Here is a 72089-nt window from a genome sequence, read left to right as displayed (position 1 = left end):
AGCCGCACCACTGTGCCAATGGCATGTCATGCCAGCCACGTCTCCGCGCCAAGGCATGCCAACCATGCCAACCGCACCACTGTGCCAATGGCATGCCATGCCAGACACGTCTCTGCGACAAGGCATGCCAACCATGACAGCCGCACCACTGTGCCAATGGCATGCCATGCCAGCCACGTCTCCGCTCCTAGGCATGCCAACCATGCCAGCCGCACCACTGTGCATATGGCACGCCATGCCAGCCACGTCTCCGCGCCAAGGCATGCCAACCATGCTAGCCGCACCGCTATGCCAATGGCATGCCGGCCATGCCACATGTACCAATGGCATGCCAGCCACCTTGTCGCGCCATACCATGTCGGCCTTCCCTATGCAGCTACCAAAACGAAGGCGTGCGACGATCAACGACCACCATTCCATCTTAGATGCAAATCTTAGCCGTCCAAGGTCGCCAACCAACGCATGGTAACCTTGGCCCAACACCAAAAACCTAGTTTTGGCCACGCCCAAAACGCCCAAAGGCATGTCGACCATGCCACATGTGCCAATGGCATGACAGCCACCTTGCCACGCCATACCATGCCGGCCTTCCCTATGCGGCTACCAAAACGAAGGCGTGCGACGATCAACGACCACCCTTCCATCTTAGATGCAAATCTTAGCCGTCCAAGGTATCCAAACAGCGCATGGTAACCTTGGCCAATGCCAAAACCCTAGTTTTGGCCACTCCGAAACCGCGCCAAGGCATGCCGGCCATGCCACATGTTCCAATGGCATGACAGTCACCTTGACGCGCCATACCATGTCGTCCTTCCCTATGTGGCTACCAAAACAAAGGCTTGCGACGATCAACGACCATCCTTCCATCTAAGATGCAAATCTTAGCCGTCCAAGGTCGCCATCCAACGCATGGTAACCTTTGGCCCAACGCCAAAACCCTAGTTTTTGGCCACGCCTAAGCCGCGCCAAGGCATGCCGGCCATGCCACATGTGCCAATGGCATGCCAACCACCTTATCGCACCATACCATGCCGACCTTCCCTTTACGGCTGCCAAAACGAAGACCTGCAATAATCAACGATCACTTTTTCATCTAAGATGCAGATCTTATCCGTCCAAGGTTACCAGCTAACTATGGAAACCTTTGGCCCTAGTTTGGTCGCGCCTAAACAAAGCCAAAACCTTAACTTTTGGCCGCGCCTAAACTAGGCCATCTTAAAACCATACCGATCATGCTTTCATGCTATTAGCTACCAAACGAAGGGTTGGAATAATCAACGACTATCTTTCCTCTTAAGATGTAAAATCTCGACCGTCGAAGGTCACCACCGAGCCGGAAAGTCTCCCAAGCTCAATTTTCCAGACAACAACAACATGCTACATGTTTTCCACGAAAACACTCGAGACATCAACACATGTCACAAACTGGGGGATGCTCATGGGGTATTGGTTTGGCGGTTTACAGCGTGCGGCGTACACTACGCCCGTTATAAGATAATGTCATAAGGATGAGGCGGTTAGTAAATACAGGGAGTAATGGTGAAACGTTTTCTTTTATGGAACATCAATTCCAGACGTTACTGGTTACCACCTCCTCCCATTTACTCATCCGTTTTCCATTTCTTAAGAGACCAGAATACGTTTCACTTCGACTTGTATAAATAGGTATTACCTATTTCCACCGAACAACAAGTTCTGGTCATAAGTATACAACACTCAGCAAATATTTGCTAGCTTTCCATCTGTTAGCTTCCCACTTTCTGATACAAGTCGTGAAACAACTACTCTTCCAGAATCAACTATTTTGTTCTCAACACTCTCTTCGCTTCCCTCCCCAAAACCAACCCTTCTCATTCACTTTGTGACCGAAGCAAGTCTGGAACGGCTATTTCTTGGTTTAGGCCGGATTTGTACAGATTGATCTCTCGAATCTAAAGTACTTCCTCGCAGCACATTGTTTAGGGTTTAAATGCGTTTCTCACCCATACACCTGAAATTACCAAAATCAGCAGAAATCTTTTTCACCCTCAAACAACTGATGATTTGTTTTTTCTTCTATGTAAACTCAAATTCGGCCGACAAATGGATCCATGCAACAACTGTGTAATCGTTTACGTTTTGCATAGGAGGTGTTATTGATTCTATACAAAAAATTCCAGTTTGGCAGTTTGGTCATATTGTTGGAGTTTGATAGTATATACATGAACAGATCATGAATGTACACATCACATATTTTATGATGCAATTGAGATGTATCGCACTGAAAAGATATAGTTCAAATTTATGGAGCGTGGGTGATCAATTTTTCCGAGTATATTTGATTTCCTTTCTTCATAAAGAATTTTTTTTACTGAAAGATGGTTTACAGTTTTTATTTTTCTTTAACATCCCTATAAAGGTGTGGAAGTCCATGGGAAATGAAGGGATAACTTGGTTGACCAAGTTTTTCAATAGAATCTTCCAGTCAAACAAGATGTCGACTGAATGGCGAAGAAGCGTTATCGTTCTGATCTTCAAAAACAAAGGGGATATCCAGAACTGCACGAACTACAACGGCATCAAGATGTGAGCCATACCATGAAGCTATGGGAAAGGGTCATCGATCTTCGTTTACGAAAAGAAACATGTATAATGAAAAATCAGTTTGGATTCATTCCCGAAAGATCGACCATGAAAGCAATTTTTCTAGTATGACAACTAATGGAAAGATACTGAGAACAAAAGTGAGACATGCACATGGTGTTTATCGACCTCGAGACATATGACAAAGTCTCGCGCGAGGTGTTTTGGTGGGTACTGGATATATACATAAACTTCAAGGATATGTATGACGGAGTTGTAACCGGTGGCCGGACGTTCGACGGAGTTTCGGGGATTTTCCGATCAAGACATGACTACATCAGGGATCAACATTGAGTCCCTATATATTTTAGATCAAGTTACGAGGGACATATAAGGTAATATCCCATGGTGTATGCTCTTCGTAGATGATGCGGCGCTAATTGGCGAGTCCAAGGTAGAGGTAGTGGAAAAACTAGAGTTGTGGAGGAAAAATCTAGAATAGAAGGAATTCAGACTCGGTAGGACCAAGGTAGTCAATATCGGTTGTACAGGACGATATTAAAGGTTTTTATAGGATATCGGAAAAAACCTTTACAATACTGAAAATTTCGGCGATACGAAGGAGAAACGATAAAAACGCATGTATCGTCCTGTACAGTCCGATATATCAGTTTCACTTGCACACTGATAATATAGGTTTCACTTGTACAGTGATATATCACTAATGTATTTTGTCTTTTGCTTATGATTTCTTGAACTTTTAGTTCAAGAAAGTAACTCCACTAATTTTGCTAGCTTCATATATGATTATGGTGGATGTAATTACCGTAAATGTGATGTCGATGGGCTAACATACATTCAATGCTTGGTTTCGCTGTTGATAGTATAAGACTCTAATCAACCACCTCTTATTTTGTAAGATTGAAGTATGTTTACTACAATTATTATTTTCTATTATGGTTATATCAATATATTTTTTTGTTTGATAAATAATAAATATTAAAAAAAATTCTTAATGATGTATCGCCTATAAAAACAGATATTATCATTTGTATAGGTGTATATGACCCGACCGATACGATACCGATACACGATATTAACTACCTTGGGTAGGACCAAGACTGAGTATTTGAGGTATGACTTCAAAGATACCGGGCCCGATGATGGGGACGTTTTGCTAAACGAACACCTAGTACCAAGGAAAAATTCCTTTCGATATCTGGGATCGATGATCCAAAGCGATGGTGGAATCGAAGAGGACATTCGACATCGGACCCAAGCAGGATGGAAGAAATGGAGACTGGCATCGAGCGTCTTATGTGATCGTAAATTCTCATTAAAGTTATTAAAGGCAAGCTCCACGAATCAGCTATTCGACCTGTAATGATGTATGAAGCGGAATGTTGGGTGACTAAAAAATAGGACATCAGAGAGATGCATGCAACAGATATGCGTACGCTGAGGTGGTCACACGGGCATACGGGGCACGAACTAATCAGGAACTTATATGTACGCAAGAACTTGAGGTAGCACCAATCGAGGAGATGATCACCTCACATAGGTTACGTTGGTTTGGGCACCTCCGGCGAAGATTTCCTGATGTACCGGTTTGCGAAGGACGCACCATGCATACTGAAGGAAGGATGAAGCACATAGGGAGACTAAAATTACATGGGACGAGGTGGTGAAGTGGGACCTGAATCGCAGAATTTATCAGAGGAGCTGGCATTGGATAGACGGAAGTGGAGAGCGGAAATCCACTTGAAGAGGTAGGATTCCTGAACTTTGACTGAGTTTTCCCCCTTTAACCACAACGTGTTCGTGCGGAACTATTTTCCTAAGATACTCTTTCTTCTCTTTCCTTCGATGGCATGAGTTGCTAGTTCCACTCGAGATGGTTGTTTCCTGATGGGCAATTTGTGTTGGCGTATGAGTGGTGTTTGGTTCTTGTGTGATGATTCGTTCTCCGCTCTTCCCGGCGAACGGCAAGACAAATTACCTCTTCAGTCACGCCCCATTTTTTCCTTCCGGAAGACCCGTTTGGTTCTTGTGTATATCCTACCCATCGAGAAAGTATCGAGTTTGTCCGGAAGAGATGTGGGTAGATCCGATTTAATGGTCATGAATACATAATCCCATTGAAGTGGTGACTACTTTATCCTCTGTCCAAAAACGAACCAGCGAACATGTGAAATCATCCTTGCAGATTATGAAGTGGGGAATCGCCATGTATCTCTGCAGCTAGCAGGATTGTGAAGGAGGGGAATCTCCCCGTAGCCCTGCAACCTGGGAAGGGATGTGGGTATATCCACCTTAATGGTCGTTAATACATAATTCCATCGAAGTGGTGACTACTTCATCCTTTGTACCAAAACGAACGCGTCGTGGAAAGTGCCTAGTTCAGGTTTTTGCGAGGCTGGCAGGCCGACGTAAAACTTGTTATACTTTTTTGATCAGATTAGATCTCTAGCCTACCCGAGACTTGTTCCTGGACAAAAGGCTTCGGTTATGGGTTTACAATTCCTATCCTTCTAATACAATTATAATCACAAAAAAGTTGTATTTGCTTTTCTAGTTTTTTCATAGAGAAATAAAAAACAAATCCATCAAGATATGGTGTGAAAATGAGAAATTGGAATAAACTTAAAGCGAAATTTTTAGTTGTGACTATATGTTTTTAGTGAGGGAGAGAAAAGAAAGAGGGATGGGTATAAACTATAAAGGAAGCTTCGTATAAGGATGGATGAATAGATGGATGGTTGGGATTCTTGGTCGGGCCTACAGTGGACGATGAGTTGGTAACAATTTTGAGATTGCTCAAAACCCTAGGATCATGGCATTCGAAATTATAACTTTAGATTCGGCTATATAGTGGTGCACATCATGTGAATAAGTCGTGTGTAATTTTTCTTTTTTTTGGAGATTAAGTAGATTGCTAAAAAGAAACTAATACATAGTATTTTCCAAAGTATTGGTTTCCCTTATCTCATTTGGGTGACTTGAGATATTGGCTTCTACCAACACATTGTTCTCCCTGATTACAACATTAGATAAAGCAAAACAGTTTGAGAAATTTAAATCAGAAGAAAAAAAAGAATTAAGAAAAACTGGCATTTGCAACCACTGTTGCTTGTGGATGTGTCTTTTCCTTGCTTCTTTTTCCAGGATATGCGCTACTGCATTGCATCTTCTATTCATGTAAGTAAGACCCAAAAAATGATAACATGAATGCAAGATTTTCATTGCTTCTTCTATTAGTGCCTTTTTCCTCCAAAAAATATTGTTTGTTTTCCACTGAGCATAGAGTATCAGTCTCTCACAATCACCTTCCACCCAGAAGTCCTTTAAGTTCATACTCTTAGCCCACTTTGCTGCTTCCAGCGGACTCAGAGCTTCTGCTTCTTCTGCAGATGAAGCTTGGAAAGTTCCAGCTCTGGCTTGACTAGCAAAACCAGTATCAGCACGAATAATTAGACCATAACCAGCAGAGTTTAAAATATCAGTCCAAGAAGCATCAAAGGGGATATGATTTGGAGGTGGTTTTCTCCATCCCTGGCCTATGTGAATTGCATGTATAGATGAGTTAGAGGAACTGTTAACTTCTTGGCCCATGTTTTCATCTGAAGGTGCTTCCAAAGGGGACCAAAAAGCTAGATGTCTTTGAACTGCTAGGGCTAGTTGAACACTTGTGGTAGATTTAGATTGGAAAACCCTAAGGCATCTTTCCTTCCAAATCAACCAACATTTGGTTGCCATTATTTCTATATCATAATTTGAACTTACCCCTGCGATCCAATCAGCATACATGTTTGCAAAAGAGAAATTAGCGGCATTATTCTGGTTTTAACCTACTAGAGGAGGTAACATGGATACTGTCTTTGCATATGGGCACTCGAAAAAAATATGCTTAAGGGATTCACACTCATGATCACAGAAAACACAGTTCAACTCTATATCTTTCATGAATTTCCCTAATTTTTTCCGAACAGGTAAAACATTGTGGATACATTTCCATAAGAAAATCTTTATTCTCTGCGAGATGTTTAGTTTCCAGAAATCATTCCAGAAATAAACATTATCTAACCTATTAGCATCTACATATGGATTTTTGAGTTTTTTGTACATGGATTTAACATAGAAAACTCTGTCATTTGTTAATAACCATCTAAGCTTGTCCAGTTTCAAGTTATTTTGGCTATCTGTGAATATTCTAATGTTTAAAATCATTTCAGGAAGATCTCTTGGGAAATTATTCCTAACCTCATGTTCATTCCACTTTCTCTTGGGAAGTTATTCCTAACCTCATGTTCATTCCACTTTTTCTTGGGAAGTTATTCCTAACCTCATGTTCATTCCACTTTCTCTTGGGAAGTTATTCCTAACCTCATGTTCATTCCACTTCTGTGTTTCTAAGTTAATCAGCTCAGAAACAAGTGTTAAAGAATTTAATTTGCTACCACAGTAAGTTAAGAGATTATCTTCCATACTTGGTTTCCATTTATTTGTCCAAACCATTATTGACTTACCGTCACCTACCTCCCAGTAGCTTAATTTATGAATTAGAGAGACTCCCTGTAAAATACACCTCCAAATCCAAGAGGTATTATAAAAAAAAATTGCATGGAAGATAGTTGAATTGTTAAAGTATTTTCTTTTAAGGAAAGTGCCCAGAAGTGTATTCTATTGAGTTGCTAATCTCCAAGCGAGTTTAGCAATCATGGCTTGATTCATCATATCAGCATTTTTGAAACCTTTGTGATGATTTTGTTTTCCCCACCAAAAATCCCGTTGGATGGCATTGATTTTGTTTGTTATTTTATTTGGTAAAGAAAAACAACCCATCTAATAGATGGGCATACTAGATAAAAAAAGATTTTACTATAATCATTTTACTAGCCCGAACCATAGAGGTTCTGTTCCAACTTTGAGCTCTGTTTTCCATGTTATCGACTATTTTGTCAAAAGTTTTGATTTTGGACCTATCAATGAATAAAGGGTCCCCTAGATATGAATCAAAGATACTTATTTTCTTAATTTTCATAAGCTTAATCATAATTCTTTGATGCTTAGAATGGATTCTTTTACTGAAAAAAATGCCTGACTTAGAGAAATTTATAAGCTGTCCTGAAGCATTACTAAATTGGCTTATGATGTTTAACAGATTTTTGCAGTTTACTAGCTTTGCTTTTGAGAAAAGCAAACAGTCGTCTGCAAAAAAAAGATGAGAAACTGGGAGATTGTGTCTAGAGATTTTTATACCGGTTATGTGCTTATTCTTTTCTTTGGCCGATAAGAACCTCGAGAAAACATACATACATATAAGGAAGAGAGAGGGAGATAGCGAATCTCCTTGTATCAAACCTCTAGTGGGGGTAAAGAATTCCCCTGGACAACCATTTCAAAGAACTACAATAGAAGCAGTTGAAACATATTGGTGTATTAAGTTACACCAGTCAATACTGAAACCAAAAGCAGAAAGAGTTTGGATTAGAAAGTCCCAATTGACTCTGTCAAATGCTTTTGACATGTCGATTTTAATCCCTAATCCACCATTTTTAATTTTTCATTTTTTTGAAAGAGTGTATTACCTCATGGGCAACAACAATATTGTCTGCTATTTGTCTTGATGACAAGAAAGCAGACTGAAAAGGTGAGATCATTTTGTCAAGGAATTTTTTTAGTATGTTTGCAAGAAGTTTTGAAAGGATTTTGTAAGGAGTGTTGCTTAGTCCTATTTGTCGAAAATCACTAGATGATTTTGGGTGCTTTGTTTTGGGGATCAGGAAAAGGAAAGTCTCATTGAGTTTGGAATTTATTTATTTTTTGTTTTAAAAACCTCTTGAATAATTGAAACAATTTGTTTTCCCACCAGGTTCCAATTATGTTTGAAAAAATTGCTAACATCTCCCAAAAGGTGGGCACTTGGTACACTCCCCATCCGCACCTGTTTGGGATAAATAAAATATCCGTCGTAAAGAGTTAAAATCCCATGGAAATTAGGCCTCAATTTTTGGAGATCTGAATACTTTTGAAAAAAATTCTAGAGGATGAGTTCAAGATTGTCATGATAAGCGGTAACTTTGTTGCCCAAGATCTTGCCGTTTAAGCTAAACAAAACAAGATTAAGCGGTAGTGGTTACTTTCCTCTCTTTCGTGTATTGTTTCTCTCTTTTCTTGAAGGTAGTTGTTTATAGTTTTTGCTTTTTTGTCTTTCTTGGCAAAAAAGAAAAGCAAAAAGGAAAGAAGAAGGTAGAATTACACTTTCAACCTCTAGCGAGGTTTATAGCATGGAAATCTCCATCCCTACCTAGTCGGGTTAAAATGTGACAGTAGCCACCAAACAGAGTTAATATAGTGAGCGGCCGCCAGGAAAAATCGAACCCTCACTGTTATATCGAGAGTGGCCATCACGAAATATCTTTTAGTTTACGAAAATACTATCCAGACTGGTCAAATGGACAAAACGAATACCGCACAGACATATACAAAAACAAAAATAAAACCCCCCGTTTTTTGAGAGGAGTGGAGCCCATTTATTATGTGTGTGTGCCACTTTTTCTGTTCATTTTGACGGGATGTCCAAAATCAGTCTCTTTTTGTTGGTAAAATAGTAGACCACGTCCAAACTCCTTCGAATGAAGTTTACGTGACAATTACGGGATTCAAATTCCTACTTCCGAAGTCGGAGGGAGCATGAGAACCATCAACTGATCTGATGGTTCTCAGCCACCATGAGATATCAAAACCTTGACGTTGTGAGCCTGGGGCGGAGCTAATATCATGATTCTAGCTAGGGGTGAGCATGGGCCGGTATGGAACGGTTTTCACCTCATCCGCATCCAATTCAATACACTACGGATTTCAACTTTGGCATCCGCATCCAATCCAACATCCAATGGATGCACGGATGAACGGATTGGGTGTGAATAATCTAATGAATTTGTGTTAGTTAAAATTTATAATGAAAAATTAAAGTCAATATAGATGATTTCTTAAAGAACCTACACATTTTATATATGTATATAAATATACAAGTGTCATAGACACCACTCCAAGCAAACACCTCAAACATTCCAAAACTATCCCTATGTGTTCTAGAAACTACGTAAATACACTTAATCTAACGGGTATGGATGTCCAACGGATTTTCAAGGTTGCATTCGAGTCGAACGGTCTGGACATCCATCCGCACAAATGCGGTTGGTCTCGGTTAAATCCGCAGATTACGCGTAAAATGCTCACCCCTAATTCTAGCACAGGAAGCAAACTCTTGCCAGGGTCTGAGGGAGAACCAAGTACAAATGGGCTTAAAGGCCCAAATTCCTTTAGATTCAGGTTTGGGAGACAGCTGGGCATGTTCTTAACTGGCTCCCGCCCTGATTGTCAGAGTGTGGCCCTCAAGAAAAACCGAACACCCAACCTCCAATAGTCTGCAGAGGTGAGTATCAAATCTATTGGCCATGTTCTTGATGATTTTACACTTTTGAAGAACAAAAGTTTCGGCATACAAAATTGAATCAGGTGCATAATCTTTGCATGTTTGATATTACATCCATGTGTTTGAAGTCTCAAAACTAACTTGTCCTTTTGGACTTCAAATAAGAACATGCATAGAATGTCTAAACAAAAGATTCAGAACAGCAGCAGCTGCTGCTGCGGTGAAAAAAAAGACTAATCCGGGCAGCAAAATAAAAGGAACAAATTTTCCCTGCATCAATCACCCAACCAAAACACAACTTTCTCAAAATATATCGACAACCGAAAACAAAGACAAATAGATAACAGCTGCACAGCAAAACGTACAAATGATACATATAATTTTCTCCAATACACATCGCCAGTTAACTTAGATACCGCGACATCAATGTATTTAGCTCAAGAGAAACAGCTTTATACATGTTTCTTCTTTGTTCAATTCTCTTTCTTATTCTTATCTTGCAAAATAGCGTGTTGGCTAAGTCCTGGAAACATGCGAGGCTTATAAGTAGACCAAACCATTTCAACAAACAATGGAAACATCAACCATATAAACAAGATCACCGGAATATAACTAAGAATCGTTATAGGAATTGGAGCCCATGGGAACCTGTTCCCAACCACAATAGACAGTGCTGCACCAAAGGCTATCAATATGGTGGCCATAGACAAGAACAGAGTTGCAAGACCAATTATCAGTTTCTGGGGCAATGATTTTAGAAAATCCTCTTCTGCATAGCGAGAAGCTAGTATGGCTAAGAACATGAGAACTGATGTGATTGAGTAGAATAGAGCTAACGCGTCTGCTACGATAAAGAGTGCAAATGAGTTCTTTTCCAGAAAAATAGGGATGCCATTGTTATTACTATCACTATCGCTAATACTACCACCAGGAACAGTGAACGCAGCTGCAAATGCAACAGTAGCAATGAGGGCAGCGACTACCATACACGAACCTGATGTTTCTTTTAGCCATTTTTCTCCTTTTTCCACTAGCTTCTTATGTTCTTCTGTGAATATCATTTGAGCCGTATCCCCACTATTATTTCTCATGAACTTATATTCCTCTGGTAACATATTTTCAATTCCCTGAAAGCATGTGATGGATAGTATTACTAAAAGCATAAACAGTAAATAAGCATACAGCACTGTGTCTATTTTATAAAAAGTATGTGGGAGGCTGGGATAAGTTTTCACTACGAGCCATATATGATTGTGTTATTGAAAGGTAGGAAACTAAGGAATCTGTAAATTGATAAATATAGGAAACAGTTATGTGTCGCAAATTATGACTCGTACCTTGAACCACTGCAATTCTCGTTGCATCTGAAGAACTGCACCAGATATCCGATTTAGTTGAGAAGAAGGTGCTAATTTGGCCACGTGATGCAAGATACTGCTATTGTTTTCATCTGTCCTAGTAAGTAGATTATTCTTCTCACTAGTCTTTTTACACATGAGATTTACAATCTTTTCATTTCGCTCTCCAATAACCATGTTTATCATTCTCTCTTCTTTTATCTCAATCCACATTACCTCAGGAAATTTTTTAAGACACTCCGCTACAAACTCTGTAGTACGTACTTTATAGCTGTTTTCATGACACTTGAAGTGCAAAAGAAAAAAGCGAGAATTTGATCCTTGTTCTTAATTGTATTAAGTTGTGCTAGCATAAGGTTATTCAATGCAAATGCGCGTCTATGCGTCAACTTTTTGTTGCATAGTCGTTTGATACAAGGCACTGAAATAACATTCAAATCCAAGTCAGCTATCAATTTCAACTCTTGATCCCATGATCTTAAGTAAATAGTCTAAATAGACTGGCTAAGTAGCTTTAGAAGTACTTTAATCTTGCCACCTAAAACAATAGTGAAAATGAGCTAGCTAATAATTAAGATCCAACAAATTAACCTCAGATTGTTAATTATTATGCGGAGAAGAAACAAACCTCTTGTTAAGTAGGGCATCAGGTGCATTAAAATAAACGTGCCATTTGTGTGTTTGGCACTAGTTAGAGAGGCAGCTGACTCTCCTTAGGGTTCTCTTCATCTCCTATGCTGACTTTCCAAGAGATTTTTCCTGCTTGGTTGAGATCCTCAAATGACATTTCATCAAAAAGAGATGCCATGTCCACTTCAATTACTGTACAACCGACAATTCCATTGAAATGATTAGTTCATTGTGATATACACAAGTGAGCAGAAATGCTGGCCAAATGAATTAATTTAAAAACACAACGAAATAAAAACAGGGCAAGCTAGCTATTCGCTTACATGAATAGATGCACCTTTCCCACCATGTTAGGTGAGCTCCACTTAGAAATGTGAAAGGTCTCTCAATCATCATTTCTAATCCGTATATTCCACTTCTAAGCCGCTTAGGTTTCAAGTACGGCATAGTAACCAAATTTGGAAACCGTTTTACTAGAGATAAGGCCATCTCTACAAAAGAAACAATGAATTAGCTATAACCAGATTGGTAGAGTTATTAAAGTACGAAAATTGCTATTTCCACCTCAGTTAAAATTCCTTTTGCGAAATTTACCAAGGTATTGACAAGATGTACAAAATTATAGATGTCATAATGTGCTGAGCCCTTTGACTTGGACGACTTACGTCAGCCATCTCAGCCAAAAAAGTGTTGCTAGAAAAATCAGATCTTTGGATGGCTAAATTGATTAAAAAAAAAAACTTATGAGATCAATGAAATGCAAAAAATAGTGGAGTCTGTACAATGGTTAATTAAATGGGTCATCCCTCGTAAGAATGTCAGGCAATATTTCAAGTTGATAATCAAGTACTTAAAGTGTGGCCACCCACACAACCACTTCTTCAAGACAAAATAACCTGAAGAACCGTACTTGATGTTGAAATAGTTTTACTGCGGATCCCAGGAATGGTTGTGCATATTGTTAATTAGTGTTAAGTGTACAAAAATTTTGTACTATTGTCTGTTGAGTAATCAACTATCAAGAGATGATCCATATAGGTGTTTCAGTGATGATAACCTGTATAATTAAGCAGTCATCCTTCAATTCCTCAACACATTCGTTATACAAATGCATGGTTTTTATGTAAATAACGTTGTAAATGTTGACTAATTTCTCATAGGTTTATTACGCACCGTACATATTGGCTTGAATTGAAGTGCACAATAGACCAGCACCCTCCGGGCCTGAGAATGGACTTGGGTGCTCGTTTGGAGTTACAGAGTAGAGATATGCAACTGTCTCCAATTGCCCAACTGTGAGTGCGTAAACAGCCAATTCGAGTGGTACCCTTCCTTCGGAAAATTTCGTGTCTGTGCCAACTTTGGGCATTTCTTTGCCATCAACTTAACAGCTTTAACCTTCCCATACGCAGCAGCATAATGAAGTCCGGTATTACCAAAGCTTTTATCTTGTAACTCTAGTGCTTCTGGTGACATGAGTTCCACAATCTCCTCCACAAGCATCCATCGCTCATTACGTGCAGCTAAAAGTAATGCTGTTTCTGAATTAATGTTGATCACTCTATCAACCAAATCCGGATAAATCTTATAAAGCTCTTTGATCTTATCCCTATCACCATCCTCTGCTGCTTGGGCAAATGGATAATCCAGAGAGATTTCTATATAGCTAGTATTTGGATTAGCTTCCAAAACTTGATCAGTAATCTGAACGATTTCATCCCAACAGTCTTGATCACCATCACCAGATTCACTACCTGTAAAATGAGAACTATTAACAGATCTTAAAACCCCATCTGTTACACATACATAGTTTCTGTTTTTCCTTGGTCGATTTTTGAAAAAAATTAAATAATGTAGATATTTTTTTAACAAGCCGGGAACTGATGCGGGTTCTCGGTGACTTTATTACCAGATTCAACCTCTGCTGCCTGGGCAATTTTTTTACGACCCAGATTGTTTTCTGCAAATGTTGGAATTGGTAAATTTATCATATCCGGATTTTCTCCTGCCATGTAGCTTTCCCACCACTTTTCACCATATTCATCACCTGTATGGTATAGTGAGTTATCAACAGATCTTAAAACCTCATCAATTGACATACATATATATAGTTCCAATTTTTCCTTGTTAGATTTTATTTTTAATAGAAAATACGCCGGGACCTGATATGGGTTCTCAGTGAGTTTCTTACCAGATTCAACCTCCTTATTGTTCATGGGGATAGTTCTACCAGTTGCACCGAAGCCCAAGCCACGAGAATCCGTCAGCGTCGAATAAAACTTGTTACTCAGTTCATCCTTTTTTTAATTCGTTATGCAGGAGTGACAAAAAAATATGAAAAATTTATTAAAATGACTTGCATCCAGATATAAATTTATCAAACAGGATTAGTAAAGAGTACAGTACGTAATTGGGGTACTCAGCTTACCAGATTCAACCTTTTGCAGTTCCATGGGAGTAATTGTATCTACGGTTGTATCCAAACCCTGAATTTTCCGCTGTCCACGTAGAACGAATTCCATCTTTTCCATGTAAGTTGATAGTACCTTCTGCTGGTTCATGGAGGTAATCGTATCTGCAGTTGTATCCAAACCCTGAATTTTCCGCTCTCCACATTGAACTAATTCCAACATTTCCTGGTAGGTTGAGGGGTATTTACTAAGATCAAATTCCTCTTTATCTAATCCTACTTGTCCGTCATCGCAATTTCCATGATCACCAAAAAGCAAAATACTAGGACTTCGGTTACCAGAGTTGACTACACCTGGAACATTTTGAGCTTCAATATCAGCATCAATTGTTGCGACTTTATGATGTTGATCATATGCTTGAGACTCCACATGTTTACAGGTCATCGCCTCAATACTTGCTTCAATCCTACATAACATCGCTTCAATACCAGCATTAGTCTCTTTATTACTCGCACTGCTTATTGCTTCAATCCTACAAAGCATCGCTTCAATACCAGCATTAGTCGCTTCAATACTTGCACTGTTTATCACTTCCATCCTATTGATCATCGCCTCTTGAGATTCAACAATAAGCTTACCAAAAAGCATCACTGTTTCATCCAATCGGTGGCGTTCACGGTCGTCACCTTCAGATGTGCTAGCATGACTATCCATGATGATGAGTAATCTAGCGATTGATGGATCTACACTCGGTTTTGGTTAATTTTTAGGTTTTCAAGACAATAATTGATAATGAACAAGAGAAACTGCAATTAGCAAAGCTGCTAGTATGTTAAATTTGTTAATTTCATGTCAACAACTAATGTGAATGTGAATATAAACTTTAATGGTTAACATGTTTAGTGCATGTTTACAGCTGGGATTAGCATATTAAATCATATAAACGTCAACTAATGTTTCATCAAGAAAATAAATTATGTTTCTCAACAATTAAATATGAACCAAATAATGACATTTCTAACTCCAATATTCTACTTACATAGATCAATCTCAGGGATGGAGCCAGAAATTTCTTCCAGAGCAGGAGCGGCCGTATATGTCCAGAACCAGAACCCAAATGCCCCAAACGCTCAAAACCCTTGTTTCCTTCATCACCATCATCATCCATTTCGGAAACCCTGGTTTCGTTACTATTAGAATCAAACCCACCACAAGTTTATTTCTTCCTCTTTACAGAAACCCAAATCCCAAATTTCTTGATTATATCGAAAATTCGTCTAATTTTGGAACTTTAGAAGACCATGAGACTTCATTTTCATGGGATTAACATGTACAAGATTGCTAAAGGTTGTTTATTTGGTTGGTTTGTCAAGAAATTTTTGACTGTTGAACTACGGATTCCACAGATTCAATGGTATATATTGGTATGAAAGGGGAAAATGAAATGAACTCAAAACTGGAGCGTGCAGATTTAGAATGGGCCCAAAGTGGTGGATTGTAATTCCATGTGTTTTTGGGCCCAAAGCTGTGTCATAGACAAAGAACACCAATTTTGGGCATGCCTAAAACTTTCGAGGCATACAAAGGACTAGTCATAACTTGGGTGACCTTATAAGGGGTACCCTATGGGGTGGTTCAATTACCTATATGCCCTTAAATTCATTAAATTACTACTAATCTATCCCTAACCCTAATACAAAACCTATAATCAACTACACCTAAAATCAGTTTCATTCACCTTCTTCTTCTTCCTCTCCAAAGCCGAACTCCACCCTTCCCTTTCTTTTTTTTTCATCGCAGAAATTTAATTGTCGATTTGTGAAACTATATAATGGATCGTCGTAAGTCAGTATCTCGTTCAAATCGATCGATTGAACAACCTATTCATGAAGAAGAAGATTTAGAGAGTGAAGAACAAACTCAAAATCAACCACAAAATCAATCGGAAGAAGAAATTGAAAAAGAACCAACGCCGGAAATGAAAATAAGAAGGTTAGTTCTACAAACCTATCTCATATTTGATGTTTTTGATTGTTTTGGTCGATTTAATTCGTCAAAATCATGTGTTCTGCGGCGGTTACAGAATAGGGTCACCAAATAAAAAATAACATCACCCCTTATCCATCCTTTTTGATAATGGCATACTACCCTTACATAATTGGTGTTAATGATTATGATTAGATTTGATTAGTTATGAATTTTAAGGATTGATTAAAAATTATATTATTAGTGGTGAATTAGGAGATAAATCAAATTTATGTGAGAGAGTTGAGATTCTTGAAAGGAAGAAGAAGAAGTGAAAAAAAACTTGGGTTTTGAATTTTGAGATTTTAATGATTAGAAGTGACCAAAATGTGTGATTCAAATCATAGGTAGACTTCTATACGAGGTTTAATTTCTTTTTATAAGTTGAATCTGTCAAAAAATTTAATTTTTAAAACCCAGATCTACTGACCAGATGAACAGTTCGGCTGATAACTTTTCAGCCGAACCTCAGTTTTTTGAAAATATACCTAGGTTCGGCAGACAAGTTATCAGCCGAACCTAGATATATTTTAAAAAAACAGGGGTTCGGCTGGAAAGTTATCAGCCGAACCTGGGTATATTTTAAAAAAATTGAGTTTCGGCTGGAAAGTTATCAGCCGAACCTAGGTATATTTTCAAAAAACTGAGGTTCGGCTGAAAAGTTATCAGCCGAACTTCACTCTGTAACTGACGAATTTTGGTTCGGCTGATTCGAACAAAATCTAGCAAAGTCGCATTAGCCGAAGATAGTGTTTCTCTAAATCATACACTAGGTTCGGCTCAAAATTGATACTCCAAGATCAGCCGAACCGATCTTCTGAAAACCCTAATTTCATCTTTGAAATCACATCCAATCGATCAAACAAAATAAAATCAATCAAAAACAAGATGGGTTTGTTACACATACATTCTAAAATACATATAAGAGCAATTGAGATTTGGATTTCGCACTCCAACATCGCTCACTTCGATTCGTGTTTGCTTTGCTTGATCAATTTCTTGATTGAATTTGAGTCCAAGATGTTTGAGTTTAAAGTATATTTTGATTTTTGTTTTTATGTTTTTGATGATAAGGGCACTCTAATAATTTAAATTGTTTAAGGATATATAGGTAATTGCAGTACCTTTAGACACCCCTTATAAACCCACCCTACATAGTATAATGAATGAGTATGCCTCAAAATGTTTCAAAGTAATTGGACTACTATGTGTTAACTATGGGGCTAAAAATGCAATTGCATGCAACGCTTTTTTTTTTTTTTTTTTTAATTTTTCATCGCAAAAATTGAACGCCGATTGGTATTCTTTCCACAAAATTGGATCTGGAATCGGAGAGTCATCAACCCCGGCTATGGTTAGGCGCAATCAAAACGATCCGAAGTCGAGCCGATTGAAGGTAATTACGGCGTGAAAATGACAAAAAGCCTGTCACCTTTACTCTTAATTTTGATCCTAACTGTTAATTACCAGAAAAAATTCAGCCACACGATCTAAAGCTAAAGCTGCCGTTGTTATTATAAAATTGTTACAGCAAAATGTTACAAACCTGTTATAAAACAAGTATCACATAAATGTTACACTTATAAAAGTTATTAAGGTGTTGTTACCAAAATTGTTGCAAATACCGTTACAAAGATGTCACAAAAACCCATCCCCTTTAGATTTCCTCAGTCGAACTCCCTAACTTCGGTCGTCCCCCCACCGCATTGCGGTAATCTAGTTAGTATGTAATGTCGGGAACAAAATCTAACAATCTTAGCTTAAGAATGAAGGAACTCCAGTTTCCTCGTGGAAACTATCAAACCACTTTCAATTAGTTGATTATTTATAATATTAAATCTGTTTAATGTTTTAGTGTTTGGATTAAATGGAAAAATTTTGAGCTTGAATTTTTCTTTCTTTTTATCGGTATTAAATTTTGGTTTTCCTTTCAAATTCATGAAATTTATTGAAATAATCAAGAAGATTATGTCAAATATGATGAAGCCGGATTGAAATTCAATCACTCATAAACCATTACATGACATAAACAAGATGACATCTTCTGCTTAGATAGAAAGTAAGAATTGCCACGTCCTTGTTTGAGTAATGGAAATGTATTTTCTTCTTCATTAGCCCTTAGTTCAGTTATATATTACTTTGAACCAAGGTTTGAAAAACGTGTCACTGGTCAGGTCATGACTACTGGGCGTGATCGATAAAACGTGTTTTGACGGGTCTGAGCACGTTTCGGACAAAAAACATGTTATTTAGGAATAATATGTGTTTTTTATACGTTATTCTAAAATAATGGGCGTCATAATGGTCAAATTGAAAATAAAAAGGAATTATGGTCTGAAATTCCTATCTAGCGGTTATAACATGCGTGAAAACAATTATAACGGGTCTAATAACGTTGTTACAACGTTTTTTTTATAAAATTTTAATTATAATTTTTTAATCTTTTAAAAAATAAGGAATCGTAAGAAAATATTTTTATATTCTTTTTGCTAAAAAAAACAGTTACCACTGGCGTGAAAACGGGAAAAGGGTCTTAAAAATTACGTTAAAATATTATTTAAAAGGAAAAAATATAAAACTCAATTTTAGAAAAAAAGTTATAACATGCGTGAAAATGATTATAACGGGTCTAAATAACGTCGTTATTTCCTATTTATCGGTGATATACAGACATGTGTATCGGTGAATCTCATGCACACGCGACATAGGCGCGCCGTTTTAACAGCCGTTTTTTTCGGAATAATGGTCGTTGTTCAAACCTTGCTTTGAACTCGTTTGAAATGTTATTTCGCCTTTTTGAGAAGTTCCAATGTTATGTGTTAACATGCAACCATTGCAGGAATATTCGGTTCTGGCATGATCACTGTGTTAACAGGGGTTGTATAAAAGATTTGTTTCCGGCTATTTTCAAGATATGTAAGAACTGTAACAACCACACCCAATATTTCGTTTCGGAAATCTGTATGGACAAACTCCAATATAATTCCAAGAGAATCAACTAGACAGATAGACTCAATCAATGAAATACATCCAAGAGTTATATCTTTGTTTCTCAGTGTAATCAGCAAATCAAACAGATAGAAATCTTCGAGACTGATTAATATAAGAAACAACTTGAACGGTACCAAAGACCAATGTTCAAGTGTCACTCAATTTATATCAACAATCAAAGGTTGGACAATCTAATTGATTGAACTACGCACAACCTGTGATATTTCAATTATATAAAAAATATAATGCGGAAAAGAAATAACACAGACACCAGAAATTTTGTTAACGAGGAAACCGTAACTGCAGAAAAACCCCGGGACCTAGTCCAGATTTGAACACCACACTGTATTAAGTCGCTACAGACTCTAGCCTACTACAAGTTAACTTAGGACAAGAATGTAGTTGAGCCCTAACCAATCTCACACTGATTAAGGTATAGTCGCGTTCCTTACGCCTCTGAATCCCAGCAGGACTCTACGCACTTGACTCCCTTAGCTGAGATCACCCACAACTAAGAGTTTCTACGACCTAATGTCGAAGATTTGATAAAAAATCGGTATCACACAGAAAAGTATATTGAATAGATAAATCTGTCTCCCATAGAAATACCTATAATTTTTTGTTCCGTCTTTTGATAAATCAAGGTGAGCAGGAACCAATTGATACATCGGTCTTATATTCCCGAAGAACATCCTAGTAGTATCAATCACCTCACAATGATCTTAACCGTATGGAAGCAGAACAAGATATTGTGGAATCACAAACGATGAGACGAAGATGTTTGTAAATACTTTTTATCTTACCTATCGGAGATTGAATCTCGAGCAAATCTTAGAGAAGATATATAGTACTCAATACGATGGACCAAAGTAAGATCAGAATGCGCAACTACAGAGAAAATAGTTGGGTCTGGCTTCAAAATCCCAATGAAGTCGTTAATTCGTTAACCTATAATAGTTTTAGAAAAACCTAGGTTAAAGGAGAATCGACTCTAGTCGCAACTAGTATCACACATGAGGTATGGGGATTAGTTTTCCTAGTTGCTAGAGTTCTCCCTTATATAGTCTTCAAATCAGGGTTTGCAATCAATGTTATCTTGGTAACAAAGCATTCAATATTCACCGTTATATGAAAACCTGATTAGATTCAAGCTAATATCTTTCAGATCGAACTTAGCTTGTTACACAAAAATGAAATGTGACTTCATTTAGATATGGGTAACTGTGCCTAAACGTATACACCTTGCTGGCTCAACAATAGTTAACCGAAGTTAGCCATATGAACACTTTCATATCAACCTTATTCATCTTAATCACAACTAGTTCAAATGACTCAAATGAAACTAGTTATGGAGTTGTTCAATTGTTTATATTCTTATAGAAGTATAAAAGACACAATTGAAGCAAAATCGATTTTGATTCACTCGAATCGATTCATGAACATTATAGCCACATTTGCAAAAATTGCATTCCTTATTAAACAAATGTATTTGTTCATGAACAACCGATTTTAGAACATAACCCACTCAAGTATGCAAACGGGTATGCATACTTAGAGTTCCGGACTTGGTCTGTTCGCCAATATACGAACGGGTACGCATAATGTCATTCACGACCAAACTCAGTTGAATTCCCGGACTTGAACTGTTTAAACCAGTATGCATGCTAAGTTCCCAGACTTGCAATATGTCTACAACAGTTAGCATACAAGTACACATACTGTGTTATATCCAATCAATGGTTAATTGTTCTAAACTCAAATTTAATCTTTGAAACATTCTTAGAAGACGGGAATAGCTGTCTCACACAAACTATTAGCTTCAAAGAAATTTTCAAGTGATCAAATGATCAATACGAAACATTCCGAGTCTACAACAAATGATTGTCTCACACAAATCATGTAAGATGTTACTAGGAGATTTTCACATGATTATCTTTTGACTTTCGTCAAGAATAAAAGATGAACTTGGTTATAGCGAAAGCTTACCAACACATATTTCGAGAAATATGTAAGTGAGTCAAACTCAGCTCGAAATATGAAATGTGTATAATGTAAAGTTTATATAGCTATACGACTTTTGTCTCAATAAGAGATAGAATAGAAATAGACTTCTGAGTGATAGATGAGTTCAAGTCTCCACATATATACCTTTTGTTGATGAAGTTCCACAAGCTCCCCTTAGTAGTTCTTCGTCTTCAATCGATAAACGCCGTGAAGTCTAAATCTCAACTACATATTCTATCATAATCCGAGACACAACTATAAGTAGAGTAGAAATCAAGACTTATAGTTTTGACAACTAAACTTGACAAATAAGCTTGAGATAGCAACGCTTGCGAGTTCGACCGAGAAGTTCTCTAACAATCTCCCCCTTTGTCAATTTTAATGACAAAACTATCAATACATATGGATTACAAAATAAATAAACTTTGTAGCTTCTCATTCAAATGCTTGATTTCCTCGGTTCTTCAACATTACTCGAAATTTTCGTCACTTCCAAGTACTCTAGTGATTCTGAAAGTGTTCAACTCAGCATCATAGTTGTTGAAGATCCGTATCCATAACAATGAGAAAACAGTTGTTCTCAATCATTGTGATACAGTATCATAGTATTATTACACACCATCAAAGTCCAATTGCATCACAACTTTGACAATAATACTATGGTGATATGTATCACTCCCGCTTAGTCAATGCTTCATCTCACAATGAAAACCACTCCCCTTACATAATGATACGTAAACCATATGTATTTTTAGTGTGAACTACACAATAATTCTCCCCCTTTTTATCAATATAAATTGGCAAAGGTACGAAAACTAGCGGGATCATAATGAAATTCTCATAGAGATACTTCATGACTAAAAGAGAACATATCAACTTTGTTTCGATGATTTCACATAGTCGAAACTTAATATATTCATCAAGGAGTTTATAAAGATACACGAAAACTCCTATAATATTCCACAGCCGCATTCCCCATAAAGATTTGGCCATTAAGCACAAGTTTAATTAAGAACTCTCCCCCATAAAATGTCATTACGAAAGAACTACAAGAGCGACCTTACTTTCACAAGAAAAGAAGGATTTCTTTGGACATTAACAAATCACATGAAACATAAATTTGTATCCATAAAACTCAATTATATTAACCACAAAGGAACCTCAATGGTTAATTTGCATTTAAATGCTCAACATAAGAGAACTTACAGAGCCGCACAGTACTTTCACATAAAAGTGGATCGGGGAAAGATCAATACTGCGAAATATTCAAAGATTCATTCTATTTTTCATCAATATTTGCATAATGACACAATAGACTTAATCTTTGACATCAAAAGTTCATTCTATTCTCCATCAATATTTGCATACCGACATAACTTAACTTTTGACATAATAGACTTAATCATAGTTCACGGACGCAAACACACATATCCTATAACATTATTTTCAATATATAAAACCAATAAAGATTAATACTGCAAAATCATCTTCCAAATAAACTTTAGAATTTAAATAAATAAATCTAAAAACATTGCAAGATGAAAATCATTGGCAATAGCAATGTGTAATCACAATATAGGCTATTCCAAACCCTAGTTATCCTTCTCAAAAACAAGAATAAATTCTCATAAGAAGTTTCCTAGACATAATAAAAATCAACAAGCTAAAGACAAATGACTCATAAACCATCAAAATCGATCATGAACTGAAATCAAAGAGCTCTTCCGGAACCATCACGAGTCTTGAGACCTTTGAGCTTGTGACTGACATCATTTACTGCTTCTTCAGAGAACATATCCTCATTGAGACGATCTTTAACATGTGTCTTCATGAGAACAAGGTCAGAGTAAACTTTTTCAACTCAGTTTTCAACACATCGAGACCCTTTATAGTATCAACAAGCTGTAGTTTTGCTTCCTCAAAGTATTTAAGAAAATCATGAACCACTTCAGCCGAAACCATCTCATCACTCTCAACATCTTGATGAGTATAGGCATAGTAGCATGATGCATTAAGATTTTGACCATCAACATCTATTAGGGTTCTTTTCTTCCTCCCTTTCGACTCGAAACCATTACATTTATCAAGAAAACCTGTTGCAAAATCACAACTGCGAGAAGGTGAAGACATTCTTGACAAAAAGAAAAAATAACCTAGAGTACACGAACGTCACTCAATAGGTTTGGTATTTAAATGGTTTCTTAGGGACGAAATTTTTTAGGGTTTGAAGAAATGGTTCGTGGCAAGAAGTATTTGAGTACCCGTACGAACACAATCCGAGCCCAAAAACTGGAATCGTAACGTAGCTTTTACAAGGTAATACGAAGACATCAAAAATTTTCTACGTGAAGATTTTCTTTCACAATTTTTGGCTCAATAAATTTTATAATTCCACAGAGAGAAAAATTTAGAGCACAAGAGCAGCATAAAACATAGTTGCAATAAAAATCTTTTTAAGGAAAACAAAGAGATTCTCGAAACACAAACAATACTTAGGAAAGCTGTCTGTATACAATAGTTTAGCTATGGACGATGAGAAAATAACTCAACTAAGCAGAAAGCATTTTACCAATAAGTATACCTGGTTATTAGTAAATCTTACTCAACAGGATTTTTATGAGTAAGAATTCAACCCTTGTGATTAATTAACACAAGTATGAGCTTTATGCTCATTAAATGAATATTGTTCATGGTTAATCCTCTTTATCCTTCTAATTTTCTGAGGTAACCTTTTTTGATATGAAAAAGTATCATAAAACTTAGTGTCATCAAAATATGAGACCAAGTTTGAATCCTTACCAGAAGAAGTTCGTATGGAGGATTTTGACAGCCTGTTGATAAGCTCTTTGTATCCTTCAATTATCAGATTAAGATTGCCCTTGATATCTCCATTGTTGTTTCCACCTACTAGTACCTTTCTCACATCATGATCATCATCATTCACTTTAGGTTGAGAAGGATTTTTCTGAAATCTCCTTGACCTATTTGTATTAATACTACAATTGGTTCGAACGTTCAATGAGTATATTGAACTGAACTTCCTGGAAGAATTCACAGGGCGAGTGCTAAAACCGGTAGGTTTAGACATCCGATTGTCAGTTACACCTTTGAGTATTAAATCTAAGGTGTGCTGAAGTCGACCAAAGTAATTGTCATTCAGCTTCAGTTTTCTCTTCCGTTGAACATGTCCTTTTGAATCACAAAAAAGACATACTTTCTGATCACCAGAGTGATTAGAGAGTGTAGAATTAGAAAATCGTTAGAAGACTTCTTCCTTCCATGATATGTGGTAAATCCATGATCAATAGAAGAACCAATCACATCTTTAGCAATAGGAAGGGTTTGTGGTTTAGTTTCTGAAGCTGGTTTCATTAGAGAAACATGATTAAAACTTGTTTTCTAAAATCACAGCATAATCAGAAGTAGTTGGTATGTCAGACTCCTCAGAACGACTTTTATCTTGGATAGAGAGTTTACTCAAGAGTCGTTCAATTTCATGGGCATCTTCCTTTAGTTTAGCCTCGATTAAGGTTCGAGAAGAACAAACTGCAACATTTTCCTCACGAAGAACCCTTAGTTAGGAATCACGATCTTTTACCATGCTAAGCATAGTATTGACCTTGTGGTTCAACCTATTGATCTCAACTACCTGGATTCTAAGAAGTTTTAGAATCGCTGCACTCTCTCGGGTTGCTTCCCTTTTCACTTCAAAATCATATTCATCGGTAAGAAAATCAGGGTAACATATATCAACACTTGTCTGTTTCGTAGGAACAGAATGTTCATCTATATCTGAGATAGACAAGTCTTTCTCTTTAATAGATTTCATAGAAACAAAAATTTTGTCTCTGGTGATGCATTTGTCAGAGATAGCACTACTGTCCACAGAGTCAGATTGCTACAAACACAGACTTGTGAGGTCTTAAACGTGTTTTCCTGCTCTGATACCAATTGAAATAGCGGGGATCTAACAACCACACCTAATATTTCGTTTCGGCAATCTGTATGGACAAACTCCAATATAATTCCAAGAGAATCAACTAGACAGTCGAACTCAATCAATGGAAATACATCCAAGAGTTGTATCTCTGTTTCTCAATGTAATTAGCAAATCAAACAGATAAAAATCCGTGATCCTGATTAATATGAGAAACAACTTGAACGGTACCAAAGACCAATGTTCAAGTGTCAATCAATTTATATCAACAACAAAAGGTTAGAGAATCTAATTGATTGAACTATGCACAACCTGTGATATTTCAATTATATAGAAAATATAATGCGGAAAAGAAATAACACAGACACCAGAAATTTTGTTAACGAGGAAACCGTAACTGCAGAAAAACCCCGGGACCTAGTCCAGATTTGAACACCACACTGTATTAAGTCACTACTGACTCTAGCCTACTACAAGTTAACTTCGAACTGGAATCTAGTTGATCCCTAACCAATCTCACACTGATTAAGGTACAGTCGCGTTCCTTACGCCTCTGAATCCCAGCAAGACTCTTCGCACTTGATTCCCTTAGATGATCTCACCCACAACTAAGAGTTGCTACGACCCAAAGTCGAAGACTTGATAAACAAATCTCTCTCACACAAAAAAGTTTATTGAATAGATAAATTTGTCTCCACAGAAATACCTACGAGTTTTTGTTTCATCTTTTGATAAATCAAGGTGAACATGAACCAATTGATACACCGGTTTTATATTCCCGGAGAACAACCTCGTAATATCAATCACCACATAATGATCTTAACCGTATATAAGTGGAACAAGATATTGTGGAATCATAAACGATGAGACGAAGATGTTTGTGACTACTTTTTATCTTACCTATCGGAGGTTGAATCTCAAGCAAATCTTAGAGAAGATAGTACTCAATACGATAGAACAAAGTAAGATCAGAACACGCAACTACAGAGAAAATAGTTGGGTCTGGCTTCAGAATCCCAATGAAGTCTTTAAGTTGCTAACCTATAATGGTTTTAGAAAAACCTAGGTTAAAGAAGAATTGACTCTGGTCGCAACTAGTATCACACATATGAGGTGTTGGGATTAGGTTTCCCAGTTGCTAGAGTTCTCCCTTATATAGTCTTCAAATCAGGGTTTGCAATCAATGTTACCTTGGTAACAAAGAATTCAATATTCACCGTTAGATGAAAACCTGATTAGATTCAAGCTAATATCTTTCAACTGTTAGATCGAACTTAGCTTGTTACACACAAATGAAATTTGACTTCATTTAGATGTGGATAACCGTACCTAAATGTGTACACCTTGTTGGCTTAACAATTGTTAACCAAAGTTAGCCATATGAATACTTTCATATCAACCTTATTCATCTTAATCACAACTAGTTCAAATGATTCAAATGAAACTAGTTATGGAGTTGTTCAATTGTTTATAATTCTCATAGAAGTATACAAGACACAATTAAAGCAAAATCGATTTTGATTCACTCGAATCGATTCATGAACATTATAGCCACGGTTTGCAAAGATTACACTCCTTATTAAATAAATGTATTTGTTCATGAACAACCGATTTTAGAACATAACCCACTCTAGTATGCAAACGGGTACGCATACTTAGAGTTCCAGACTTGCTCTGTCCGCCAGTATTTGAACGAGTACGCATACTGTCGTTCACGACCAAACTCAGTTAAATTCCCGGACTTGAACTGTTACGCCGGTACGGAGGTACGCATACGGGTATGCAATTAAGTTCCCAAACTTGGAATATATCTACAACAGTTAGCATACAAGTACGCATACTGTGCTATATCCAATCAATGGTTAATTGTTCTAAACTCCATTTTAATCTTCGAAACATTCTTAGAAGACGGGAATAGATGTCTCATACAAACTATTAGCTTCAAAGCAATTTTCAAGTGATCAAACGATCAAGACGAAACATTCCGAGTCTACATCAAATGACCATCTCACACAAATCATGTAAGATCTTACCAGGCGATTTCACATGATCATCTTTTGACTTTCGTCAAGAATAAAAGATGAACTTGGTTAAAGTGAAAGCTTACCAACACATATTTCGAGAAATATGTAAGTGAGTTAAACTCAACCCGAAATATCAAATGTGTATAATGTAAAGTCTATATAGCTATACGACTTTTGTCTCAATAGGAGATATAATAGAAATAGACTTCTGAGTGATAGATGAGTTCCAGTCTCCACATACATTTTGTTGATGAAGTTGCACAAGCTCCCCTTAGTAGTTTATCGTCTTCAATCGATGAACGCCGTGAAGTCTAAAGCTCAACTACACATTCTATCCTAATCTGAGACATAGCTATAAGTAGACTAGAAATCAAGACTTATAGTTTTGACAACTAAACTTGACAAAAGCTTGAGATAGCAACACTTGCGGGTTCGACCAAGCAGTGCTCTAACAGGAACAAACATGCAACCATTGCAGTGATGATTATCGATGGAAGAAGGGAAGGTAATTTCAAAATAAGTTTGAATAAGAATGAGCGAATGGAGTGGGATTTACTTAGAAGGGATTTAGGTAACCCACCCATACTATTAGAAGCCGAGGACGAAGTCAAGTTTGAAGAAAACTTCAACCCTAAAACATGTTATTCAGCTCTTGAAACTTCTGTGGAGGAGCGTAATTACAAGAATCTTCTATGGCTAAAGGGGGTTCCAAATAAAGTAAGTTTCTTACTATGGGCTGCCTTAAATAACTCTATACCTACAAGGACTATGCTATTACAGCGTGGGATGCAGTTGGATTCTGACCGATGTGTTCTCTGTAATGGAGAGCGCAAAACAGCATACCATCTATTGATTCATTGTTCTTTTTCGTTCCAAGTTTGGGATTACTTCATAAAATCCTTTCATATTTCATGGTCTTTACCATCGAACATATTACAGCTCTTCGTTGCCTGGAATTGGAATGTTCTTAAGGACAGATGTAAAACACTTTGGACTGTAACGCATTACGCCATTGTTTGGAATCTTTGGAATGAAAAGAACAATTGGGTTTTTGGCAGAGATCGGTGGAGGAGATAATTATCTTGGTTAAACAATCTCTTGTTTTATGGAATTGTGATTCAGAAATCTTTAAGTTCGTTGATGCAAATTCAGTGTTACATCACTGGGAAATGATATTGCATATGTAACTTAGCCTTTGTGGCCTCTTTCTGTAACCGTTGAACATTCAAGCTTGGCCTGTTTTCTCTTAATACAAAAACTTCTTATTTTCAAAAAAAAAAATGTTATGCGTTAACGTTATGATTTTTCTTTTTTCTTTTTTTCTTTAACGTTGTGATTTTTTTTTTGTTTTTGAACAATGGAAGAGGTTGTCCAATTGATGATTAATAATTGAAAGTTTATTAGTATAGCACAAAGTGGAATTCCGCACGCAAGCTAATCAACAATTCCCCAAGTTTTCCCACAACAAAATTTACATAAATTTTTCACACACAGCTCACAAAAGTACATGCATGTATCTCTTTGCATATACTATATTATTGTATGTATCATCAAACACGTTAGATGGATCATCAACCAAATCAATGGGCCACTTTATACAATTATTGTCTTGTTTTTTATGCATTTTATATTGGATTTGATGATTCTGCAAGATATTCTCAGTACCATCTGCTTATCGTGTATTCGTTGTCTGCACTAAGAGATTGGGTGTGTAAGGTGATCTATTTTATTGTCGGATCAAAGTTAAGAAAAATTATGATCTACGTACTATTTTATAAAGTCCCCAAAAGCATGAATTTCTGATCATTCATCAAAGCTTATTAGGAGTTGCACAAAAATTATGAGTGATGTGATCATGAAGATTGACATAGTATCAAGAGAGTCAATACGACCATCATCTCCAACTCCCAGTCACTTAAATACCTACAGCTTATCCCTTCTTGATCAGCTCTGTCCTCCACTTTATGTTCCTCTTCTCCTTTATTATACTAAGCAGCTGGATAGCGGTACCGACTGCAACCTTGGCGACAAGGAATCATCTTCTCGTTGTGATGTTCTCAAGAAATCCTTAGCGGAGACTTTGTCAAAATATTATCCATTGGCTGGAAGGATAAAAGATGATGTATCTGTTGAATGTAACGACGAGGGTGTGGATTTTATCGAAGCGCGAGTAGTTGGTAGAGAAGTTTCTCAAGTAATCCAACTCACGGATTCCGTCAATATTGATATTATGGAACCATTCTTACCGTTTGAGCCTTACGGTGAGTCGGGCTCTACATTTGGGTTAGGACTAGATTTGGTCTCCAAAGCTCTCTTAAAAATCCAAGTCAATGTCTTTGATTGTGGTGGGATTATTATCTGTGCTTACATCTTCCACAGGATTGCTGATGGGACTACGTTCGTTAATTTTATCAAGGATTGGGCAGCCACAGCTCGCGGTGATGGTGATTCAGGGTTCAGAGTTCAGGGTAAACCTCATTATGAATTGTTCTCTCTGTTCCCACCAAGAGCTTTATTGGGTTTCAACGTCAATGAAATGATCGAAACAGAAAAAGGAATTCTGACAAAAAGATTTGTTTTCAAAGCCTTGAACATCGCTAAGCTAAAGAAGAAGTGCATCCATGATGCAAAAGAAGCTTATGAGGGTGGCGAGCAGGAACAGCAGCCGCCAACACGTTTTGAAGCGTTAACATCATTAATATGGAAGTGTTTCATGGATGTGGATCGTCAAACTAAAGCAAGACGACATCATGAAGATGTTGTTAGTGCTTCTGTAGATGCGCCTACTGATGATGCTGTTCTAAGACAGGTGCAGCACTATGGTGCGTCTTTTTCTATAAATTTGAGAACAAGGATGAATCCACCGCTACCTAGCAACACTTTCGGGAACGCAGTTGGCCTTGCCATTGCACAAGTATCCCATAATCTTGATAACAATGTCGACTATGCAGAGCTGGTGTCCAAGGTTAAGAACGCGGTAGACCAGATCGACTCTGATCATGTAAGAGCACTGCAAAGTACAGATGCACTGTCAAACATCGAGAAGATGAAACCGAAATTGGAAAAAGGTACGGTGCTGTTACACTTCACCAGTAGGTGTAGGTTCCCAATTTATGAAGCAGCAGATTTTGGTTGGGGGAAACCAACTTGGGCTAGTCTTTCTAAATTACCTACCAAGAATCTCGTTATGTTTATGGATACAAGTTCAGGAGATGGAGTAGAAGCATATGTGAGCTTGAAAAACGAAGACATGATGGAATTTGAACGACACCAGGAACTCCTTGCATTCGTTGCTTAAGAATTCGGGCTACCGCCCCTTTCCAACCTCGATCCTTTAAGTTGTGTTTATGTTTATCTGGGTTCGATCCTTGGTTGGGTACTGTTGGTATTGTCCATTGCAGAGTGCTTTAAGTTTCCTTCTCGCTTTTGTACTGTGTTGGTCTTAATTTTTTTTCAATAAATTCGTCCATAAACGAGCCACCTTCAGATTGTTTACCAGCAGAACAATTTGTATCCATCCGGAGGAATCCCTGACTCACTGAATAGTCCGATGACTCTGCTAAGTTAGTTGAGTCAGTGTAAACAACCACGGAAAAGAAATCGGATCGGTTTGCGGATAGCCGCTATTACGAAGTTTTGAAACCTCGACCTTTCCTATGTGCAGGAAGATAGGAATTGAAAGTCGGTTGCTGAAAGTAGTTGCATCAGTGAAATATAAGTTTTTTTTGCTTTAAAGATGAAGGACACATATTTGGTGCAGACGAGTTCGAATAGGTTACAGGTATCATCACCCAATATCTTTATTTATCACTGTAATGCAATAACATCCGTCAAAACATAAATTTCTTGAAAGATGTTTACACCACAAAACCCAAAAAGAAAAAGATCATTTCATCATTCCAGAACAAAAAAGATGTAATATGTTTCTTTATTTATTTTCACCTACTCAACTCCGAAACTGATACACTCACCCCGTGTTGGATTCGCAGTATGTACCGCAGGAGAGAATGGGGTTGGTCCTCCTGACCCAGTGGTTTAGCAGAGGGCGGTTTTGGTGTGGGTCCCACCCCCTCTCTCACTGATAACAACCCGTAAGACATAAATCATTTTCGACTAAATTCCCCTGGTTGCTTTTGGGGACTTCAATTTGTATCTTTTTTCTTTATTATAGAAAGACGAGCATAACTAACTCTAGAGAAGAGCAGTTACTCGACGGTTACAACAGTAGCATTTTCATCAATTTCATCCAACTCTGGCATAATAGTGTTAGAAATTTCTAGCAAGCCAGGATGGAGAATAACAGAGTGAATCTGATCAAATAGATACAAAAGATTTGGTCCTTTCCAATTGAAGTTTTCAAAAACTCTAGAATTAAAAAACAAATATATGGAGTTTCACTGCCATGATGTTGAGTTTTCTGTCAATCTGGGTTAGCTTGTCCAGAACGAAAGTGACTTCTTCAAAATTTCCATCTCTTATTCGATACTGGTTTGGGTTGAATCTTTGTTGTACTTCATTTTGGTAAATGTCCTGAACAACTTCCAGAGTAATGGTGTCTTCTGCCTTGAAATCGACATTAGTTCCTTTCATTTTTTTTTGGGCCCATTGAATGGCTAGCTCAGCTCCTCTTCTGTTTCTTCCTGCTCCAGTGATTGTGTCTTTGACATTCCTTGCTCCCACATAAGTGCCTTCATAATTCATATCAATAAGGGAAAAGTTAGTATAAGAGGTAATTTCAGCATTAGGCTCCATATAATGATAGCTCATGTAGCTAATCCTGATAGCAACACCCAAAATTTGGTTGTGGCCACTAATTCTTCTATCACCCCTTTGCTGATCATTTTTCTGGTAATAAAGATCATTTAGAATATGTGTTGGATTATGCATGACTCTGTGGAAGGAGCAGAGGTGTTGAGTAATCTTGTTTTCAGTGATGCTAGCCTTAAGAATGATCTTATTGAAGACGAAATCACATCTAGCGTTTCAAATAAACCAACAGATAGTAGCATAAGTTGGAACCCAGTCCTTCTGCTGATTCTGAGGATGAAACCAGCAGTTTAGCCAATGTGTGAAGTCAGTAAAGTTACTGAATAAATTGTGATGATGACCAAACAAATTTCTCCAGACTTCAATAGCATAAGGGCAAGTTATGAGAATATGAGTGATATCTTCACTGGCATTATCACATAAGGTACATGTGGAGTCAATGTAGTTGAGGATACTAGCAGATTTGGCATTTGTTGGTAAAATCCCTTGAACACATTTGCGCACAAATATGTGGATTGAGAGAGAGGTATCAAGCTTCCATATCTGGCTCCAAGCAGGATTATAGCTGTCATTCTTGTATTTGTGATGAATTTTCCTATCATAAAGGGGTTTCACAGTGAACTTCCCATTATCAGTTAGTCCCCGAATGATAGAGTCTTCAAGTTGTATATTGTTTCTGGTGGATTGAATGGCTTCCTGATCATCTGTGGATAACCAGAGGCTAATGAAGTTCACATCCTAGTCTCCTATACTATCCATGAGTTGATTGACAACGTTTAGAGTGATAGGGCATTGAGGAGGTTTTGATAGGATTTCCTTTTTTTTATCAATCCATTTGTCCTCCCAAATCTTGATCTTTGAAGCATCCCCAATCTTCCATCTGTAGTACTTTTGTATGTTACTTACTCCCTCTAGGATTCCTTTCCATATCCAAGAATCAGATCTTTTAGGTTTAATATCAACTCTGATGAGAAGTTGATTTTTGAAATGGTTGGCTTTCATAGTGGTAGACCACCGAGAGTCTGGTTCTGTTATCAATATCCAAGCAATTCTAGTTATCGTAGCACTGTTGAAGTATTCCATATTTCTGAAACCAAGTCATCATAACTCTTTTGGTTTACAAACACTACACCAAATTCTGGGACTAGCAACTCAGATTAGCAACATCTTTGCAGCTGTTGCGAATTTTTAGTTGCTAATTTTAGTTGCAAAATATTCGCAACAGTTTGAAACAGTTATGAAACTCGCAACTGTTTGTTTCAGTTGTGATTCATAACTAAACCCGCTTGTACACGTGCGAAAAACTAGTGTGGCTGCCTATACTTTAAAACCGACTCACTATTCAGCTCATTCAGATACTCGGGATTCTGACTCGGTTCTCTTATCTCTATTATTATCGATCATTAATTCATTATCTTATCTACCTCATTCTGTCTTTCTGGTTCCCCCCTGTGAAACTTTTCCTGGTTCCCCCTCTGAAACCCTACCATTGAAGTTCATTCTTCCTCTTTCTACTACCACCAGCATCATCAACATCATAACCACCCAAATCTTTTTTCCTTTTTTCTTTCGAAGCCCTAGATATATCTTTATGTCCGCAGATTCCCCAAACCCAAAACCTAATGGTCGTCGTTGGAAAGATTGGGTTTAATTCAAGTTTGAAATCGGCAGCAAGGTGGATGAATCAGATGGGGTTTTGGATAAAAAATGAAATCCAACAACTAGGGTTCTGTTCTGGTTCGATTTTGAAGAAGAGAGAAATGAGAAGGAGATTTTGTGATGGAATCGTAAATCGGTTTGTTGTGATGCCAAGAAATCAAGATGAGAAGATGACATCGGTGATGGGTGGGGGGGGGGGGGGGGGGGAAGAAATTGAAGATAGGGTTTGAGTTAAATCAACAGGTAATTGAGAAATTATGTTGATGATATGAATTTGGTAGCATGATGGTGCTAAGAGTTATGCGGAAAAGTTCTGATGCAAACTGAGAAGAATACATCCTTGCTAGTGTTGAATTTATAGAACACTGGAGGTGATTGAAGCATGAATGGTAGTTCTAATGGGTTTAGGAGATTGTCTTTACCCAATTTAGAGTCCACAGTTAGGGCTACGGGGCTATGCAGATGATGAAGTTGATCTGGAGTTAATAGGAGCAGAAAATTGGTGGTATCCGATAATGATGGTGATGTATGAAGTTGTTTATGGCGCTGCTTGATGCTGATGGAGAAAGGCATAGAAGATTGAAAGTTTTCTGTGAGCAGCCTACAAACATAATTGGACTTATTCTGGTAATTTATCCCACCTTTGTAGTGTTCTCTCGCAACTTTATCAGCAAGTATTACATTTTAATTCAGTCTTTTGATTCTTTTTTATCTTATTTGTCTTTAGCCATGAAAATTATCTAGCTTTATTCGGATGTATGGGTAGTTGAAATTACTTTATTTAAAATGATCGTGGTAGTTGAAGTTACTTTATTTATAATAAGAATTAGCTAGTTTTATTCGGATTTACGTACAAGTAGTACCTCTCAAGATTGTGCTAGGTTCGCTTGTGCACGAAGTTCATCAACAATTTATCTCCTGGGTATATTAGGTGTGTCGCGATATCATCCAGTTACGGTTTTACTATCTTAAACTTGGCAGAATTATCTGATGGTTTCACTACATTTCTCAGGTTACAATACTTTACAAAGATAAGGATCACGTAGGAGTTGAGTTCACTATGAGTCTCTTTGTACCTCTTATCATTTTATCACTCAAAAAACCAAGTTACATCATTGATCTATTCGAGTTAATGAATCCAGTTCTGATTAATACCTTGAATCAGATTGGTCTGACACCAACATACGATGACAGGAAGTCATTACTCGAATGACAACCAGCATGGCTATAAAAAAGAGGTTTTATACAGATTCTAATAGAAGAGATTTCCTACAACGGGTATATCTCTAGTTCTCTATCGTACATTGTATTGTTCTTTACTTATCATACACTATTAAAGTCAATAATTGTACTCATGGTTATGTGCATTGTGTGAAGAACTGGGAGGCAGTGACTAAACTATCACTACTTGAAGGTGAAGGACGACCCACGGACATATATAGCTTAGTCATAGTTATTTTTCTCAAGATTGATTTAAACTGATTTAACTAGATACGTTGGCATGATTCAGTTTGAGCAACAGATCCTGGCGTGATACATCTTCGTAATGAAAAGAGAGTGGAAACATGATAAATTGAGTACCATTGGTGTTGAAGGTGCTTAAGATAGGTCTTGGCAATAGTCTGACTCCATGGCGCCAGACGACCCAGTTGAATGGTCATCGGCATAAGCAACAATCACGAAATGCCGAAAAAGCCTGTGAATGAAAGGCAGAGTGGCTCTCTTCTCAGGTTCCCCTATGCCGAGATTGGATACCCAAGAGTTTTTGGATATCAAATGGACCTCCCCAGACGGTAATTTTAATGTGGCCGATTTACCCTCTTTTGCAATCAGATTCGCTACAGCACCTGCTGCTCTAGCTAATTGTACACCCTTTCCAAGTGTGATTTCTATGTTATGTATGGCCGTGCCCCCATACATGGTCTTACGACTTTGCGGAGACCTGTGTTTTTGGTAAACAGTCGCCCGGGCCTGGTCACTGCGACCCCCTTTGTGAGGAGGCACCCCTTCTCCCGAAGTTACGGGGCTATTTTGCCGAGTTCCTTAGAATTGGGTTGTCGAATATATTATCTTTGGACATTCTGGCCCCTTGCAGATATGCTTGATGGTGACATACAATCATACATTTATCATTTAAACAAGGTCACTTGTGTGGGAACTTCTTACATTCCTGAATTTTGACCTCTATTGTTATCTGATTTTTTTTTATGCATTTCATTTTCTTCTATTGATGCTTATTTTTGTTGTTCGTGTGGCAGATAGCGCCAAAATAACAAGAAGTAGAAACACGATCTTTTTGATGATGAAGACAAACCTCGAGTTTTGATATTATTATATGCAAATAAAAAACCTTTTCCATATTTTTTGTTTTTACTGATGGCTTTGTTTATGGTTGGCGTTTGAAGCTCTCCGAGTTGCTGTTAATGACCTGCATCCAACACAAGGGTTTGAAAAAAATCTATCAAAAGGGAAAGGGCTCTCTTATATGAGGTGTCCAAGATCTACGGGTAAAGCTCTCAGGTATTGCACATCAATAACAGGATAATAATGATCTACCAAAGTCAAAGCCTAAAGAGCTTGCTAAACCTGCTCGAAAAAGTGTTGCAGTTGATTTCCCCATGACAGAGGCTGCATGCTTGATATACTTACATTTTTTTAACTTACAGACCTTGTGTAGCTGGGATATTTATATGAACTTCTTCGTACCACTCTGTGGAATTACCTCTTTCATTTATTGCTTCCGCTAGAATTCTAAAATCTAATATGCATGCTTTCTGGAAGATGCCTTATTTTATGTATGCGTAATAAGTGAAAGAGATTGATACCTGAGTTTTATTAACTCACATTTCTATTGTTCTTCCTGCAATAGGTTCGTGATGCGAGATTTTTAGAAAGCATAAAACATGGAACTGAAGAAGAACGATGCCAATGGAACGAGTTAATTGCAAGTCTCAAGGTAAACTTCTTTTTTTTTTGTTCTTTAGGAGAAATTCATCTGGTTGGATATTGTGTGTTGGTGAACCTTCCAACAATATAAAGAACTATTCAACATTACTCTATTGAAGTAATTCAGTTGATGGTCATTGTTATGACATATTGATTTTTATTGGATCAGGGTTTGAGAGTGAAATTAGCAGGCCTCAAGTCCTCAATGAAAATTGTGTTAAAAAATTCGAATTTGTTTACTTGTATTGCCAGTAGTTTCAACGGGGTCTCTAACTTTTATTTTTATTTTTACAGTCGGATTATCCAAATTACACTCCACTTCTTTCTAAAATCATGGAGTGTTTTTTTTCAGGAAGTGGTAAGGAAGAAAAGATCATCTACTTCTTAAGGAGAATAACATCGTCTAAATTGATTTCAGGGAATGAAAAAGAAGATGGAAGAAACACGAGACTGGTTGGTAGAAGCATTATACCAAAAAGGATTATCACTTTCGGAGATTGACTCTCTCAACGTGGAAATATCTTTCTTTTCTTAATGTCTTTTTCACCTCCTTATACTCTCATAATTTTATTCATAAACTGATTTGTCTTTATCCATAAACTGTTCAAAATGGTTTAAACTACGAATGATATGCTTATATTACCATTTGTTGCATGTGTTACATATTTATGGTCCTTTCTTTGTATCTTGAATTCGTATTTTTGAAACTGTTATAATGTGTCTTGAATAGTAAAGTTCATAGTCCTATCGTAGTCTCAAGGGTGTAATTGTTATTTATGTGAGTATGTAAAAGCATTATGCTAGAGTGTCTCCGTAAGGTCAGTTGTTATTGACAGACTTAGGAAGGAAATGAGTTAGGTTGTTATAGAATTGAGAGAGGTCCAGTGAAGAGTTTTTGTAATCTTATTCATACATAGTGAATCATATGTCATTACTGTGGATGTAGGTCACATGACTCACATTAATAAGCCTTAGGCTTGCAGCTTATGATGTTCTGGATTATCAGCTCACTCATGAAGCAATCAGTCGAGCTGAATACGATAGAAAAAGTGACTAGGTAAGAGACGTTGTTTCATCCTTGAATTCACTTATCAATATGATTTTCATTTCTTACTCTTATATGCATCCGATTTAGAATTATGCTTGTAAGTATGAAAAACGAATAGGACGGTCAATTGTGTGCTACACATCTTTATGGATCCTTGTTTTATCATGTTTTTAAGAGATTCAGGGTGTTATTCGATGTTTTGGTCTATGAAAGTATGGCATATTCGAGTTTTAAGTATTAAGTGAACTGGTGTGGATTTTTTTGTCCGTATGCTTATGCTAACTTAGACTCAAAGGTGTAATTGTTATTTATGTGGGTATACTCCGTGAACTGATCATCCCATACTTATTTTCCCTCTTGTGCATCCATAAATTGTAGGTACACAAAATTTTAAGCCGCGCCTTTACCATTTGAAAAAAAATTCATGAACTGAAATACCTTGTTTTTGTTATATGATATACTATTTAGATTGACTAACTCTTTGCATGCCATGGCTATTTACAGGTTAACTAGAAAGTTGTGTAATCTTTAGCTGACCCCGAGGAGTACCCTACCTTGTTCGAGAAACATGAAGAGCAGGGAACACATGAAGAAGAGGTTGTTGACGTCGAAGATGATTCCACAAATATGAGAAATAAGTGCCACTACTTACAAGGTCGTTTATGAAGCACCATGAAATTATACTTGTTTGCGCATGTAGGTAATGAATGATGTTGAGAAAGTCTCCAGACCCTGTGCCTTTAAGATTTTATCTACTACTGCTATTACGCTTAACATTAGAACTGCAGAATTTGTATGTTCAAAAAACTTATAAAATGTTTATATATTTATCATTCTTTTGATACTAGGCACAGAATGCAGGAAACTTGATTTTGATTTCCAAATGAACTGGAGAAACTTAATTTTTTTTTACAGGGGAACTGGTGGTTTGTACCTGGTCAAAACCACTATTTTTTTATGTTGCAAACAATTCACAACTGCAATAAGCTGTCGCAAAGATCCAATTTCGCAACTGTTTTTGAACTGTTGCGAGACTTTTTGACGTTGCAACAGTTTGAAACTGTTCGACCAAAAATTTGCAACGACAATGTAGCCGTTGCGAAAATTGCAACATCGACTTTCACAACAGAGCAGAACTGTTGCGACCCCACTTTGCAACTGCCAGTTACAGTTGCTAACCACTAAATTTGGTGTAGTGAAACACTGCTCCAAGCTATGTACAATAATCCCTTTGGTTTTTCAGTACCATTTTTCCAGAGGAAGTTTCATAGAATTTTGTCAATCTCTTGACAAGTCTTCTTAGGAATCTTGAAGCAGTTCATCTGATATATGCTAGAGGTCGAGGTGACACTAGAAATCATAGTAACTCTGCCATTGGGTATAGTTTATCACTCTTCATTCAGCTAATCTGAATTTAAGCTTCTCAATGCAGGGTTTAAAAGCTTCAATCTTGCTTTTGTTAATGAAAAGAGGCGAATCCAGGTACTTGCCTTTAGGATCAATTTGTTGAACTTGCATGAAGGAGATGATGCTGGTAGCAATATCAGGGTCAGTGTTTTTGCTGAACAAGATTCCAGATTTGGAGAAGTTGATAATTTTCCCAGATGCTGCACTGAACTTTATGAAGATATTAACCAGATTTGTGCTTTCTTGAATATTTGCTTTGCATAAGACCAAACAGTCATCAGCAAATAAAAGATGATTTGTGGAAATTAGGACAAATTCTTATCCCATGAATGAGGCCATCTATCTTAGCATGCGTTAAGTTTCTGGATATAACTTTCATGCAGAATAGAAATAAATATGGGGATAAAGGATCCCCCAATCTGAGATCTCTAGTGGGCTTGAAAAATTCACCAGGAGCTCCATTGACAAGGACAACCACAGTAGTAGTAGTAGTAGAGATGCACAGATGAATGAGATTGCACCATTGATCACTGAACCCAATTTTTTTTTTCAATTTGTACTCTGAAACATGTAATTCCTCTCTCTCTATCGTTCCCGTTCCTTGCCTTCTCTTTCTTTCTTTCTCTGTATCAAAAGTAATAAATAAATTATCTTGGTGCTTTATTAATTAAATGTTTTGCTTTGCTTTAAATTAAAAACATGTTTCAGAAAATAAATATGAAAGCATATATTCTTCTGAAAGAAGAGTAAAGGAAAAACGTCCACTCAAGTCCTGTGCACTAAATAGCTAGTGCTTATATTAAAAATATGAGAGGAAAGATCTCAATGACATTCCATTATTGACCTAACTAAGGTTGTGTTCCCACTAAATTATTGGTCCTTCTTAATTCCCATATATTTAGGTTTGGAACTGAACTACCCATCATATTCAAGTATTCATCTGTGTAATCAAAATTTCACGAACAAATTGTTAGATCGGAATATCGAATGGCTTCATTTTTATATGTTCTTCGACGGGTGTTCTTCCTTTTATTCATACTGTTAATGGTGTTCTGTTCTACTATAACACTATCAGAAACTGGAGTAGCAGCAACAAGAGAAGTACGAGCAATATCTACAGCTACAAGATGGGTAAGTGTTAACGGTACCGGTATTAGTAGTAATAAGATAGTTTTACCAGGTTGCAAAGATAGATGTGGGAATATAAGTATACCGTACCCATTCGGAATGGATACTCCTAATTGTTATCGCAATCCCCAGATTTGAAATTACATGCAATTACTCTAACGGTCATCCAGTTGCTAGTATCAGTTCGTATGGTGCTTTTTATGAAGTTTCAGTAGTCACGTTAGACTATGTTCGTATTAATAGACCGGTCATCGCCTTGTGTGACTATGACCGTGTTAACTATACGACGCGCTTAGAAGAGCTGGTTTATCTTTGGACTGAGTTGTTAGACTTCAGTGAAAGTGGAACATCTTTCACCATCTCCAACACTCTCAATAAGTTAATAATTTTAGGTTGCAACATTTACGGCTCCATTTCACCGGCGGATGATTCATCAAGAAATGGTAATCAAAAAATAGATGTCACAAGCAGTGGGTGTGCATCTCACTGCACCAACGGATACATAGGTATCCCATCTCCCTGTGTTGGCAATGGTTGTTGCAAGGCAACAATCCCAAATCCCAATGGACTAGCAGGATTCAAAATACAAGTTGAGAGAATAGTTGGTCGTCAAACGGACTCTGTTGTTCCATACACAGAACCTTGTCTCCGTGTCTTTGTGGCCGACCAAGATTTTACTGGGGATGATGATTTGATTCTGTCTAGGAATTACTCACCATTTGCATCTGTGATTATGGAATGGGTAATAAATGACTTCGACACATGCAACAAGACTGATAGTAGATATGCTTGCGGCATAAATACTGATTGCCTTGAATCTCATATTGGTCGTGGTTATCGCTGCAAATGTTCAAAAGGCTACCGAGGAAATCCTTATCTTCAACATGGCTGTCAAGGTATGTATATATATATATATATATTAAGATTCGAGGAATGTTTGCAAGGGTGCTGTCTTGCTGAATCCAACATGTAATAAGTGTTATTTTCTACACAGATGTTGATGAATGCAAAGAAGAATCACACAAATGCGGAAGTGGATTTCTTTGCACCAATACACCTGGGAGTTATAACTGTGATTGCGCACCTGGTGAGAAATTGGGGATCAGCAGTTTGGGGTATCATTGTATGCCTGACAAACGAAAACTTCAAGTTGCTGCACTTGTGGCATCAGGTATGTAATATGCACATACAATATATTAAAATTGTCATAATAATTTCTTTCATTTATTTATCAATCTGTAAAAAGGAGTGCGATTGTTTACAGAAACTGAACATGACAAGCTGTAGAACTGTAGCTAATCCTCTGACATACTTTTACAGGTGTTGTAGTATCTGTTTGTTAAGGCATACAATACGTGTGTGTTGCCTAACACATGTATATCTTGTTAAGGAAGTCTTTTGTATTTTTAGGAAACTATTCTAGGTTTGAAAGTCTTTTGTATTTTAGGAAATTGTTCTAGTTTTGGAATTCATCCTATCTTGAAGTTCAAGGAAGAGTTAGTATATATATATATGTATCTTGTAAAGATCAATTGAACACACAAGTTATATCAATAGAACGTCTTCTATTCAAGTTCGTGTTCTCCTCTTATAGTTGTGCTCTCTCCCAAACAATATGTGTTCTAGCTTGGTATCAGCTTATTGATCCTATGTCTTCCGCTGCATCTACTTCTTCCTCTGTCCTTTCAACCATACTCAACTCCTCTCAATCAATGATGGCTTCCTCTATCTTTTCTCAACCTCATCACATCATCATTGTCAAACTTGATGACACCAATTACTCCCTCTGGCGTGCTCAGTTTCTCCCATATCTTCAAGGTTATGAACTCGATAGTTTGTCACCGGTGACAATCCTCGTCCGTCTCCAACTCTTCCCAACAGTGATACACCCAATCCGGCATATGCTCCTTGGCTAAAGCAAGACCGTATTCTTCTTGGCTGGATTTTTTTCCTCGCTAACTCCTGCTGTTCTTCGACAAGTTCATCGTCTCCAAAGTTCTCATGTTGTTTGGTCCTCTCTTGAATCTCTCTTTTCTTCAAAATCAGATGCTCATATCCATCACTTGCAATGTGAACCTCGGGATTTACGCAAAGGATCTCTTTCTATGCGAGATTATATTGATCGAGCTCGCAATATCATTTACAACCTTGCAGCTGCCGATACTGTTGTCACTGAGTCTGAATTACGTCACTGCATTCTTGCCGGCCTAGATACTGCATATGATGCCATTGTTACCTCTCTTACAACTTCTATGGGAGCCATGAAACTAGAGGATTTTATCACCTATATTCTCACGTATGAACTTCGTATTGAGAACCAAGCAAAGTCACTGCATTCTCAGCCTGTAGCTAACGTTGCAGCATCCGGCCCAACTCGTTCAGCTGCTTCCAGCTTCTCTCGTCCAGCTGCTTCCAATTTTTCACGTCCTCCTACTCGGTCCAGTCTATCTTCGGCCCAACAATTCTCCTCCCTATCAATCCCAGCTCGTCCAGATGCTTCCAACACTTCGAATCATTCCTCTCTTCTCGGCCCAGCACAACCTTACAACTCACGCACAGATGTGCGTCTTCCCTGTCAACTATGTGGTCGCAAGAATCATGCAGCTAATGACTGTTGGAATCGTTTGGATCGCTCGTTTCGTCCTCCTCAACGTCATCCACCTACCTCTGCTTCTCGTGCTTATGCTTCTCAAACTGGTTTGTTATCTACACCTCCGTGGACTCCTGATAGTGGTGCTACAGATCATATAACCAATTATCTTTCTCGTCTCCAATTTTCTAATGAATATACTGGTCCGGATCAAATTCAAATGGGTAATGGCTCTTCTATTCCAATCTCTAATGTTGGATCCTCTGTTTTGGGAAATCCCAACCGTAAGTTGTGGCTTCGTAATGTTCTTCATGCACCAAAAATTTCTCATAATCTTCTGTCTATTTCTCGGTTTACTACTGATAATAATGTCTTATTTGAATTTCATACAACTTTTTGTCTTGTGAAGGATCGATATACCGGGAAGGTTATTCTTCGTGGCAGTAGGAGGGGTGGTCTCTATCAACTTGATGATTCGTCTCAATCTTTTAAAGCCTACATAGGAGAGCGTGCTACCTTACAATATTGGCACTCTAGATTAGGACATCCAATGATACGCACAGTGCGTAAGGTTGTTTCCCAGTTTTCTCTTCCGGTTTCTAGTCAGACTTTTAAGTTTTGTTCCTCTTGCCATGAACATCGGAGTCATAAACTCCCTTTTCCTTCTAGTAAAACTACTTATTTGCATCCATTATATTTAATTGTCTCTGATGTTTGGGGACCTTCTCATATTTTATCTAATGAAGGATATAAAACTATGTCATCTTTATTGATGCCTTTAGTCGCTTTACTTGGATGTTTCCTATGTCTCAGAAATCTGATGTCTTTTCAATATTCTTTTTGTTTCAAAAGCATGTTGAAAATCTCTTCAATCGAAAAATCAAAATCTTCCAATCTGACAACGCACTGGAGTATCGAAAACTTACTCCGCATCTTCAACAACTGGGTATTTTTCATCGATTTTCATGTCCACATACTTCTGAACAAAATGGTTTAGTCGAACGACGTCATCGTCATATTCGTGAAACTGGTCTTACAATCCTAAACATGGCTTCTGTACCATCCTCATATTGGTACGATTCTTTTACACCGCTTGTTTTATAATGAATCGTGTTCCGTCTACTTCCATTCATAACTCCTCTCCGTATGAACTTATTTTTAGTCTTTCACCAGATTACACTTTACTTCGGGTGTTTGGTTGCTTGTGTTATCCATACTTACGTCCATATAGATCTCATAAAATGGAGCCTCTTTCTTCTCCTTGTGTTTTTATTGGTTATAGTCCTTCTCAAAAAGGCTATAAGTGTATTCATATTCCTACAGGTCGGATTTATGTTAGTCGTCATGTTGTTTTTGATGAGACCAATTTTCCTTTTGCCGCCACAGCACAGCCTTCTCCGGCGTCGACGACTTCACAGATACCTTTTTCTACTCCCTTTTCTTCTCCCGTAAATCTTTCTCTGCCTTCTCTTCTGTCTACTGCTTCCGTGTCGTCTTCTTCCCAAGACCAATCATTAGCCGCCAGTCAATCATCAACTGTCAGTAATCATCAACCGTCAGCAATCATTAATCGCCAGCAGTTCTCCGCCGTTAGCAATCATCAGCCACCTCCAGCAATCATTATCCAACATCGTCAATCATTAGCCGACAGTAATGATGATCCTCAACCGCCACAGCCGCCAGCACCAATGATTAGCCAACAAAACCAATCATCAGCTGTCAGCCATAATGTTTCTGAGCCGTCACAGCCGCCGACAGTTCCCATTATTATGTCCGATTCAGCCGCCACAGCCGCCACTGATTTTTCTTCCCCAGTTCTTCGTCTGCAGTCTCCGTCTTCTGTCTCTGACACTCATCCAATGGTGACAAGGTCTAAAGCTGGTGTTTTTAAACCAAATTCCAAATATGCATTGGTATGTGATTCTCTTCTCGAACCTACTTGTATTTCACAGGCTCATAAAGATCCCCAGTGGCGTATGTCTTCCAATGATGAGATTAATGCGCTACTTCGGAATGGTACGTGGTCGTTAGTACCATATAATTCTTCTATGAACGTTATTGGATGTAAATGGGTGTTTCGTATTAAACGCAATCCATATGGTACGATTGCACGTCGAAAATCACGATTAGTTGCAAAAGGCTATAATCAGCAAGAGGATATTGACTATTCTGAAACATTTAGTCCGGTTGTTAAACCATGTACTATTCGTCTTATTCTTACATTGGCTTTGTCTTCCAATTGGCCAATTCATCAACTTGATGTGCAAAATGACTTTTTACATGGAGAACTTCAAGAAGAGGTGTATATGAAACAGCCACCGGGCTACGTAGATTCTCGTTTTCCTACGCATGTCTGCAAGTTGCATCGTTCTCTTTATGGTCTCAAACAAGCTCCTCGTGCGTGGTATCACAGGCTTAGTACCTTTTTGTTGCAAATTGGTATTGATACTTATGCTCGGGATAGGTTATTGGTTATACAAAAGCCTTGAGAAGAGAAAGCAAATGAAACTGAAGCACAAGCACTTTGAGAGGAATGGTGGGTTGTTGTTAAAGCAAAAGATCACTTCAAATGATGGTAAAGTTGAAAAGGCTGCCAAAATCTTTGTTACCGAAGAATTAGTGAAGACGACGGACAACTTCAACCCAGATAGAATCATTGGCAAAGGAGGGTTTGGTACCGTCTTCAAAGGCATGTTACCGGATGGTGAAATAGTATCCATTAAGAAATCTACATTGGTGGATGAGAAACAAGTCGACCAGTTCATCAACGAAGTTGCTCTCCTTTCGCAAATTAATCATAGGCACATTGTTAAATTACTAGGTTGTTGTTTGGAAACTCAAGTTCCATTGTTGGTCTATGAGTTTGTCTCTAACGGAACGCTCTCATACCATCTCCAGGTAGAGCAAGAAGATGGTGAATCATTACTCTCATGGAAAGATCGCGTAAGGATTGCATCTGAGATAGCAGGAGCGCTTGCGTATTTACACGCGGACGCTTCCGTGCCAATTTTTCACAGAGACATAAAGTCCAACAATATACTTTTGAATGAGAATTACAAGGCTAAGGTCTCTGACTTTGGAATCTCTAGATCGATACCTATAGACACAACTCACGTAACCACACTCGTGCAAGGAACCATCGGTTACTTAGACCCGAAATACTATTACTCAAGCCAATTCACAGATAAAAGCGACGTCTACAGCTTCGGAATAGTGCTTGCGGAGCTCTTAACGGGAGAAAAGGCAATTTCTGAAATCAGACACGGCGAAGAGAAGAGTTTAAGATTACATTTCAAGAACTCAATGAAACAAGATCGGTTGTTCGAGATATTAGATGCTAGGGTTAGTAATGAAGCCGAGAGAGACGATGTTTTGGCTGTGGCTAAACTCGCTAAAAGATGCTTGAAATACGTTGAAAGAAAAGGCCGACCATGAAGGAAGTATCTCTTAGTTTGGGCGGATTACATGAAAAGCTTTCAAGAAATTCCCTGCACTGACTGTCGTGTTAGTGACATTGTCTGTTATTTCTGCTGCTCACAATCTTTATTTTTTCTAATGTTTCACTAGTTTTGTATTTGTAAAACTTATAAATGGATAGGCCGGTGTCAATGTAGTAGTAGGATGGTAAAGTCAATGGGTGATGAGCTTGAAACTCTCAGGCACCAACTTCTTTACCAATCAAAAGGACAAAAAAAGCATAAAGATATATGATGAATCATATTTTTTATTCATCTTGTTTTTTTTATTGGCAAAGAATGTAGTTGCATGAAATCCCACAACTAACACCCCTTAGTATATTTTTTAGATCTAACTATAAAAATGATGATAAAAGTGCTAAAATTATAAAAATGGACACAAGAGTTTTTACATGGTTCGGTCATTGTGATCTACATCCATGGTTCTTCATTATGATTGTTGGAATTACATTGAGACTCCATTAATAAGTATTTGGAGCTCTAGGTTGATGAAAAAAGAAGTTGAAGATAATAATAATAATACAAATTATGTTCTCTCTCTACACATGTGTTCCCTAAAAAGTGTATGTCTCCCTTTTTCTCTCTCCTACCTTTCTCTTTATATAAGTGTTTATATAATGGATCACAGCTAAGATGTAGTGGGGTATATCTAATATTTCCCCTACTTTCGTGCTAACTTCTGTCTTATACCCGTGCTAAGTTCTCTCGCACTTGTGCTACGTTCTCGCACGGACATGATGTTGATACTGACGCACACTTGATATGTTGTGCGATATTTTGATCCTACAAAGAATTTGATACAGACAAGTTTTGCATTTGGTATCATCACTTACCACTGTACTAGAGTAACATCGGCTGAATGAATCCATCTTGATTATGACTGATATCTTTGAATATGTTGATGGTAGCCATTAAGTTTGTTGCATTTTAGAAATTTAAAGAATATATTTTCCTTGGACCAAAACAGAACTTCCCCAAAACAAGAATCATCTCATCATTCCAAAACAAAAATGATATATGCCTTTTTTTTTCTTTTCTTTTTTTTTTTTTTTTTTTGCACATATGAGAAGCCAAACAAACCAATGAATGAATAAACAATCCAACACACTTTGATAATACCTTTGGTACTATCAAACCTCAAACATCCGCATTAACAAAAAAAAAAGTATGATCGATTTCTTCCACTGTTTAAGATTTCCTATTCACTTTTCTCTATCAACCGGAACTCCTACACGGCAAAAATCAACCAAACATATGATGAGATGGAAAATCGTAAAACAAGCACACGCCAAAAAAAAATGGTTATCACGTTCCTCTTTTACAGTGAAAAACCGCAGTAGGATAGGGCCGGGCTTATGATGGAGGCAGGCAGTACAGGCGGGTGCCTAGAGCCCCAAATTATTGGGGGCCCAGTTTCCCGATTTTTTTCTTATTATGGTCAATTTGTAACACTTATAAGTGTAGTAAAGAGTCTTGCCACAGTTAATCACTTTACAGGTAATTGTAACAGTTATAATTGTTAGTAAATACCATGTGACACCTATACACGCTCTAATATTTTAATCTTGCGAAATCTTTGCAGTTGTTTTTTTTTTTTTTGACAAAATACAAGCTTACAATCCAAGATCTAACCAAAATTCTGGAAAAAATTAGGCTGCCTTCAGGCGCACAGTCGTGTTTCAAGTTATGGCTTAGATATAGTAATATCTCTCCCTAAAAGAAATTCTAGCTTTATCCCTATATTGTGATTTAAAAAAAAAAACCCATATTTTTTTAGTTCACCTAGGATACCCAATTCTATAAGACGGCACTGAGGATAAGCACCCTCCCGAACTTACCCATGTGAACAAAATAAAATGCTTAAAGCATGTGTTGAAATGAGCCTCTTCTTTGAGAGTCGCAATCTTTTGAAAATGTGTGCATATTACTCGGAACAATCGTTTGAATATTGTCTTTACGACGTCTTTAAAGTTTTGAGGAAATGGAGCCCCTGTATATGAAAGAAAATAAGTTAAAACCTCAAAATCGTTCTCACAGGAAATATGAATGTAGATGGAGCCGGCAAACAAGCTCAAAAATCACGGGTTGGTCCGTACCGGCTCGTAGAAACCCGCATCCGGCTTGGATGGTTTCTAAACAAGCCGGGTTAGAGTTGGGGAAATGCTGGCTTGTAGGGAAACAGGTTAGCTCAGACCGGCCCGTAAAACACGCCGCGTGTCCCCTCAGTTTCTTTCTTTTTATTCGTCCACAGAGAGATTTACAGAAAGTGAGAAATTGATAATATTTTTGATTGATGTTGTAGTAATGAGGTTCAAACTCTCGGACTTGTGAAGATTAAATTTAAATATTTAATAAAATTATATACAAAAATATTAACAAAGTGGGCGAGAGGTGTGAGAAAATAACCAAGACACTAATTCCATTATTACACATGAATTAATGATGGTAAATAATCCAAAACTCTAATTATCTTTTAAGTCCTTTATATCTTAACTCACTAATAATCAAGCAAATTCTCAAACATCAATTGTATCCCTTAAGCATAGATTATCTAAACAAAGCATAACCTATCTAATTGAATCACAACTGATTAGGAAAATTACGCAAACAATTTAAAATTCTGCAAAAGCAGTGATTGAGTGAATTATAATTAAATATTAGAGAAAATAAAACAGTTACCAATTATTCATGTGTAAATAGCTTCCTCATTGCCTTGGTTGTGGGAGAATTAGCCGCTCATCATGTTGGAAACACGCTCAAAAATCATTATTATTGCTCAAAGGGTGGTTACAAATGATGAAAATGGAGAAATAATTCAAAACCGGGTTTTGTAACAATTATATTTGTTACAAACCAAAAAAAGACGATACAGAGGATTGTCACTGTTACTGTTGCTCTAAGACCCACGGCTCTGTGTCGCAAACGCTGGCAAATAAGTCTGCCTCTAATGTACGACCCATGACTGTGAGTCGTTGTTACTGTTGTAAAACGACGGTCTTGGATGGTCCGTTCTTCGTGTTCTTCATGTTCATCAGCAGCAGCAGCAGCAGCAGAAATCGAGTTTGGGAAACTCGAATTTCTTCTTCTCTGGCTCTCCTCAGCCCCCCAGACTCTCGACCCCGCTTCTCTATGGTGCTAGCAGCCTATATATACCCATTCTGACCGAGAATATGTTCTCATAACTCCAAATAATTCCCGGCAGTTAATAACAAATATTCTCATGCAAGATACGGAGATTTCTTCCATGTTTTGAATCTTCACGCGTCTTTGCACATCTGACACACTCCAATTAGTCTGAAACACATCCCCGAAGTAGTTAAACATACATCCATCTTACGCCATGCACAGAAAACACGTACAATCCCGTGAAAAACTCTTCTCAAGTACGCACTCCCCTGTTTTCTTCTCACCGAGAATCTAGCCAAATATAGCTGACGAAATCGACCATACCACGCCTGTTACCACCATTCAAGTCATCCCAACAATTCCCAGTCGTTGAGTCTCCTTCATTCTCGTCCAAACTTCCAACCCTAATTCTGGTTCTTTGAAACCAGATTTTCCCGCCAAAAACAGATTTGAAAGGTAGAAGATGGTGTCCCCCTAACCAAACTGGGGGTGCGAATAGCAGGTGCTAGACTGAGGTGCCCCTTATCCAAATTGAGGGTGCCTTTAGTACTTTTCTCCAGGAGTCCAAATAGCACTTTTTGAGCAAGTTTTTCCACACAAGTGTATTTCTCCAAAAACGCCTACAAACACAGAAACCATCAAAATTAGTACAAAAATCGAGCACTAACAATAGAGACATTGAGTACAATTTAGACAGAAAAATGTTCTATCAGAAACGTCGCCATTAAATGGTCGAGATTTACAGAAATGAGAGAAATTGAAACTAAAAATTATCTGTAATTGAAGCGGAAGAATAAGATAGGTTCGATAGATTGTTTCATATGGATCGAAATAGGGTTTGATTTGTGAACTGAGATCTGAAATTTATGAGGATTTAAGAATTCAGAACAAGAAATTCAACTCGAGCTTCTTTTGTTGAATCGAAGATGGGTGTTAATCTGAAATTGAGTGGGTTTTGATTTTCTGCTATTTATGTGAATACAGAAACGAGTGATCATGAAACTGTTGGTGGTGATAATAAACTCAGGGGAGATCGAGAAGAAGCTGTTGTCGCTGAGAGAATCAAATCGATGAAGAGATGATATGTTGTTGCATCTATTGATGATTTAGGGTTCTGTTTGAGGTCGATTTAATTACAGAGAGGTTAAAGAATAGTGAATCTGAGAGATGCAGTTGATGGGGGTTTTGTTAGTGCAAAAATTAGAGAAATTAGGGTTCTTGGATAATGAACTGATAGTATGTGAATTGGAAGAAGAAATTGAAGCTCGATTTTGGAGATAAATGAATTTATTGGAGGAGATGATTAATGGGTCTGTGAGGAATCAAAAGAAGATGGGTTTGGAGAGATTCAGATCAGCAATGAAGGAGATTGGTGGAATGTTTTGATAGAGTTTGATGGAGTTGATGATCTGCTACAAAAATGGATTTGTTTCAGTAGCAGATGAAGTTATTGTGGCAGTGAGAAATAGAGAGAATTGAAAGAATCAGTTGATAACGGTTTTTACATGAAAACTGAAGGTGTTGGTGGTACTGATGTCAGTGGCGGTTGCAGTGGTTTGTTTACCTGAGGTGGAACAGATATGTGGTATGAGAGTAATATGCCCAACGTCTTGAATCTTGATCATCACACTTGAACTTCCACCTAAAATCTCCATCGAGATCACAAAAGAACATCATGAGAGCACATAGAGAATCTCCATAAAGGAGAAGACACAAACAAAAAGCGCAAACCACCCACAAGAACACTATAAGTATCCCCTAAAAACAATGGATATTGGAAAGAAAACTTGAACAAATCTAACCTAACTACCTAAAAATACAGAAAAAAAAAGAAAAAAAAAAGAGAGAAATCAACTAAGATCTAAGCAGTCAGTTTTTTTTTTTTTTTTGTATGCTCTAGACTAGTGGTCCCTAGACTACATCCAAACTCCTTAAATTGGAGTGATTTCAGCAATTACAAGGTTTGAACCCCTACTTCCATAGTGGGAGGGAGCATGCCAACCACCAGACCAATTGGTGATTGGCTAAGCAGTCAGCTTTCATTTTTATTTATTTTTGACAAAATCTTCTCACTCCTCTTTAGCTTCTTCTAAAAAAAACTGGCTTTTTTAGGGGCGACTCCAAAAGAACTAGGGGAGACACAAAAAGACAAAAAAAAAGGTCACCCAAACGTAAAATGTAGCCATCCCTTATCTCCCGTTTTTTTAATGGCCAAACTACCCTTTACAATCGGGAAGTTAATCCACAATTGGAAGTCAATTTAGTTTACATAACTTCCGAATATAAAGTATCCCCAAAATAAAATCCTCTATCTTTTGAATTTTGATTATCCTATAATCGGTAGTAAATAAAGTTATCTTGACTTCCGATTAAATTAGACATTTGGCTAAAATGCTACTATAATCGGTATTGAATTAAGATTATTTAACTCCCGAATATAGAGTAGCCCCAAAATGAGATTTTGTGAAAATTCTCTATCTTTTGAATTTTGATTATCCTATAATCGATAGTAAATAAAGTAATCTTGACTCCCTATTAAAGTAGACCTTTGGCTAAATGCTACCATAATCGGTAGTGAATTTAGATTATTTAACACCCAAATATAGAGTAGCCCTAAAATGAGATTTTGCAAAAATTCTGAATTTTTTGAATTTTGGTTGAACCTATAATCAGTAGTAAATGAAGTTATCCTGACTTCTGATTATTCAGTGGCTCCCTTTGCAAATATCCTATCATAATCGGTAGTCAAGATAGTTCATATAACTACCGAATATAGAGTAGCCCCAAAATGAGATTTTGCCAAAATCATATATTTTTTGAATTTTGGTTGAGCCTATAATCGATAGTAAATAAGGTAAAATCCTGACTTCCGATTATACAGTGGCTCTCTTTGCAAATATTCAACCATATTCGGTAATTAAAATAGTTCACATAACTACCGAATACAAAGTAGTCCCAAAATGAGATTTTACAAAAACCATTTTTTTTGAATTTTGGTTCAGCCTGTAATCGGTAGTAAATGAATTTATCATTAACTTCCGATTAATAGCAGCCCCAAATACGCATTTAGCACAAATTCATATCAATCGGTAGTTTTTGTGCGTTTCTTAACTACCGATTTACTCTCAACAATCGGTTCAAAAATAACTTCCGATTACGGAAAGGCATTAACGTATTCTACTATACTTTTGGACATCCCTTAACCTTGTTTATGGGTTGGGAATAAAAAAGTCGCCCTAATTTTTTCGGAGTCGCCCCTAAAAATGCGAGCAAAAAAAAAACCTCTTGTCATTATAATAGTATATAAAGATGATTACTTTGATATTCTACACATTTTATGATACCTTTATTCTACATGTCGTCTATTGAATTAAGATCATCAATCTTTTTTGTCTAAGATTTCTCTTCCTCTAGCAACTTAACCCCCAATTCTATAAAAAATGTTTCCAAGAAATTCACGAAGGAAGTTGGCGTAGGAATCACATCATGTTCACTCTTTTTGATCTCATACTTGATTGACCATTTCACCTTGCTTTCATTACTCCCTCCCCCTATGGGAGTAATCTGAACAGTGGTAGCAAAACTTGGATAACTAATTGCGGTATCTCCTTCAAAAACTGTGCAAGTTATCAACATATTTTTATGGTCCACTGCTGTTATCTTCTCTTTTGTCGTAACAGTAGAAGATTTGCCCTCTGTGATCATCAATAAAGATCGGTTACAAATTAGTGATCTTCAAGGATAACAAAGAACATGGATTTCAATACCACGCATTGTATATATATATATATGATTTTGTAATGGAAATGATTAATTATTTTCATTACGTACCTATTACGTAGTCCCAAACAAAAATACTACCCACACTAATTTCACAGCCTCCGGGAAAAATTTGACACTTGTGGATTAACTGAGGAAGATATTTTGGTAGACTCGGAGCACCACTGGTTATCGCGGTGTATAACTTATCAGCATCACACTGGACTACGAGTTCACCTTCAAGTTCATCAATCTGATCAGCCATCATTTACTATATGTTGCTTCTAACGAAGAAAAAAGCTAGAGAATAAAGATAACACAGAGGTGGACTGATGTGATCTGATGATAATTTATTGATATAAGGAGTTGGTGAAGAGAATGAAGATGTTATGGTAGTCTATATAGCCCAAGATGATTTATTTTAAAAATGGAACCTCAAGATACAAGTGGTCGACCAACTTCAGTAAATAGACCATTCACAAAATGGTGGTGTCACCGTGTCAAGATAGAAATAGGAGAAGAATTATTAACCACATTTAGATAGACCGGTACGTGGGAGCAACATTGGCAATTCAGGTGGGGCTTATAGTTTGGTAGTTGGCGGGGTAGCACTGACATGGACTGGCAGATGGGATTCAACGAGACTTGGACATATGGGAACCAATGAGACGGGGACACAGGTAAGAAAATTTTCAAAAAACTTAGCGGACACGCTATAATTTGATCGGTAATATTTCCCAATAAAACTAAGCTGTTCTCGAATTAAATGTATGTGAAAAATGTCTCAATTCATATAGGATACATATTCATTTTCCTTCAAATTCTTTTCCGATCCCAACTTCTTAAATCGATGATATAGCTTAACTTTTGATAGATACCTTCAAGGTGAATGTAGGTACACGAAATAGGATTGTCACGTGTCATACCAAGTAAGGTAAGGAAATTCTAGTCAAAGATCCGTATCAGTGACCTGTCGAATCAGTCAACATCAGAAGGCGAAATACAAATCCCAAGCGCGAGATAACTCTCCACCTCGAATAAAGTAGAAGGACCATCAAGATACTAAGGCGAAGCCAAAAAAAGTTTACTTGGCGAAGAAGATAAACCGCGAAGTAGGAGCAGTAGGGCGCAAGAAAAAGGACAGGTGTCCCGACAAGACCACGTGAAGTCAGCGAAAGGTGGAGAAAAACTTTATGGAATATGCTCCGGGAGAAGCATAACGTAACCTCGGCGAGATGATATGAGTTGTATGCCACTAAGGTTGCTTAGGCCTATAAATAGAGACCTTTGGACAATGTAAAGAAAGTGATCTTTTGGGGAGGGAAAGGTCTAGAATAGGAGAGAGAGAGAGAGTTAGGGTTTCCTTGTAATTCATAGGCTGGGAGAAGGGATTAGGGTTTACTTTTAACCCACGAGTGTAACTTGTATTTCGCTTGAGATCAATAAATAAGTTTAAGTTCTATTGTTATTATGTCTTAGATCTTGCATATTCTCCATTTGGGTGTGTTGCTGGATTTCCAGTAATCACATTTTGGCGCCCAGAAACAGGGAACTTAGATTGGGAATCGATCCTCATCTAAGAGTTAGAAGAAAGTCGAGGTTGTGAAAATAGGAGACCTAGATAATTAGGGTTGGAAAAGTTCAGTTGATATTGAAATAAGGATAGGTTGATGGCTAGAACATCAGATCGAGCAGCGCATGTGATAGTTGTAAGGAAAAGTAAACGATTGGCAGATAAGAGGGGAAGGATAGAACGGGCTGGAACATCAGCTGTAGGAGGAAGACGAGAAGAGAACCAGCGACAGACGGAGGAAGATGGCCTCAGGGAAGGTTCAATGCACACATCTGATACAGACACCGTTGTCGAGGAGGAGATGACTCGCGAGGAGATGGGAGAGAATATCGGAGAAGAAAACATGACGTTGGACCAGCTAAGGGAGACACTCCATCGTGAACGAGAACGGGACCGGGACTTGGCGGAAAAACATGTGCAGTTGGAAAGGCATAATACTAGGTTGAGGCAACAAAACCGGCAACTTAACGAAAACGTGGAGATGAATGCCATAGATTCGGAAGGAAACACTGTATCTTCGGAGGAAGATGAACTGCGACGAAGGAGATATGACCACGAGGAAGATGAAGGAGGACGAAGAAGAAGACGACGAATGAATAAAGACGAAGAAAGAGACTTGAGAAGAGCACTGGAGATCTCACAATGGGAAGATCATAGGCGGAGACATGAGGAGAAACAGAGGCAGGAGGAAGAACTGCAACGTCATGCGAACCTTATCCGAGACGAGGAGGAAAGGCGACGACCAAGCGAAGGGAGGCTTAGCATGATGAGAGGCCGTCACCATGAGAAGGATGGAGGAAACTTGAACCAAGAAGTCCTGAACGAGTTGAAAGACATGAGGGCTTTAATTAATAACTCACGAAGAGGTGGAAGAGTACAGTTAGCAGAAGCAATAAATGAAGCAGATAAATCGTCATTCACCTATGAGATCATGCATACGGACATCCCGGAGAAATGCGTATTACCAACGCTTGCAAGCATATTCAGTGGATCGGAAAGTGCAGTGCAACACTTGAAACAATATACCCTTTCGCTGATGCAATGGGGCCGAAATGACGCAGTACTTTGTTGGTATTTCCCCGCGAGCTTAACAGGGGAGGCATTAGCCTGGTTCGATGGACTCCAGGAAAAGTCAATATCATCATTCAAAGATTTGCAGAGGATATTCTTGACGACGTACATAAGAAACAACTTGTTGAGACCAGGGATAGAGACATTGTTCAACTTGAGGAGAATGCCAACAGAAATCTTGAGGGGTTGGTCACGAGATGGAAAACAGTGTGCAGCGAGTTAGCCGGGAGAGTTGATGAACGAAAATTCATCTTAGCCTTCGTGAATGCTTTGATCCCAACGGACCTGTTGTACACACAGATATTCATTATTCGAAACTCGATAACGATGAATGAGCTGAGGGAGTACCAGGAGGAATACATAGTGTTGGAGGAAAATCAGAGGCAGGTCAGCGAAATGACGTTGGACCCAGCGAAAGAAGGGAATTCTAGGTTATTACCAAGGACGGTGCACGCAGTAGAGGATGAACTCGGGCGAGGAAAGGGAGGGCCAGCAGTTCCCGTCCCAACGAAGCTTTTGGCCGTCTCGAGTGGAGATCAGGAGTGGATTGATCAACAAAGGTATGAGGAGTCAAAACGAAGAAATCATGAGCCACGAAGCTACAGTACGGGATACCAACCTAGGAATAATCAAGGACCCAGATACGCGGAAAGGAGGCCCAATGGACCAATCTTTGAAGATGTGAAACTCCCACGACTTAACACAACTGTGCAAAAAGTGTGGGAGGAAATAGTGCTGCTGGAGGAAATCCCGCCCCCACCAAATTTCGGAAGTGAGCCCCCACCAGGGTTTCGAAGTCATGAATTTTGTAAGTATCATCGCTTCCATGGACACCAAACAGGTGATTGCATGAACGTTTGGCGAATTATACTTCGCATGATAGACCAAGGGAAACTCGCGCATTTCCTAGAGGGTTATGTGCCACCCCCTCCACCTCGTGAGAATCAACCAATATACCGGATCGAGATAGACCGAGGAAAGCAACAATTAAACTGTAATTCGATAATTCACGCGGCAAAAAGTCTCCAAGACTTTCATGACAATGTGCTTAAAAGAGTATAAAAGAGGGATTTCGAGGGAAACAAAATATTCAACGTCATGACGAAAGAGCCGCTAGAGGAATGGCAGAAGAGGGAGATAACCTTCTCGGCGAAGGATGCACCTAATGGGAAAATTTCGCACACAAATCCTCTGGTCGTGACCTTGGGATTCGGAAAATATTCCAGATGGGAGGAAGAGCAAGCTGAGGAAAAGAGAATTTGGGCAATAGAAAGAATCTTAGTTGATACTGGGAGTTCAGTTGATATCCTCTTTTACCATACCTTTAGGACCATGGGATACAAGGACTCGGATCTTGTACCTTCTACATATAACATATATGGGTTCAATGGGGTAGCATCTAAGCCGAAGGGGAATTGACCGTGAAGATTCTCGCTGGAGAACTAGAGACGAAGGTCACAGTCTGTGTCGTAGATGTCGATTCTCCTACAATGCTCTCATAGGGAGGCCTTGGATACATGGAATAAAGGGAGTTGCGTCGACATATCACCAGGCGATCCGGTTACCAATGCCAAGCGGAATCAGCGAGATAAGAGGAGATCTGAGAGACGTAAAAGAATGTATAACAAAAGACGTGCATAACTACGAGGAGAATTTAAGAAAGAAGATGTAACAAAGGAAGAAAAGTCAGCGAAGAAAGAAGAGCCGAACAACTGATGGTATTTACGATAGAGTCTAGAAAAGAACTGAGCGGAATGCAGGAGGATGAGGAGGAAACCAATGAAGCAAAAATTCATATCGAGGAAGATAATAACGCAATTCCAGAGGAAGGGGGCAGGTCAATCAAAAACAAGGTGGAAAGGACAAGAAGGGGAAGGTTTTTGAAGGAAATGAAATGACAAAGAATAAAAAGGAAACTCCCACGACAAAGGATAAGCAAATTCCACGAGAAGGAGGGAAGATGAACCGGTCAAAAGGCAAAAAGGCACAGGGACAAGAGGCCAAGGAAAGCGTTGAAATACAAAATTCACAGAATAAATTGAAAGAAAGTCGCGAAGACGAGGAGATGGCCCGGTTAAAGGAAAAACTTTACCAAGAGAGGCGAAGGAAAGAGGATCTGGTCAGGGAACGAATAAGGTTAGAAAGGGAAAATGAGAAGTTGATCATCAGAAATAATCATTTGAAAAGGAAGCAGGAAGATAGTAATATGCAGGAGGAGAGATATGCTATGGGAGAAGCACGAATTAAAGAAAGACATTACATGCGAAAACGAGAAGGCCTGGGACGAGGTGAGAAAAAGGTGCGAGAAGACCATAGAAAGCAGAAGAAGAGAATTCGGGGAAAGGGAGTATCGAATGCAACAATCAATAGTCGTTACTCGAGGAAGAAACAATATCCCCAAGGAAAGAAGAGAAAGTGATTTGTAAATGGTAAACAAATGCTCAAGGAATGAACCGTGAAAGCCATAAATAGCAGCGCTTTTCTCGTTAAGGCAAAAGGAGCATGAGAGCTTGCAAAGTCTCGTCGCAAGATGGGAAGCAGTATGCAAAGAATTGAAGGGAAGAATCTCGGAAGAGGAGTTGGTGCGATCATTCATCTATGCTTTATCAACCAGGAAACCATTATTTTCCACATTATTCAAGATAAGAAATGCAGTACGAATGAAGGAGTTGAAAAAATACCAAGCCGAGCACATTCGTATGAAAGAAGAATATGAAAGATAAAATTAGATAAGATAAATGTATTCTCTTTATTTTGATGATAAAAATGAAATGATCGATGTACTCAATTTTCAAGAGCATGGCAATAAAAATTTGATGAAATATTGATGAAATAAATATTCGCTGAGTAACCAAAGACAGTAAGACCTCAAGATTAGGAGGAAAATAATTAATATGAAATAAAAAGTTTCTAGGGAAACTTAAAACCTTCGCCTAGGAAGGCTGGGAACCCACGGCAAGCACCCTAGTTCGCATGAAAATGCAAGAGGCAAAGCCCTAATGCATGTCGTGTAAAACTCTCAGGCAGAAAGCTAGGGGCAATGATAAGACCTATCCACTGAGGGTCCCTTTTATGATGGCCTTCGGTAAGGGGTGCAGAAATATGACCAAGGCGCCGACGTATTCGGTTGAGCTGCGGGTGCCTGGGACGTATGGAGCGTTACCGGACATGTCCGTCTGGAAACTCTTGGCTACGATGCACTTGATCCCAAAGAAACCCCACTTAGGGTGTGACCTCGTAACTCCGAGCCTTATCGGCGAAGAGGATAAGAAGTCACGAAAACAACTGAATGTCGTAATAACCGGATGGGAGGAGACCAACATGCATGTTAGGGTTAACCTCCTTGAAGAGGCACTCAGGGGGAATATAAAGGGATGTCACCATCCATATTAGGGAGTTGTGTGACCAAAAAAGACGGCAATGTCATGGGGATGTTATTTATGGGAATAGATAGGCCTGTCACATTGTCGCAGAAAGAAAACTTATCAAAAATGTTAAGGCGAGGTTGATGGATTGTTATTCGCAAAAATAGCAAGCGCCTGAGACTTCGCCGAAGTACTACCCGTAAAAACAGGGTGAGGCGCAATAAGACCTTAATTAGGAGGCGCAATAAGACCTCATAAGCAAGAAATAAACACATCTACTAAAACAACAAAGTTATAAAGAGCATTCTCAGAACAATCTCGTCTCAATTGGATAATGTCAACAAGAACAAGAGGCAAGTATATACTTTTATATTTTTTGTTCTTTTGGCATTATCCGCACGAAACTACAAAGCGCTTAAGATACAATCTAAGGCTACAGGACAAGGCAAGAAGGAACCTGAAGGAAAAAACTAAGACCGGGCGCATACTTTAGAAACCACTGCTCCTTTAAATTAGCATTCTCAACCTTGCCGAAAAGCAAAAGGCAGCAGGGATGAGTGAAGAAAGAAAGCCGGAACTGAGGGTGATTTGAAAGGTGAAGACAGAAACGAAGATGAAAACTCACAAAAGAATAAAAGGCAAGTATATACTTAAAGGCTTCACTATTCTTTTGAGAGTTTCCATGGTCAGTATATACTTGAGGCAAATGACGGAAATCAAATAAACACACGCTTGATAAAACAGAATCATAATATCATGAAATGTGATGATTCCCAAAATAAAACGTTTTCCCCCCAAGCTTGGGAGCGCCTATAAAAAATTATTAGTTATAAAACACCAATCTGAGACGAGAAAAGACAAAACTAAAATTGCTACTGAGGAATGGCACAATCGATGATGGTTGACTCATGGATCTCGCCGCCTGACTCGGTAATGCTAGTATAAGCTCCCTTGGACCCCTCGTTGTCCTTCGCGGTGTCAACTTTTGGATCCTCGTCGTCATCAAGAGACAATTCCTCGTTGGTAGGATCAGCAGCTTCATCATGAGGCTTCTCATCATCAGAAAAAATTTCCAAAGGAAAAGAAGGAGGAGGAATGCCATTCTCAGCGCAATAGTCATTGAAAAGTGGAACCAAATAGTTCTGAGTATTCTTACGGGCCGTCTTGGATACCTTCTTGGAATAATCGATGATCTCGTCCATATTATCATTTAGACTCTCAATCTCCTCATTAAGACGAGAAACGTCACCACGAGCTTCATCTCTCTCCCTGGTGATACGAAGGACCTGACTCTTATGACGCTCATCTGATTCTGCGATGATAATAGAAACTACATTAGAAATAAGGAAATAAGCCGGGTCAAACAAAGATAATAATACACCTAAAAACTACCTTCCGCCTGAAGGATAGTAGTATTTAAAGTACTCTGAACATCATAGTATAGATGATCGAGCTTGGCAACTTTGAAGTTGGAATCTTCAAGTTGAACACATAACTCATGATACATTCTATCCCAACCTTCACCATGAGGGGATTTCAAAGTGCTCTTGTCAGACTGAATGGCGAGAACGCCTTTTCCACGGAGACTTGCAGGCTTGATTGGAGGAGAGGATTTCGCTGGTTTTGGACGAGAGGAAGTGGCTAATTTAGCTTGCAAGAGTTCTACCTTTTTCTTCAAACAATCAACCTCCTCGTTTAGACCATCCACAGTGTTTCGAGACCTACGAAGAGTAGCTGCGAGCTCGGTTTTTCTTTTGATCACTCGGTCGTAATTTTCCTCCAGTTTCTTATAGTTGGCTATCGACGAAGAATGGAGGCTCCGCGAGGTAGTAAGAGAATTAGAGACCCGTTGAAGATCTGACTTAAGCCGCAAGTTGTCATTGTGGAAATGGAGGTTCAGTTCCTCGTTACAGGAGCATTCAACTGACAGACGGTCCACTTGGAAGCAAAGGGTCTCGACCTTTACATTAAGGATGGAGTTCTCAGAAATATAAATATCATTTTGAGTTGTAAGGTTCACCATCTCAGCGCGAATATCTTCCAGCGAGGAGGAAGCTTCGTCGGTGCTCATTTGACATTGCATGCATCGAGCTTGACGAAGCATAAAATAAGAAAATAATGGAAGCAAAGGCAAGAACAATAGAGGGACGTCCAAGAAAAAAGAACTTACTCAAAAGCTTATCTATCTTTTGGCCTTGCTTGCGGGAATGATCTTTTTCTTTCTGAAGGTCCTACGATAAAGCTTTGATTTTAGCTTCATCCTTCCTAGCCATCTCGCGAACAAGATGAATTTCCACGAGGGTGGCCATGTGACGGTAGACTTCCTGCGAAGCAAACTTGAACTCGGAAAATAGATTTCGGAAACGAAAAGGAAAAATGGCAGAAAAGGCATAAAGAAATCACCTGGTTCATCAAGGCAGAGTGCTGTTGGAGACACAGATTCATTGAAGCACTCAAAAGCGCAGACGAGTCTTGGGAGAGGAATTCCTCGGAAACAAAGGCGGACAAAGACTCCAAAGCACGAGATCTCATAGCCGGATCTTCTTGAGCCTTGTGGTAGATACCTCGAAGGAATTGCATGTCAGGGTCGAAGAGAGGATTTGACATTACAGGCAGTACAGGTTGCTTTCTCTTCTCGCCAGAGGGAGGTACCTCCGGAGAACTCTTAGGATGTTCAACTCCTGGCTGAACAGGGGAATCAGCGACCTTGGAACGGGTAACAGAATCAGCTTCTTTCGGAGGAGCTGGAGCACTAACTGAAGGGGACTGTTGCTTAGTGCGAACGGGATGACCAAGGAGAGCGGAGGGTTGTATTGCATCTAAGGCATCCACATCCAGGGTCTTTCGCGGCCTCTTGGATGCACCATACGGAGGAGCGCTCGTCTACGAAGTCAAAAGTTAAAAACCAAAAGGCTAAAATTTACAAATAAAAGGCGATAAGGATGGTACCTGAGAAGGAGGAGGAGGAGTAGGATGATAACGTTTCTTGTGACCTTGGGTACCCCAGAAGTGGGTAGTTCACCCTGCGAAGAGGCATGACGTCAGGATGGAAAATTATCACAAAATCGCTAACAACAGACGAAAATGATACCTGTTGAGAGGGAGTCTTCTTAGCAACTACTTTCTTATCCTGTCGCGCCTTGATAAGTCCAGCAACAGGCATCACATACTAAAACTAATTGAGAAACATAAGTACAATTTATAGTTACAAATGATACAAATCGCAGTAGGAAAAATCATACCTCCCTAGGAACAGTCCAGCGAAGTCTTCGGGGATCACATCCCGCGAGGTAACAATGTCTGGGAAGGGGACTATTGCGAGGAAAGCTCTTTTCGTCGTAACCCCAGACGAAGGGACCGCCAACTACTAAAGGAAACCTCGCCCAGTCATCAACAAAGAGACGAAGTTTGGAATCCACATCCAGTAGAAGTTCCTTAATGGGGGGAGAAACCACCTTCCTAACAAGCTCAAGACCCCACTCCTGATGCTTCCTGGTGCTTGTAAACACAACTGAATAGTTGTCCATGAAAGAGTCTATGTTGAAATCCAAGGAATCAAATCCGTCTGCTGAAGAAGGGATTTGCGAGATACCATCGCGAGAACGGACTTTAAACTCGTTGGCGATCCGAATCGCATTACCAGTAAGCTGGAAAACCCCGCACTGCAGCCTACCGAGAATCTCCAAGAAAATGGGGTTTGAAGGATCATACAAGGGGAAAGATAGTCCCGCTCTCAACTGACCTAGAGAGATAATCACCTTATCAGCAGACCACCGAACCAAGCCACCGGTAGTTCAGTTCCATCTCTTGGGTAGCAAGAACAGCGGGATCTGGGGAAGAATCAACAGCTAGAGTTAAGATTAAACCTAACTCCTAGAGCTCGGCTTAAAATTCCTCGAGAGTTTTAAGTGAAGCAGATGCAGAAACACTTTTAGGAGACATGCTGATGAAGAAAGTAGAGGATTTCGGGAAAATAAGGTAAAAGAAAGAGCAGAGATCAAACAAGAAAAGAGCAGAAATTGGAAGAGGCAGAAAAGAAACTCAAGTAAGGGTGGAGAAGTGTATTTATAGCAAGAAGAAGAGACCGGTAAAACCGGGAAGCAGCAGGATCGAAGTAAAGGTGACCGGTGACAGACGGTTACCCATGGAACGTGGCCACGTGGAATTATAGGTATGGAGAATGTGACGGTTAAGGAAACTGAAACGGTTCTTATTCCATCCTCGCAGCGACTCGGACAGAATAAGAAAAGGAAAAATGTAGATACACGAAATAGGATTGCCACGTTTCATACCAAGTAAGGTAAGGAAATCCTAGTCAAAGATCCGTGTCAGTGACCTGTCAAATCAGTCAACATCAGAAGGCGAAATACAAACCCCAAGCGCGAGATAACTCTCCATCCCGAATAAAGTAGAAGGACCATCAAGATACTAAGGCGAAGCCACGAAAAGATTACTTGGCGAAGAAAATAAACCGCGAAGTAGGAGAAGTAGGGCGCAAGAAAAAGGACAGGTGTCCCGACAAGACCACGTGAAGTCGGCGAAAGGTGGGAAAAAACTTTATGGAATATGCTCCGGGCGAAGCATAAAGTAACCTCGGCGAGATGATATGAGTTGTATGCCACTAAGGTTGCTCAGGCCTATAAATAGAGACCTTTGGACAATGTAAAGAAAGAGATCTTTTGGGGAGGGAGAGGTCTAGCATAGGAGAGATAGAGTTAGGATTTCTTTGTAATTCATAGGCTGGGAGAAGGGATTAGGGTTTCCTTGTAACCCACGAGTGTAACTTGTATTTCGCTTGAGATCAATAAATAAGTTTAAGTTCTAGTGTTATTATGTCTTAGATCTTGCATATTCTTCATTTGGGTGTGTTGCTGGATTTCCAGTAATCACAGTGAATGTTGACGTCTAGTTTTAAACATTCACCTTGAGGATATCAAGCTATTTTAGTAAGTTACTTAACTAAAATTAATTTCAATATATTATATGACTATTTTTATCTCTAATAAAGTCTTTTAATTACTAAAATTAAAACTTACATTAAATCAAGCAAGACCATTGATATATGTCATCACTCCCAGACAATGGATGATGAGCGAGCACATGCTAAAGGTAAAGCTCCAATGAATGATACAGATAGTTCTGATGCTATTACTAAGAAGCCTTCCATGAAGCCTAATCCAAATTCTGATAATGATCGAGCATTCATAGTTCATCCACGAGTTGTATGTTGTGCATCCCAAGTAGCATTCGTAGCTGATCGATTTCTGGTAGCTGGTGTTGGTCGAATCGGTTTTATGTCCATCACTATGCCTGCAGATGTGAGACAAATTGTGCGGATCCTGCAGATATGAGACAAATTGTGCGGATTCTTGCAATGCAAACTTGGGATTATAATGCACCAATGCATTTCCCTGTACTTGATGCACTTTTTCCGGCCGTTGTTGATATTGGACGAGAGGTTTTTGGTGTTGAACCAATGGCAAATCCAGCAGATGGGCCTGCCGGTCCAGAATCTCCTGTCGATCCAGTTGCTATGGCCGATCCAGAGTATGGTGATGTTCCTGCACCTCATGTTCCTGTTCCTCCTCAAGATCAAGCCAGAGCACGACGAAATCCAGCCCGAAAAACTCCATCCCGAGTTACCAGAAGCCAAACTCGGAGTGTTTGCCGGGGGACTCGGAGTTAGACTTGTCATTGAAGGGTGCCGATTAGTGAAATGACTGCTGCTGTGGATTATATATTGGGAGCCAAGGGTCAGCACGTCAAAAGGTAAGTTTGGGAAGAATGGGATTTCTGGGGGGATTTTAATATATAGTACGTAGCTTGATTTTTGGACAAATTTCTTTCTTGTGGTAATGGTGTTTGCTATTTTGGACAGTTTATGTGGTTTCTTGAAACAGTGTGTGTGGGAAATATTATGATTGTTGATGATAGAGTACCCGTTTTTGTGTTTGCAATGCTTAAATTTTGAATTGTTTGCATAATGATTTGTGAGAATAACGTAGGTTGTGCAAGAAGTTCAGGACAGCAAAGAGCATGATTGAGATGTTTCTGCTCATCAGAAGAGCAAAAAAATACAGTTTTGAGGTGATAAAGATCATGATAGATGGTAGGAGATCCAGTTAGGTTAGCAAAAGAGTTTGTAATACTAGTGCCACCAGTATCCAAAAAAATACAGTTTTGAGGTGATAAAGATCATGATAGATGGTAGGAGATCCAGTTAGGTTAACTGCATAACATAGATAGAGTAGTAAGAGAGATTGTGCTTGTGAAAAATGAAGACATGATTGAATTTGAACGTCACCAGCAGATAAAAAAGAAACCGGATCGGTTTAGCCGCTACTACGAAGTTTTGGAACCTAAATTTTGAAGTTTTGAACCTCAACGTTTCCTATGAAGATAGGAATTGAATGTTGGTTACTGAAAGTAGTGTCATTAGAAAAATCTAAGTTTGTTGCCTTTATATATCATGCAGACTGTAAGATCAAGGAACACATATTTGGTGCTGACGAGTTCAAAGCAGATCACTCTGGTATCACTGTACTACAATGATATCGGCCAAAACATAACTTTCTCAAAAGATGTTTACACCTCAAAACCCAAAAAAGGATCATTTCATCATTCCAAAACAAAAACGATGTAATCTTTTTTTCACATATGAGCACCCAACAAACCGATAAAAGAATGAACAATCCAACACACTTGATAATACCTTTGGTACTATCAAACCTCCGTTAACCAGCATTAAGAAAAGAAAAAAAAAAGTTTATCCCATTATGATCAATTTCTTCTTCCACTGTTTAAGATCGGTTCCTATCACTATTGAAGTATAGATTCAATTAGCTCAGAGAGAGGTGCCAATTCGCTCTTCTCTATCAACCGGAACTCCTGCACGACACAAAAGAAAAAAAAAACCAACATATGAGCAAGAAAATTTCTACCATGAGTCATTTTAGTACTTGTTTACAGTGAAAAAGCACAATGATGTAGGCCCGCTCCAAGAACTTACCCATGTAAACAAAATGAAATGCTTAAAGCATGTGTTGAGATGAGCCTCTTCTTTGAGAGTCACAATCTTTTGAAAATGTGAGTGATAAATGTGTGCATATACTCGGAACAACCGTTTGAAGATTGTCTTTACGACGTCTTTGAAGTTTTGAGGAAATGGTGCCCCTGTAGTGAAAGAAAAAATAAGTTAAAAACCTTAATTAATTTCCTTTTGACATGAAACACGAATAGTTGTTGCTCAAAAGAGGCATGTATACATATGTACCTAATCTTTGAGGAAATATTGATTCATCATCGAGTTGAACTTCGATCCACTCCATTAAATACTCTACGTATTTTGGAGCCGACACTTCTATGGGTTTCTTTATTTGAACTCCATCAGCCCATCTATACTCATACCTGTTCAAAATCATTTCTCTTAGTCGATAGCTTGATAGATAACAGCATAGAGTTCTTATCCTGCCATGGAAGCACAATCGAAAGTACATATATTCAACTAGTACTTAGAGACAAGGAGAAAGATTACTTTGGTCCTGCAGTCATAGTTGGGCAAGTTGATGTGGTGCAGAACTCTGTAAGAGTTCCATAGAGAATGTTGACTTGATTGAAGAAATCTACAGCTGTAACCAATTGATACATTTTGTAAAGTTAAAAACTCATTCATGTTGATCATATTAACATCGAGAAATCTAATGAAATTCCACGATCCAAATCTCATGAATATATGTAAATATAGCTAGTAAAATGTCGCATGCGACAGTGTTTCGACTGGGATACATCATGTATTTGTATTATTATCTTGTCAGAACAATCCGAATATGTTTATGGGGAAAACCAAGTTTTCACAGGCATCTATTGACCCAGTTATCATCGCCATGTTTTCTATAAGAACGATCACAATATTTTTTCTATATGTTGTAAAAGCATCTATGATACGAATGAGGGTGCAATCAAGATTCCATGTGTATGATCAACAACTTAATGATGTACGTAGCAATAGGGGATTTAGGATTCTTACTGTTTACGGCTAGCCATTCATTAGGATCCTCTCCGGGAGGTAGTTTTACTGCTTCTCTCAAATTCCCACTACCCAATGTAGCATCTATATGTCTTTTAAGTTCGGCACCCTGCACATTGCAATTTGATTCAACTAAATTTCTGCCCTGAAAGGAATAATAATAGTCGAATCCCAAAAATAAAATAAGATTGAGAAGTAGGGTATTAAAGACATACCTTGCTTCCTGAAGGAGCACTCTTTTTTGGTCGAAAAGTTTTCTGATTCCTACACGCATTACAGTATTGTTTACATAAGTACTTCGGGGTATAAACTTATAGAGTCACTTGTGCCTCTTAGGAACAAACAAAGCAAACTGACATACACATAGCAATTCCTAAGTATCGAGCCGAATAATTGACCTCATAATCCAAATCTCCATCAACCATATCTAATTTCATACCCGTTACATCTATTAAGGTTGTGTTTTCCAATGTGCGACGCTATGATTGGCTCGAGTAGAAATGCCACCGCCGATTATTTGCACAACAATCCGAATGAGTTCTTTCGCTAAGGTTGTTCTCTCCTAGAGTTGCCACACAAGGATTCACAATGATATCGAAAACTCAGAAAATTCGCATGTCAATAATTCATTCATGATCCAATTTTGATTCTCTATAAAACCCATTAATCATCGTATTACAGAATTAATCTTGCTTTTAATTCACTTCCAAATCTTGTAATTAAGACAAGGCCACAAAATCCTAAAAGTAATCAAACAATCTCAATTCATCAAATTAACGAAAACCCATTAACCCAATTTCCTAAAATCAACATCAATCATCATCTTAATCAATATAACTCAATTTAGTAAAACATAATTGAAAATATCATCAATGCAAAAAACTAATTACAACGAAACAACAACAAAAATATATTTGATATGATAAAAATAGAAGATTAAATTTGTTGTTAGTTACCTGCTTCCAAGGCCAAAGAGACTCATTCTGTTTGAGAAGAGAAAGAAAGATCAGAGAAACAGAGACCTCCTCCTTCTCTGTATCTCTTCTTCTTCTCTTTCTCTCTGGATTAGATGTTTTGGATCCAACAAATTCTAGATTATTGAAACCTTAATCTATATATCTATATGTATATATATATAGATTGATTATATATAGATTAGAGATTAAATTAGAGTAGAAGAAGTGGAAGAAGAAAAGAGAGGTTGGAGGGAAACACAGCCAGGCTGTATTTTGTAGAGACACAGAAAACAGAGGAGCTCTCTCTCTCTCTAGTCAACTGCCAGGTCAGCTTTTTAAAAACATCAAAAATACAGAGTCCTTTTGTTCACTTTACAAGTAACGTGGGTGTACAAAACACATGCAGTCATTAGTTGGTTTTGAGTTTATTTTATGAAATGGGCTAGTAGTTATAAGGGGTGATGTTAAGTTTGCGTGAGGAGAAGGTGAAGAACATATAGCTGGATTATTCGTATTCCTAATGCTTGCCAGCCAAAACTGTAGTGGTTTTATTCCCTTATATTTTCTTATTCAACTGTTGAGGTCAGTTTTGTCATTTTCCGTTTAATATATTTTTTTAAATATCTTAGTTTTTTTTCTTCTAATAATAATACAAACAAAAATTAATGACTAAGAACCAAGGCAGCAGGTATGTTTCTGGATTGTGTGTCTTATCTCTTGCAGTGTCAATCTAAAACTATGTTCCGGACATCTCCCTGTATTATTCTGAACACCGGTTTTACTATAATCTAAAACCATACCATATACGGCCCACAGGTAGGCGAGTCGGAGAGCCAAAAATCCGGGATTGTGGATTTCACTCGTATTCGTCCGTAAAATTGCGTAAGATTTATGGTGGGATATGGATGAAATTCTCAAATCCCAACTTTTAACGATTTGGTTGTGGTTGGATTTTGAAATCTGCGGATTCACTTGCATCATAGGACGGTAAGATTTTATAATGAACACCTAACTGGAAAGTAGAGAATCGAATGAACTCGGACCCCTGAGAGAGTGAGGAAATTACTCGAGGAATTAAAATAAAGGAGTGAAACGTATCAGATCACAATTGAGTTTTCGCCACTATGTTTTGTCCATCAAAATTTAATCAGGCCATGTCGTATTAATGACTTTTGTTCTGTAATGTGATATCAATTATAGGCCAACCCCATTTTTAGTCCGATAATTTATGTCCTAGGATTCAATTTCATATTGTTGAGACTATCAATTCTTTTGACCCAAAAACACCTTTTCTAATGGTTAGTCATACCTAGCAGAAATTTTACCTTCACCTAATGTATCCAGAATAACACAAGTAATTACTGATCTTCATTCTTCCTATGGCAAAAGATTAACTAATTAGTCTAGTAGGGCGGGGAATGAGGACATCACCAGCAACTTACCATAATTCCTATGCAGTTTTTTTTTGTTCTTTCTTTTTTTACTATATTTTCGAGGGCAATCCGCATGCGGCCCGTATCACCCATTGATCTGCAGATGTTGAATATACGGATGATTGGGCAGGACACGATTGGTTTCTCCAAATTATGCAACTTTGACGGATTGGACGCGGATGAACCGTAATCCGTATCCGTCCGTCCGTTGCTCACTCCTACCCACAGGGATGGAAAGTATGGGTATGTAAGTTAATTACCAGATAGGAGTAATTATTTTTTTTTTATACAATCAACACGGGAGTCGAACCTCTAACCTAGAACTTGAGAGTTCAACCCATCGAATCTCTAACCCACAACTCAACCCGGACCAAATACGTGATATGAGCAGTTAGAAGGCACGAATTAGGACAAGATGGTGAAAATTTCGCTTATATAGGTAAGATCGGGATTAAGAGCCAATCGAGTTAGGTGAGTGGGCGACCAGGGGAGGAGCCAGAAATGTTCTGGAGACAAGATTCGCCTCATAATTTTTTTTCGATAATTGCCAAGTTGCTTGGGGAAAATAGAATGGGAAAAACGAACGATATTTCGGGAATTTTTTTTGAGGGCACCATGATTTGATCAGGCCAACTTCCCTACACTCATAAGGGGTATCCTAAAGTTATGAAAATACTATCCAAATAAAAATAAAATCTATCATATATGAATAATTACCAAAACTAAAAGCAAATAGTGAGGGAGAGGAGAGAAGAGTGTCGGGAAACCGAGGTTACGTTCATCTCGAACCGGCATGCTTCCATAAAACTCAATTCCATGAAACATCCTACTTTAGATAACTATCTCGAACCCGTCTCTTACATCTTTAGATTAGCTTGATCGAATAGTACTAGCACGAATATATGATCAACAAGATAATAAACAATCATACGCGACAAAAGATTACGTGGTTCACCTATGTAGGCTACATCCACGGCCACAACCACCCCGAGAATCTTCATTATCATAACAAGTTATTACATCGGCACACTTCATATAATCAACTAGTTATATAACCCACTAGCACTAAAAGTTAGAAACAACAAGACATATTACGTAGAGTTTACCTCTTCCTTTGTTCTCCTTCTTCCATAAAACTCCACCGCCATGGTTTCTTTGACTTTGAACCCACGAACGATCTTCTCTCGTAAAGAAAACACCTTCAAAACGAATCATAGTCACATCAAGAGAAGTTGTCGATTCTTTCCAGATGTCATCTTATTCTTTTTTCGGTCTTGATTTACTCATCATCTTCATGATCTATATCATTCTTCTACGAACCAAGATTTTTTTTTCTTTGAAACCTCTTGTTCAAATTATCGAAGCACTGCCATCTTTATCCACGCTCACCGCACCACTTGTCGGAAAACCGAGGTTACGTTCATCTCGAACCGGCATGCTTCCATAGAACTCAATTCCATGAAACATCCTACTTTAGATAACTATCTCGAACCCGTGTCTTACATATTTAGATTAGCTTGATCGAATAATACTAGCACGAATATATGATCAACAAGATAATAAACAATCACACGCGACACAAAGATTACGTGGTTCACCTATGTAGGCTACATCCAGGGCCAAAACCACCCCGAGAATGTTCATTATCATAGCAAGTTATTACACCGACACACATCATATAATCAACTAGTTATATAACCCACTAGAGCTAAACGTTAGAAACAACAAGACATATTACGAAGAGTTTACCTCTTTCTTTGTTCTCCTTCTTCCATAAACCTCCACCGCCATGGTTGCTTTGACTTTAGACATCATGAATTCTAGCTTCTCCCATATGAACCCTAGAAACCCTAGATTTATCCCATACCCGTTCTCACTACAAGTCACTCATCTCACATTGATTTTTCCCCATCACCAACTATTGTAGGACACAACAGTTGTGACCCTCGATCACTCTTGTCAAGAGGATTAACAAGATGATGAAATTTCTACTCACAATATAAGCCCTCTTATACAGTAGTTAAATCCTTGCTCCCCAAACCTTAGAGAACATCTAAGAATAGCCTTACACCTTAATTAGGAAACCCTAAACTTGGAAAACACTCCTCCAAACCGTCATACAAGTTTCCTAATCCAAATAAACCTTGTAGACATTCCAAACCCGAAACTGCCCTTTTTCCACGGTTTTGACAGCATTAGATCATTATTTTCTGCTGCAAAACTGTTACCTAAAGTTTATTTTCAGCCATATGGGTTTGTTTGCGGAACAAAACCCCAACAAAGAGGCCCCAAAAATTTTTAGTTTTCAAAAAAAAGTTCTTCTCTTCTTCTTCCCTCTTTCCATGTCGTTCCTCCCACTACACGAAATTAGGGACTTTG

The 72089-nt window shown here is 38.3% G+C and overlaps 6 protein-coding genes across 10 annotated transcripts; 3 read left to right on the top strand and 3 right to left on the bottom strand.

The window, feature by feature from the left end:
• Nucleotides 1-10251: 10251 nt before the first annotated feature.
• LOC113339238 (ankyrin repeat-containing protein NPR4-like) lies at nt 10252-15788 on the bottom strand. Of its 5 annotated transcripts, XR_003355003.1 has the most exons (9): nt 15439-15788; nt 14417-15142; nt 14180-14285; nt 13898-14035; nt 13162-13742; nt 12312-12479; nt 11987-12180; nt 11338-11779; nt 10252-11127 (listed from the first exon to the last, which is right to left on the bottom strand). XR_003355003.1 is itself a non-coding variant. In XM_026584539.1 (8 exons), exons 7-8 carry the CDS (start codon nt 11569-11571, stop codon nt 10474-10476), a joined length of 888 nt encoding a protein of 295 aa, XP_026440324.1. In that variant the 5' UTR covers nt 11572-11779; nt 11987-12180; nt 12312-12479; nt 13162-13756; nt 13898-14035; nt 14180-14285; nt 14417-15788; the 3' UTR covers nt 10252-10473. The 5 variants fall into 5 exon arrangements, 4 of the variants coding, with proteins under 4 accessions (XP_026440324.1, XP_026440322.1, XP_026440325.1 ...); XM_026584539.1 differs by having other exon boundaries at nt 13162-13756; nt 14417-15788; XM_026584537.1 differs by having other exon boundaries at nt 14417-15788.
• A 13325-nt stretch (nt 15789-29113) lies between these two features.
• Nucleotides 29114-31242, top strand: LOC113340336 (vinorine synthase-like). The gene has a single exon (XM_026585544.1). The coding sequence runs from the start codon at nt 29221-29223 to the stop codon at nt 30676-30678; it is 1458 nt and encodes a 485-aa protein (XP_026441329.1). The 5' UTR covers nt 29114-29220; the 3' UTR covers nt 30679-31242.
• Nucleotides 31243-40251: 9009 nt separating this feature from the next.
• LOC113339658 (wall-associated receptor kinase 2-like) lies at nt 40252-41773 on the top strand. The gene is made up of 4 exons (XM_026584896.1): nt 40252-40414; nt 40506-41231; nt 41330-41506; nt 41656-41773. Exons 1-4 carry the CDS (start codon nt 40252-40254, stop codon nt 41676-41678), a joined length of 1089 nt encoding a protein of 362 aa, XP_026440681.1. The 3' UTR covers nt 41679-41773.
• Nucleotides 41774-42440: 667 nt separating this feature from the next.
• LOC113339657 lies at nt 42441-43372 on the top strand. Its single transcript, XM_026584895.1, has 2 exons — nt 42441-43209; nt 43335-43372. Exons 1-2 carry the CDS (start codon nt 42441-42443, stop codon nt 43370-43372), a joined length of 807 nt encoding a protein of 268 aa, XP_026440680.1.
• A 9548-nt stretch (nt 43373-52920) lies between these two features.
• Nucleotides 52921-53668, bottom strand: LOC113339271. The gene is made up of 2 exons (XM_026584573.1): nt 53359-53668; nt 52921-53222 (listed from the first exon to the last, which is right to left on the bottom strand). Exons 1-2 carry the CDS (start codon nt 53552-53554, stop codon nt 52921-52923), a joined length of 498 nt encoding a protein of 165 aa, XP_026440358.1. The 5' UTR covers nt 53555-53668.
• A 12125-nt stretch (nt 53669-65793) lies between these two features.
• Nucleotides 65794-68522, bottom strand: LOC113339270 (MOB kinase activator-like 1A). Its single transcript, XM_026584572.1, has 7 exons — nt 68278-68522; nt 67537-67585; nt 67322-67430; nt 66830-66923; nt 66569-66702; nt 66305-66468; nt 65794-66183 (listed from the first exon to the last, which is right to left on the bottom strand). The coding sequence occupies exons 1-7, from the start codon at nt 68301-68303 to the stop codon at nt 66115-66117; spliced, it is 645 nt and encodes a 214-aa protein (XP_026440357.1). The 5' UTR covers nt 68304-68522; the 3' UTR covers nt 65794-66114.
• Between the last annotated feature and the right edge of the window lie 3567 nt (nt 68523-72089).

Source organism: Papaver somniferum, unplaced genomic scaffold (assembly GCF_003573695.1).
Source record: "Papaver somniferum cultivar HN1 unplaced genomic scaffold, ASM357369v1 unplaced-scaffold_21, whole genome shotgun sequence".
NCBI lineage: Eukaryota > Viridiplantae > Streptophyta > Magnoliopsida > Ranunculales > Papaveraceae > Papaver > Papaver somniferum.
This window is presented reverse-complemented; position numbering and strand designations above follow the sequence as displayed.

Coding starts and splice junctions, on each gene's coding strand:
- LOC113339658 (XM_026584896.1), top strand. CDS start 40,252: ATGGTGTTCTGTTCTACTATAACACTATCAGAAACTGGAGTAGCAGCA. Junction 40,415..40,505: donor AGATAGATGTGGGAATATAA/GTATACCGTACC, acceptor ACGGTCATCCAG/TTGCTAGTATCAGTTCGTAT. Junction 41,507..41,655: donor TGCTGCACTTGTGGCATCAG/GTATGTAATATG, acceptor ATACTTTTACAG/GTGTTGTAGTATCTGTTTGT.
- LOC113339238 (XM_026584539.1), bottom strand. CDS start 11,571: ATGTGGATTGAGATAAAAGAAGAGAGAATGATAAACATGGTTATTGGA. Junction 11,128..11,337: donor GAGAATTGCAGTGGTTCAAG/GTACGAGTCATA, acceptor ACATGCTTTCAG/GGAATTGAAAATATGTTACC.
- LOC113339271 (XM_026584573.1), bottom strand. CDS start 53,554: ATGATGGCTGATCAGATTGATGAACTTGAAGGTGAACTCGTAGTCCAG. Junction 53,223..53,358: donor TGTTTGGGACTACGTAATAG/GTACGTAATGAA, acceptor TGATGATCACAG/AGGGCAAATCTTCTACTGTT.
- LOC113339657 (XM_026584895.1), top strand. CDS start 42,441: ATGCGAGATTATATTGATCGAGCTCGCAATATCATTTACAACCTTGCA. Junction 43,210..43,334: donor TGTTTTGGGAAATCCCAACC/GTAAGTTGTGGC, acceptor TGTCTTGTGAAG/GATCGATATACCGGGAAGGT.
- LOC113339270 (XM_026584572.1), bottom strand. CDS start 68,303: ATGAGTCTCTTTGGCCTTGGAAGCAG. Junction 66,703..66,829: donor ACTATGACTGCAGGACCAAA/GTAATCTTTCTC, acceptor GATTTTGAACAG/GTATGAGTATAGATGGGCTG. Junction 66,184..66,304: donor ATTTCATTTTGTTTACATGG/GTAAGTTCTTGG, acceptor TGTGTCGTGCAG/GAGTTCCGGTTGATAGAGAA.
- LOC113340336 (XM_026585544.1), top strand. CDS start 29,221: ATGAGTGATGTGATCATGAAGATTGACATAGTATCAAGAGAGTCAATA.